Raw genomic sequence first — 72089 nt, 5'->3', positions numbered from 1 at the left:
AGGCTGCCAAGAGGACTTGAAAGCGGGGCAGAATTGCAGGAAACCAATTTCAGGAGGTAGACTGGATTTGCATGTAAAGCATAGGAAAAGAGGCAGAACGTCCACAATGATGCACTTGGCCAAAAAGGGCGTATGCGTTTTTTCCTGAATATATTCAGGAAAAAACACATACGCACTTTTTGGCCAACCAAGCAAGCTTGCAAAGGAAATCTGCACTACAATGAAGTCTCACTGCCCCCCGTTCAAAAGGGCCATCTGAAAAAAGTGTAAAATCCAGAAAGGCAGGACAGGCCATGGAGAATTGGGAGCCTTGTTATGCTGATGGGCGGGATGTAAATTGCCAACAGCCACTCTGGAGAAGTGTATGGTGTTTCCTGAAACATCTACAAAACAAAGCAACAGAGCCTAGGGCACTTCCACTTATGGTCCAATAGCTTAGGGAAATTAAAATCAAAAAGACACAGCCACCCCAAAGTTTGGGACGGCTCTGTTTACAAGAACCTCATTTACGGTACAAGTTCAATATCGCAGAAAGCGAAAAATGGATAAAGAAGTTGTGGTACTTACGTACAATGCAATATCACTCAGCAATGAAATCTATGTCATCAGGCCCGTAGCAGCATAATGAGTGGATTCAGGTACGATGATTCTAAGTGAGATAAGTCACACAGAAAAAGAAACATCATAAGATATCACTACTACACGGAATGTAAACTTGGCTACACAGGAACTGAATTACAAAACAGAACAGGGTCTCAAATGTAGAAAACCAACTTATGCTTGCTTAAGGGGAAAGGTGAGTTGGGGTGCTGCATAAAACCAGAGATTGAAATTAGCACAGATACCGTTCCATAAGCCAAATATGTAATAGACAAGAGCTAGTCTTTGCTCAACGAAGAGGACTGAATACCCCATATTAAACGTCTAAGAATATATCTGACTAGTAAGAATCTTAAAATCTATGGATTTATATGTCTCCGAAAGAGAATCAAGCGTGTGTACAGTGGCAAAAGCGCAGCAGTGATAAGATTGGTGAGGTTCGGTGAGCCAATGCAGAACCTTTGAATTTATATTGCATGGTACCCATTCCATGGGTCTCAACTCTCCAGGTTTAAGGGATTCTTCCTTCAGCTAAAACATGCATGTGGAACCCAGAGTATGATCCACCGTGTGATTGGGAAACGTGTTCAAATGTGTCTCAGGTTTCGTCCCCTGGTACTCGGGTGCAACATTCCAGACGCTTTACTAACACTCTCCCCACTTGGAGAGTCAGTGCCTTTAACCTCCTGTTTGGCCCAGTTTGAAATTTCTTTGGAAAATGAACAGGAATAGGGATAACCAATGAGAGACTAGATGGAGGTGTCTGGACGGGCAAATTTTCCTCTCATTTCCCACCAGGAAGAGGAATTAACCAAAGGCTCAGTGTGTCATGCCGGAACCACACTAGGGCCTGAAGCAAAGCTGCGGTGTTGTGGCCAGCTCACAAGAAAGCGAGTTGAAGAAAGGAGCTCAAGGGCACTGTAATTCACAAACCTGCAGAGTTATAAATGACAGCTATCGTCCAAAAATATATTGAAGTAAGGCTGCCAAGAGGACTTGAAAGCGGGGCAGAATTGCAGGAAACCGATTTCAGGAGGTAGACTGGAATTGCATGTAAAGCATAGGAAAAGAGGCAGAACGTCCACAATGATGCACTTGGCCAAAAAGGGCATAGGCGTTTTTTCCTCAGGAAAAAACGCATACGCCCTTTTTGGCCAACCAAGCAAGCTTGCAAACGAAATCTGCACTACAATGAAGTCTCACTGCCCCCCGGTCAAAAGGGCCATCGGAAAATAGTGTAAAATCCAGAAAGGCAGGACAGGCCATGGAGAACTCGGAGCCTTGTTATGCTGATGGGCGAGATGTAAATTGCCAACAGCCACTCTGGAGAAGTGTATGGTGTTTCCTGACACATCTACAAAACAAAGCAACAGAGCCTAGGGCACTTCCACTTATGGTCCTATAGCTTAGGGAAATTAGAATCAAAAAGGCACAGCCACCCCAAAGTTTGGGACGGCTCTGTTTACAAGAACCTCGTTTACAGTACGAGTTCAATATCACAGAAAGTGAAAAATGGATAAAGAAGTTGTGGTAGGTACATACAATGCAATATCACTCAGCAATGAAATCTATGTCATCAGGCCCGTAGCAGCATAATGAGTGGATTCAGGTACGATGATTCTAAGTGAGATAAGTCACACAGAAAAAGAAACATCATAAGATATCACTACTACACGGAATGTAAACTTGGCTACACAGGAACAGAATTACAAAACAGAACAGGGTCTCAAATGTAGAAAACCAACTTATGCTTGCTTAAGGGGAAAGGTGAGTTGGGGTGCTGCATAAAACCAGAGATTGAAATTAGCACAGATACCGTTCCATAAGCCAAATATGTAATAGACAAGAGCTACTCCTTGCTCAACGAAGAGGACTCAACACCCCATATTAAACGTCTAAGAATATACCTGACTAGTAAGAATCTTAAAACCTATGGATTTATATGTCTCCGAAAGAGAATCAAGCGTGTGTACAGTGGCATAAATGCTGCAGTGATAGGATTAGTGAGGTTCGGTGAACACATGCAGACCCTATGAAATCATATTGCATGGTACCCATTCCATGGGTCTCAACTCTCCAGGTTTAAGGGATTCTTCCTTCAGCTAAAACATGCATGTGGAACCCAGAGTATGATCCACCGTGTGATTGGGAAACGTGTTCAAATGTGTCAGTTTTCGTCCCCTGGTACTCGGGTGCAACATTCCAGACGCTTTACTAACACTCTCCCCACTTGGAGAGTCAGTGCCTTTAACCTCCTGTTTGGCCCAGTTTGCAATTTCTGCAGAAAATGAACAGGAATAGGGAGAACCAATGAGAGACTAGCTGGAGGTGTCTGGACGGGCAAATTTAACTCTCATTTCCCACCAGGAAGAGGAATTAACCAAAGGCTCAGCGTGCCATGCCAGAACCACACTAGGGCCTGAAGCAAGGCTGCGGTGTTGCGGCCAGCTCACAAGAAAGCGAGTTGAAGAAAGGAGATCAGGGGCACTGTAATTCACAAACCTGCAGAGTTATAAATGACAGCTATCGTCAAAAAATCTATTGAAGTAAGGCTGCCAAGAGGACTTGAAAGCGGGGCAGAATTGTAGGAAACCGATTTCAGGAGGTAGACTGGAATTACATGTAAAGCATAGGAAAAGAGGCAGAACGTCCACAATGATGCACTTGGCCAAAAAGGGCGTATGCGTTTTTTCCTGAATATATTCAGGAAAAAACGCATACGCACTTTTTGGTCAACCAAGCAAGCTTGCAAAGGAAATCTGCACTACAATGAAGTCTCACTGCCCCCCGGTCAAAAGGGCCATCGGATAATAGTGTAAAATCCAGAAAGGCAGGACAGGCCATGGAGAACTGGGAGCCTTATTATGCTGATGGGCGAGATGTAAATTGCCAACAGCCACTCTGGAGAAGTGTATGGTGTTTCCTGAAACATCTACAAAACAAAGCAACAGAGCCAAGGGCACTTCCACTTATGGTCCTATAGCTTAGGGAAATTAGAATCAAAAAGGCACAGCCACCCCAAAGTTTGGGACAGCTCTGTTTACAAGAACCTCGTTTACAGTACGAGTTCAATATCACAGAAAGTGAAAAATGGATAAAGAAGTTGTGGTAGGTACATACAATGCAATATCACTCAGCAATGAAATCTATGTCATCAGGCCCGTAGCAGCATAATGAGTGGATTCAGGTACGATGATTCTAAGTGAAATAAGTCACACAGAAAAAGAAACATCATAAGATATCACTACTACACGGAATGTAAACTTGGCTACACAGGAACTGAATTACAAAACAGAACAGGGTCTCAAATGTAGAAAACCAACTTATGCTTGCTTAAGGGGAAAGGTGAGTTGGGGTGCTGCATAAAACCAGAGATTGAAATTAGCACAGATACCGTTCCATAAGCCAAATATGTAATAGACAAGAGCTACTCCTTGCTCAACGAAGTGGACTCAACACACCATATTAAACGTCTAAGAATATACCTGACTAGTAAGAATCTTAAAACCTATGGATTTATATATCTCCGAAAGAGAACCAAGCGTGTGTACAGTGGCATAAGCGCAGCAGTGATAGGATTGGTGAGGATCGGTGAGCAAATGCAGACCCTTTGTAGTCATATTGCATGGTACCCATTCCATGGGTCTCAACTCTCCAGATTTAAGGGATTCTTCCTTCAGCTAAAACATGCATGTGGAACCCAGAGTATGATCCACCGTGTGATCGGGAAATGTGTTCAAATGTGTCAGATTTCGTCCCCTGGTACTCGGGTGCAACATTCCAGACGCTTTACTAACACTCTCCCCACTTGGAGAGTCAGTGCCTTTAACTTCCTGTTTGGCCCAGTTTGAAATTTCTGCGGAAAATGAACAGGAATAGGGAGAACCAATGAGAGACTATCTGGAGGTGTCTGGACGGGCAAATTTAACTCTCATTTCCCACCAGGAAGAGGAATTAACCAAAGGCTCAGCGTGTCATGCCGGAACCACACTAGGGCCTGAAGCAATCCTGCGGTTTTGCGGCCAGCTCACAAGAAAGCGAGTTGAAGAAAGGAGCTCAGGGGCACTGTCATTCACAAACCTGCAGAGTTAAAAATTATAGCTATCGTCCAAAAATATATTGAAGTAAGGCTGCCAAGAGGACTTGAAAGCGGGGCAGAATTGCAGGAAACCGATTTCAGGAGGTAGACTGGAATTGCATGTAAAGCATAGGAAAAGAGGCAGAACGTCCACAATGATGCACTTGGCCAAAAAGGGCGTATGCGTTTTTTCTTGAATATATTCAGGAAAAAACGCATACGCACTTTTTGGCCAACCAAGCAAGCTTGCAAAGGAAATCTGCACTACAATGAAGTCTCACTGCCCCCCGGTCAAAAGGGCCATCTGAAAAAAGTGTAAAATCCAGAAAGGCAGGACAGGCCATGGAGAATTGGGAGCCTTGTTATGCTGATGGGCGGGATGTAAATTGCCAACAGCCACTCTGGAGAAGTGTATGGTGTTTCCTGAAACATCTACAAAACAAAGCAACAGAGCCTAGGGCACTTCCACTTATGGTCCTAAAGCTTAGGGAAATTAAAATCAAAAAGACACAGCCACCCCAAAGTTTGGGACGGCTCTGTTTACAAGAACCTCGTTTACGGTACAAGTTCAATATCGCAGAAAGCGAAAAATGGATAAAGAAGTTGTGGTACTTACGTACAATGCAATATCACTCAGCAATGAAATCTATGTCATCAGGCCCGTAGCAGCATAATGAGTGGATTCAGGTACGATGATTCTAAGTGAGATAAGTCACACAGAAAAAGAAACATCATAAGATATCACTACTACACGGAATGTAAACTTGGCTACACAGGAACTGAATTACAAAACAGAACAGGGTCTCAAATGTAGAAAACCAACTTATGCTTGCTTAAGGGGAAAGGTGAGTTGGGGTGCTGCATAAAACCAGAGATTGAAATTAGCACAGATACCGTTCCATAAGCCAAATATGTAATAGACAAGAGCTACTCCTTGCTCAACGAAGAGGACTCAACACCCCATATTAAACGTCTAAGAATATACCTGACTAGTAAGAATCTTAAAACATATGGATTTATATGTCTCCGAAAGAGAATCAAGCGTGTGTACAGTGGCAAAAGTGCAGCAGTGATAGGATTGGTGAGGTTCGGTGAGCCAATGCAGAACCTTTGAATTTATATTGCATGGTACCCATTCCATGGGTCTCAACTCTCCAGGTTTAAGGGATTCTTCCTTCAGCTAAAACATGCATGTGGAACCCAGAGTATGATCCACTGTGTGATTGGGAAACGTGTTCAAATGTGTCTCAGGTTTCGTCCCCTGGTACTCGGGTGCAACATTCCAGACGCTTTACTAACACTCTCCCCACTTGGAGAGTCAGTGCCTTTAACCTCCTGTTTGGCCCAGTTTGCCATTTCTGCGGAAAATGAACAGGAATAGGGAGAACCAATGAGAGACTAGCTGGAGGTGTCTGGACGGGCAAATTTAACTCTCATTTCCCACCAGGAAGAGGAATTAACCAAAGGCTCAGCGTGCCATGCTGGAACCACACTAGGGCCTGAAGCAATCCTGCGGTGTTGCGGCCAGCTCACAAGAAAGCGAGTTGAAGAAAGGAGCTCAGGGGCACTGTAATTCACAAACCTGCAGAGTTATAAATGACAGCTATCGTCCAAAAATATATTGAAGTAAGGCTGCCAAGAGGACTTGAAAGCGGGGCAGAATTGCAGGAAACCGATTTCAGGAGGTAGACTGGGATTGCATGTAAAGCATAGGAAAAGAGGCAGAACGTCCACAATGATGCACTTGGCCAAAAAGGGCGTATGCGTTTTTTCCTGAATATATTCAGGAAAAAACGCATACGCCCTTTTTGGCCAACCAAGCAAGCTTGCAAAGGAAATCTGCACTACAATGAAGTCTCACTGCTTCCCGGTCAAAAGGGCCATCTGAAAAATGTATAAAATCCAGAAAGGCAGGACAGGCCATGGAGAACTGGGAGCCTTGTTATGCTGATGGGCGGGATGTAAATTGCCAACAGCCACTCTGGAGAAGTGTATGGTGTTTCCTGAAACATCTAAAAAACAAAGCAACAGAGCCTAGGGCAATTCCACTTATGGTCCTATAGCTTAGGGAAATTAAAATCAAAAAGACACAGCCACCCCAAAGTTTGGGACGGCTCTGTTTACAAGAACCTCGTTTACGGTACAAGTTCAATAACACAGAAAGTGAAAAATGGATAAAGAATTTGTGGTACTCACGTACAATGCAATATCACTCAGCAATGAAATCTATATCATCAGGCCCGTAGCAGCATAATGAGTGGATTCATGTACGATGATTCTAAGTGAAATAAGTCACACAGAAAAAGAAACATCATAAGATATCACTACTACAAGGAATGTAAACTTGCCTACAGAGAAACTGAATTACAAAACAGAACAGGGTCTCAAATGTAGAAAACCAACTTATGCTTGCTTAAGGGGAAAGGTGAGTTGGGGTGCTGCATAAAACCAGAGATTTAAATTAGCACAGATATCGTTCCATAAGCCAAATATGTAATAGAGAAGAGCTACTCCTTGCTCAACGAAGTGGACTCTACATCTCATATTAAACGCCTAAGAATACACCTGACTAGTAAGAATCTTAAATCCTATGGATTTATATGTCTCCAAAAGAGAATCAAGCGTGTGTACAGCGGCATAAATGCAGCAGTGATAGGATTGGTGAGGTTCGGTGAGCAAATGCAGACCCTTTGAAGTCATATTGCATGGTACCCATTCCATGGGTCTCAACTCTCCAAGTTTAAGGGATTCTTCCTTCACCTAAAACATGCATTTGGAACCCAGAGTATGATCCACCGTGTGATCGGGAAACGTGTTCAAATGTGTCTCAGTTTTCGTCCCCTGGTACTCGGGTGCAACATTCCAGACGCTTTACTAAAACTCTCCCCACTTGGAGAGTCAGTGCCTTTAAACTCCTGTTTGGCCCAGTTTGCAATTTCTGCGGGAAAGGAACAGGAATAGGGAGAACCAATGAGAGACTAGCTGGAGGTGTCTGGACGGGCAAATTTAACTCTCATTTCCCACCAGGAAGAGGAATTAACCAAAGGCTCAGCGTGCCATGCCGGAACCACACTAGGGCCTGAAGCAATGCTGCGGTGTTGCGGCCAGCTCACAAGAAAGCGAGTTGAAGAAAGGAGCTCAGGGGCACTGTAATTCACAAACATGCAGAGTTAAAAATGACAGCTATCGTCCAAAAATATATTGAAGTAAGGCTGCCAAGAGTACTTGAAAGCAGGGCAGAATTGCAGGAAACCAGTTTCAGGAGGTAGACTGGAATTGCATGTAAAGCATAGGAAAAGAGGCAGAACGTCCACAATGATGCACTTGGCCAAAAAGGGCGTATGCGTTTTTTCCTGAATATATTCAGGAAAAAACGCATACGCCCTTTTTGGCCAACCAAGCAAGCTTGCAAAGGAAATCTGCACTACAATGAAGTCTCACTGCCCCCCGGTCAAAAGGGCCATCTGAAAAATGTGTAAAATCCAGAAAGGCAGGACAGGCCATGGAGAACTGGGAGCCTTGTTATGCTGATGGGCGGTATGTAAATTGCCAACAGCCACTCTGGAGAAGTGTATGGTGTTTCCTGAAACATCTAAAAAACAAAGCAACAGAGCCTAGGGCACTTCCATTTACGGTCCTATAGCTTAGGGAAATTAAAATCAAAAAGACACAGCCACCCCAAAGTTTGGGACGGCTCTGTTTACAAGAACCTCGTTTACGGTACAAGTTCAATATCACAGAAAGCGAAAAATGGATAAAGAAGTTGTGGTACTTACGTACAATGCAATATCACTCAGCAATGAATTGTATATCATCAGGCCCGTAGCAGCATAATGAGTGGATTCAGGTACGATGATTCTAAGTGAAATAAGTCACACAGAAAAAGAAACATCATAAGATATCACTACTACACGGAATGTAAACTTGGCTACACAGGAACTGAATTACAAAACAGAACAGGGTCTCAAATGTAGAAAACCAACTTATGCTTGCTTAAGGGGAAAGGTGAGTTGGGGTGCTGCATAAAACCAGAGATTGAAATTAGCACAGATACCGTTCCATAAGCCAAATATGTAATAGACAAGAGCTACTCCTTGCTCAACGAAGTGGACTCAACACCCCATATTAAACGCCTAAGAATATACCTGACCAGTAAGAATCTTAAAACCTATAGATTTCTATGTCTCCGAAAGAGAATCAAGTGTGTGTACAGCGGCATAAACGCAGCAGTGATAGGATTGGTGAGGTTCGGTGAGCAAATGCAGACACTTTGAAATCATATTGCATGGCCCATTCCATGGGTCTCAACTCTCCAGGTTTAAGGGATTCTTCCTTCAGCTAAAACATGCATGTGGAACCCAGAGTATGATCCACCGTGTGATCGGGAAATGTGTTCAAATGTGTCTCAGTTTTTGTCCCCTGGTACTCGGGTGCAACATTCCAGACGCTTTACTAACACTCTCCCCACTTGGAGAGTCAGTGCCTTTAAGCTCCTCTTTGGCCCAGTTTGAAATTTCTTTGGAAAATGAACAGGAATAGGGAGAACCAATGAGAGACTATCTGGAGGTGTCTGGACGGGCAAATTTTCCTCTCATTTCCCACCAGGAAGAGGAATTAACCAAAGGCTCAGCGTGTCATGCCGGAACCACACTAGGGCCTGAAGCAAAGCTGCGGTGTTGTGGCCAGCTCACAAGAAAGCGAGTTGAAGAAAGGAGCTCAAGGGCACTGTAATTCACAAACCTGCAGAGTTATAAATGACAGCTATCGTCCAAAAATATATTGAAGTAAGGCTGCCAAGAGGACTTGCAAGCGGGGCAGAATTGCAGGAAACCGATTTCAGGAGGTAGACTGGAATTGCATATAAAGCATAGGAAAAGAGGCAGAACGTCCACAATGATGCACTTGTCCAAAAAGGGCGTATGCATTTTTTACTGAATATATTCAGGAAAAAACGCATACGCCCTTTTTGGCCAACCAAGCAAGCTTGCAAAGGAAATCTGCACTACAATGAAGTCTCACTGCCCCCAGGTCAAAAGGAACATCTGAAAAAAGTGTAAAATCCAGAAAGGCCGGACAGGCCATGGAGAACTGGGAGCCTTGTTATGCTGATGGGCGGTATGTAAATTGCCAACAGCCACTCTGGAGAAGTGTATGGTGTTTCCTGAAACATCTAAAAAACAAAGCAACAGAGCCTAGGGCACTTCCACTTATGGTCCTATAGATTAGGGAAATTAAAATCAAAAAGACACAGCCACCCCACAGTATGGGACGGCTCTGTTTACAAGAACCTCGTTTACGGTACAAGTTCAATATCACAGAAAGTGAAAAATGGATAAAGAAGTTGTGGTACTTACGTACAATGCAATATCACTCAGCAATAAAATCTATGTCATCAGGCCCATAGCAGCATAATGAGTGGATTCAGGCACGATGATTCTAAGTGAGATAAGTCACACAGAAAAAGAAACATCATAAGATATCACTAATACACGGAATGTAAACTTGGCTACACAGGAACAGAATTACAAAACAGAACAGGGTCTCAAATGTAGAAAACCAACTTATGCTTGCTTAAGGGGAAAGGTGAGTTGGTGTGCTACATAAAACCAGAGATTGAAATTAGCACAGATACCGTTCCATAATCCAAATATGTAATAGACAAGAGCTACTCCTTGCTCAACGAAGAGGACACAACACCCCATATTAAACGCCTAAGAATATACCTGACTAGTAAGAATCTTAAAACCTATGGATTTATATGTCTCCGAAAGAGAATCAAGCGTGTGTACAGTGGCATAAGCGCAGCAGTGATAGGATTGGTGAGGTTCGGTGAGCCAATGCAGACCCTTTGAAGTCATATTGCATGGTACCAATTCCATGGGTCTCAACTCTCCAGGTTTAAAGGATTCTTCCTTCAGCGAAAACATGCATGTGGAACCCAGAGTATGATCCACCGTGTGATCGGGAAACGTGTTCAAATGTCTCACTTTTCGTCCCCTGGTACTCGGGTGCAACATTCCAGACGCTTTACTAACACTCTCCCCACTTGGAGAGTCAGTGCCTTTAACCTCCTGTTTGGCCCAGTTTGCAATTTCTGCAGAAAATGAACAGGAATAGGGAGAACCAATGAGAGACTAGCTGGAGGTGTCTGGACGGGCAAATTTAACTCTCATTTCCCACCAGGAAGAGGAATTAACCAAAGGCTCAGCGTGCCATGCCGGAACCACACTAGGGCCTGAAGCAATGCTGCGGTGTTGCGGCCAGCTCACAAGAAAGCGAGTTGAAGAACGGAGCTCAGGGGCACTGTAATTCACAAACCTGCAGAGTTATAAATGACAGCTATCGTCCAAAAATATATTGAAGTAAGGCTGCCAAGAGGACTTGAAAGCGGGGCAGAATTGCAGGAAACCGATTTCAGCAGGTAGACAGGAACTGCATGTAAAGCATAGGAAAAGAGGCAGAACGTCCACAATGATGCACTTGGCCAAAAAGGGCATATGCGTTTTTTCCTGAGTATATACAGGAAAAAACGCATACGCCCTTTTTGGCCAACCAAGCAAGCTTGCAAAGGAAATCTGCACTACAATGAAGTCTCACTGCCCCCCGGTCAAAAGGGCCATCTGAAAAAAGTGTAAAATCCAGAAAGGCAGGACAGGCCATGGAGAACTGGGAGCCTTGTTATGCTGATGGGCGGGATGTAAATTGCCAACAGCCACTCTGGAGAAGTGTATGGTGTTTCCTGAAACATCTAAAAAACAAAGCAACAGAGCCTAGGGCACTTCCACTTATGGTCCTATAGCTTAGGGAAATTAAAATCAAAAAGACACAGCCACCCCAAAGTTTGGGCCGGCTCTGTTTACAAGAATCTCGTTTATGGTACAAGTTCAATATCGCAGAAAGTGAAAAATGGATAAAGAAGTTGTGGTACTTACGTACAATGCAATATCACTCAGGAATGAAATCTATGTCATCAGGCCCGTAGCAGCATAATGAGTTGATTCAGGTACGATGATTCTAAGTGACATAAGTCACACAGAAAAAGAAACATCATAAGATATCACTAATACACGGAATGTAAACTTGGCTACACAGGAACTGAATTACAAAACAGAACAGGATCTCAAATGTAGAAAACCAACTTATGCTTGCTTAAGGGGAAAGGTGAGTTGGGGTGCTACATAAAACCAGAGATTGAAATTAGCACAGATACCATTCCATAAGCCAAATAGGTAATAGACAAGAGCTACTCCTTGCTCAACAAAGTGGACTCAACACCCCATATTAAATGCCTAAGAATATACCTGACTAGTAAGTATCTTAAAACCTATGGATTTATATGTCTCCGAAAGAGAATCAAGCGTGTCTACAGAGGCATAAATGCAGCAGTAATAGGATTGGTGAGGTTCGGTGAGCAAATGCAGACCCTTTGAAGTCATATTGCATGGTACCCATTCCATGGGTCTCAACTCTCCAGGTTTAAGGGATTCTTCCTTCAGCTAAAACATGCATGTGGAACCCAGAGTATGATCCACCGTGTGATCGGGAAACGTGTTCAAATGTGTCAGATTTCGTCCCCTGGTACTCGGGTGCAACATTCCAGACGCTTTACTAACACTCTCTCCACTTGGAGAGTCAGTGCCTTTAACCTCCTGTTTGGCCCAGTTTGCAATTTCTGCGGAAAATGAACAGGAATAGGGAGAACCAATGAGAGACTAGATGGAGGTGTCTGGACGGGCAAATTTAACTCTCATTTCCCACCAGGAAGAGGAATTAACCAAAGGCTCAGCATGCCATGCCGGAACCACACTAGGGCCTGAAGCAATCCTGCGGTGTTGCGCCCAGCTCACAAGAAAGCGAGTTGAAGAAAGGAGCTCAGGGGCACTGTAATTCACAAACCTGCAGAGTTAAAAATGACAGCTATCGTCCAAAAATCTATTGAAGTAAGGCTGCCAAGAGGACTTGAAAGCGGGGCAGAATTGCAGGAAACCGATTTCAGGAGGTAGACTGGAATTGCATGTAAAGCATAGGAAAAGAGGCAGAACGTCCACAATGATGCAGTTGGCCAAAAAGGGCGTATGCATTTTTTCCTGAATATATTCAGAAAAAAACGCATACGCCCTTTTTGGCCAACCAAGCAAGCTTGCAAAGGAAATCTGCACTACAATGAAGTCTCACTGCCCCCCGGTCAAAAGGGCCATCTGAAAAAAGTGTAAAATCCAGAAAGGCCGGACAGGCCATGGAGAACTGGGAGCCTTGTTATGCTGATGGGCGGGATGTAAATTGCCAACAGCAACTCTGGAGAAGTGTATGGTGTTTCCTGAAACATCTAAAAAACAAAGCAACAGAGCCTAGGGCACTGCCACTTATGGTCCTGTAGCTTAGGGAAATTAAAATCAAAAAGACACAGCCACCCCAAAGTTTGGGACGGCTCTGTTTACAAGAACCTCGTTTACGGTACAAGTTCAATATCGCAGAAAGTGAAAAATGGATAAAGAAGTTGTGGTACTTACGTACAACGCAATATCACTCAGGAATGAAATCTATGTCATCAGGCCCGTAGCAGCATAATGAGTGGATTCAGGTACGATGATTCTAAGTGACATAAGTCACACAGAAAAAGAAACATCATAAGATATCACTACTACACGGAATGTAAACTTGGCTACACAGAAACTGAATTCCAAAACAGAACACGGTCTCAAATGTAGAAAACCAACTTATGCTTGCTTAAGGGGAAAGGTGAGTTGGGGTTCTGCATAAAACCAGAGATTGAAATTAGCACAGATACCATTCCATAAGCCAAATATGTAATAGACAAGAGCTACTCCTTGCTCAACGAAGTGGACTCTACACCCCATATTAATCGCCTAAGAATATACCTGACTAGTAATAATCTTAAAACCTATGGATTTATATGTCTCCAAAAGAGAATCAAGCATGTGTACAGCGGCATAAACGCAGCAGTGATAGGATTGGTGAGGTTTGATGAGCAAATGCAGACCCTTTGAAGTCATATTGCATGGTAGCCATTCCATGGGTCTCAACTCTCCAGGTTTAAGGGATTCTTCCTTCAGCTAAAACATGCATGTGGAACCCAGAGTATGATCCACCGTGTGATCGGGAAACGTGTTCAAATGTGTCTCAGTTTTTGTCCCCTGGTACTCGGGTGAAACATTCCAGATGCTTTACTAACACTCTCCCCACTTGGAGAGTCAGTGCCTTTAACCTCCTGTTTGGCCCAGTTTGCAATTTCTGCGGAAAATGAACAGGAATAGGGAGAACCAATGAGAGACTAGCTGGAGGTGTCTGGATGGGCAAATTTAACTCTCATTTCCCACCAGGAAGAGGAATTAACCAAAGGCTCAGCGTGCCATGCCAGAACCACACTAGGGCATGAAGCAATCCTGCGGTGTTGCGGCCAGCTCACAAGAAAGTGAGTTGAAGAAAGGAGCTCAGGGGCACTGTAATTCACAAACCTGCAGAGTTAAAAATGACAGCTATCGTCCAAAAATATATTGAAGTAAGGCTGCCAAGAGGACTTGAAAGCGGGGCAGGATTGCAGGAAACCGATTTCAGGAGGTAGACTGGAATTGCATGTAAAGCATAGGAAAAGAGGCAGAACGTCCACAATGATGCACTTGGCCAAAAAGGGCGTATGCGTTTTTTCCTGAATATATTCAGGAAAAAATGCATACGCCCTTTTTGGCCAACCAAGCAAGCTTGCAAAGGAAATCTGCACTACAATGAAGTCTCACTGCCCCCCGGTCAAAAGGGCCATCTGAAAAAAGTGTAAAATCCAGAAAGGCAGGACAGGCCATGGAGTACTGGGAGCCTTGTTATGCTGATGGGCGGGATGTAAATTGCCAACAGCCACTCTGGAGAAGTGTATGGTGTTTCCTGAAACATCTAAAAAACAAAGCAACAGAGCCTAGGGCACTTCCACTTATGGTCCTATAGCTTAGGGAAATTAAAATCAAAAAGACACAGCCACCCCAAAGTTTGGGACAGCTCTGTTTACAAGAACCTCATTTACAGTACAAATTCAATATCACAGAAGGTGAAAAATGGATAAAGAATTTGTGGTACTTACGTACAATGCAATATCACTCAGCAATGAAATCTATATCATCAGGCCCGTAGCAGCATAATGAGTGGATTCAGGTACGATGATTCTAAGTGAGATAAGTCACACAGAAAAAGAAACATCATAAGATATCACTACTACACGGAATGTAAACTTGGCTACACAGAAACTGAATTACAAAACAGAACACGGTCTCAAATGTAGAAAACCAACTTATGCTTGCTTAAGGGGAAAGGTGAGTTGGGGTTCTGCATAAAACCAGAGATTGAAATTAGCACAGATACCATTCCATAAGCCAAATATGTAATAGACAAGAGCTACTCCTTGCTCAACGAAGTGGACTCTACACCCCATATTAATCGCCTAAGAATATACCTGACTAGTAATAATCTTAAAACCTATGGATTTATATGTCTCCAAAAGAGAATCAAGTATGTGTACAGCGGCATAAACGCAGCAGTGATAGGATTGGTGAGGTTTGATGAGCAAATGCAGACCCTTTGAAGTCATATTGCATGGTAGCCATTCCATGGGTCTCAACTCTCCAGGTTTAAGGGATTCTTCCTTCAGCTAAAACATGCATGTGGAACCCAGAGTATGATCCACCGTGTGATCGGGAAACGTGTTCAAATGTGTCTCAGTTTTTGTCCCCTGGTACTCGGGTGCAACATTCCAGATGCTTTACTAACACTCTCCCCACTTGGAGAGTCAGTGCCTTTAACCTCCTGTTTGGCCCAGTTTGCAATTTCTGCGGAAAATGAACAGGAATAGGGAGAACCAATGAGAGACTAGCTGGAGGTGTCTGGATGGGCAAATTTAACTCTCATTTCCCACCAGGAAGAGGAATTAACCAAAGGCTCAGCGTGCCATGCCAGAACCACACTAGGGCCTGAAGCAATCCTGCGGTGTTGCGGCCAGCTCACAAGAAAGTGAGTTGAAGAAAGGAGCTCAGGGGCACTGTAATTCACAAACCTGCAGAGTTAAAAATGACAGCTATCGTCCAAAAATATATTGAAGTAAGGCTGCCAAGAGGACTCGAAAGCGGGGCAGAATTGAAGGAATCCGATTTCAGGAGGTAGACTGGAATTGCATGTAAAGCATAGGAAAAGAGACAGAATGTCCACAATGATGCACTTGGCCAAAAAGGGCGTATGCGTTTTTTCCTGAATATATTCAGGAAAAAACGCATACGCCCTTTTTGGCCAACCAAGCAAGCTTGCAAAGGAAATCTGCACTACAATGAAGTCTCACTGCCCCCCAGTCAAAAGGGCCATCTGAAAAAAGTGTAAAATCCAGAAAGGCCGGACAGGCCATGGAGAACTGGGAGCCTTGTTATGCTGATGGGCGGGATGTAAATTGCCAACAGCCACTCTGGAGAAGTGTATGGTGTTTCCTGAAACATCTAAAAAACAAAGCAACAGAGCCTAGGGCACTTCCACTTATGGTCCTATAGCTTAGGGAAATTAAAATCAAAAAGACACAGCCACCCCAAAGTTTGGGACGGCTCTGTTTACAAGATCCTCGTTTACGGTACAAGTTCAATATCACAGAAAGCGAAAAATGGATAAAGAAGTTGTGGTACTTAGTACAATGCAATATCACTCAGCAATGAAATCTATGTCATCAGGCCCATAGCAGCATAATGAGTGGATTCAGGTACGATGATTCTAAGTGACATAAGTCACACAGAAAAAGAAACATCATAAGATATCACTAATACACGGAATGTAAACTTGGCTACACAGGAACTGAATTACAAAACAGAACAGGATCTCAAATGTAGAAAACCAACTTATGCTTGCTTAAGGGGAAAGGTGAGTTGGGGTGCTGCATAAAACCAGAGATTGAAATTAGCACAGATACCATTCCATAAGCCAAATATGTAATAGACAAGAGCTACTCCTTGCTCAACGAAGTGGACTCTACACCCCATATTAATCGCCTAAGAATATACCTGACTAGTAATAATCTTAAAACCTATGGATTTATATGTCTCCAAAAGAGAATCAAGCATGTGTACAGCAGCATAAAAGCAGCAGTGATAGGATTGGTGAGGTTCGGTGAGCCAATGCAGAACCTTTGAAGTCATATTGCATGGTACCCATTCCATGGGTCTCAACTCTCCAGGTTTAAGGGATTCTTCCTTCAGCTAAAACATGCATGTGGAACCCAGAGTATGATCCACCGTGTGATCGGGAAACGTGTTCAAATGTGTCTCAGTTTTTGTCCCCTGGTACTCGGGTGCAACATTCCAGACGCTTTACTAAAACTCTCTCCACTTGGAGAGTCAGTGCCTTTAACCTCCTGTTTGGCCCAGTTTGCAATTTCTGCGGAAAATGAACAGGAATAGGGAGAACCAATGAGAGACTAGCTGGAGGTGTCTGGACGGGCAAATTTAACTCTCATTTCCCACCAGGAAGAGGAATTAACCAAAGGCTCAGCGTGCCATGCCGGAACCACACTAGGGCCTGAAGCAATGCTGCGGTGTTGCAGCCAGCTCACAAGAAAGCGAGTTGAAGAAAGGAGCTCAGGGGCACTGTAATTCACAAACCTGCAGAGTTATAAATGACAGCTATCGTCCAAAAATATATTGAAGTAAGGCTGCCAAGAGGACTCGAAAGCGGGGCAGAATTGCAGGAATCCGATTTCAGGAGGTAGACTGGAATTACATGTAAAGCATAGGAAAAGAGGCAGAACGTCCACAATGATGCACTTGGCCAAAAAGGGCGTATGCGTTTTTTCCTGAATATATTCAGGAAAAAACGCATACGCCCTTTTTGGCCAACCAAGCAAGCTTGCAAAGGAAATCTGCAGTACAATGAAGTCTCACTGCCCCCCGGTCAAAAGGGCCATCTGAAAAATGTGTAAAATCCAGAAAGGCAGGACAGGCCATGGAGAATTGGGAGCCTTGTTATGCTGATGGGCGGGATGTAAATTGCCAACAGCCACTCTGGAGAAGTGTATGGTGTTTCCTGAAACATCTAAAAAACAAAGCAACAGAGCCTAGGGCACTTCCACTTATGGTCCTATAGCTTAGGGAAATTAAAATCAAAAAGACACAGCCACCCCAAAGTTTGGGCCGGCTCTGTTTACAAGAATCTCGTTTATGGTACAAGTTCAATATCGCAGAAAGTGAAAAATGGATAAAGAAGTTGTGGTACTTACGTACAATGCAATATCACTCAGGAATGAAATCTATGTCATCAGGCCCGGAGCAGCATAATGAGTGGATTCAGGTACGATGATTCTAAGTGACATAAGTCACACAGAAAAAGAAACATCATAAGATATCACTAATACATGGAATGTAAACTTGGCTACACAGGAACTGAATTACAAAACAGAACAGGATCTCAAATGTAGAAAACCAACTTATGCTTGCTTAAGGGGAAAGGTGAGTTGGGGTGCTGCATAAAACCAGAGATTGAAATTAGCACAGATACCATTCCATAAGCCAAATAGGTAATAGACAATAGCTACTCCTTGCTCAACGAAGTGGACTCAACACCCCATATTAAACGCCTAAGAATATACCTGACTAGTAAGAATCTTAAAACCTATGGATTTATATGTCTCCGAAAGAAAATCAAGCGTGTCTACAGCGGCATAAATACAGCAGTGATAGGATTGGTGAGGTTCGGTGAGCAAATGCAGACCCTTTGAAGTCATATTGCATGGTACCCATTCCATGGGTCTCAACTCTCCAGGTTTAAGGGATTCTTCCTTCAACTAAAACATGCATGTGGAACCCAGAGTATGATCCACCGTGTGATCGGGAAACGTGTTCAAATGTGTCAGATTTCGTCCCCTTGTACTCAGGTGCAACATTCCAGACGCTTTACTAACACTCTCCCCACTTGGAGAGACAGTGCCTTTAACTTCCTGTTTGGCCCAGTTTGCAATTTCTGCGGAAAATGAACAGGAATAGGGAGAACCAATGAGAGACTAGCTGGAGGTGTCTGGATGGGCAAATTTAACTCTCATTTCCCACCAGGAAGAGGAATTAACCAAAGGCTCAGCGTGCCATGCCGGAACCACACTAGGGCCTGAAACAATGCTGCGGTGTTGCGGCCAGCTCACAAGAAAGCGAGTTGAAGAAAGGAGCTCAGGGGCACTGTAATTCACAAACCTGCAGAGTTAAAAATGACAGCTATCGTCCAAAAATATATTGAAGTAAGGCTGCCAAGAGGACTTGAAAGCGGGGCAGAATTGCAGGAAACCGATTTCAGGAGGTAGACTGGAATTGCATGTAAAGCATAGGAAAAGAGGCAGAACGTCCACAATGATGCACTTGGCCAAAAAGGGCGTATGCGTTTTTTCCTGAATATATTCAGGAAAAAACGCATACGCCCTTTTTGGCCAACCAAGCAAGCTTGCAAAGGAAATCTGCACTACAATGAAGTCTCACTGCCCCCCGGTCAAAAGGGCCATCTGAAAAAAGTATAACATCCAGAAAGGCAGGACAGGCCATGGAGAACTGGGAGCCTTGTTATGCTGATGGGCGGGATGTAAATTGCCAACAGCCACTCTGGAGAAGTGGATGGTGTTTCCTGAAACATCTAAAAAACAAAGCAACAGAGCCTAGGGCACTTCCACTTACGGTCCTATAGCTTAGGGAAATTAAAATCAAAAAGACACAGCCACCCCAAAGTTTGGGCCGGCTCTGTTTACAAGAATCTCGTTTATGGTACAAGTTCAATATCGCAGAAAGTGAAAAATGGATAAAGAAGTTGTGGTACTTACGTACAATGCAATATCACTCAGGAATGAAATCTATGTCATCAGGCCTGTAGCAGCATAATGAGTGGATTCAGGTACGATGATTCTAAGTGAAATAAGTCACACAGAAAAAGAAACATCATAAGATATCACTAATACACGGAATGTAAACTTGGCTACACAGGAACTGAATTACAAAACAGAACAGGATCTCAAATGTAGAAAACCAACTTATGCTTGCTTAAGGGGAAAGGTGAGTTGGGGTGCTGCATAAAACCAGAGATTGAAATTAGCACAGATACCATTCCATAAGCCAAATAGGTAATAGACAAGAGCTACTCCTTGCTCAACGAAGAGGACTCAACACCCCATATTAAACGTCTAAGAATATACCTGACTAGTAAGAATCTTAAAATCTATGGATTTATATGTCTCCGAAAGAGAATCAAGCATGTGTACAGTGGCATAAGCGCAGCAGTGATAGGATTGATGAGGTTCGGTGAGCCAATGCAGAACCTTTGAAGTCATATTGAATGGTACCCATTCCATGGGTCTCAACTCTCCAGGTTTAAGGGATTCTTCCTTCAGCTAAAACATGCATGTGGAACCCAGAGTATGATCCACCGTGTGATCGGGAAACGTGTTCAAATTTGTCTCAGTTTTCGTCCCCTGGTACTCGGGTGCAACATTCCAGATGCTTTACTAACACTCTCCTCACTTGGAGAGTCAGTGCCTTTAACCTCCTGTTTGGCCCAGTTTGCCGTTTCTGCGGAAAATGAACAGGAATAGGGAGAACCAATGAGAGACTAGCTGGAGGTGTCTGGATGGGCAAATTTAACTCTCATTTCCCACCAGGAAGAGGAATTAACCAAAGGCTCAGCGTGCCATGCCGGAACCACACTAGGGCCTGAAGCAATCCTGCGGTGTTGCGGCCAGCTCACAAGAAAGCGAGTTGAAGAAAGGAGCTCAGGGGCACTGTAATTCACAAACCTGCAGAGTTAAAAATGACAGCTATCGTCCAAAAATATATTGAAGTAAGGCTGCCAAGAGGACTCGAAAGCGGGGCAGAATTGAAGGAATCCGATTTCAGGAGGTAGACTGGAATTGCATGTAAAGCATAGGAAAAGAGACAGAATGTCCACAATGATGCACTTGGCCAAAAAGGGCGTATGCGTTTTTTCCTGAATATATTCAGGAAAAAACGCATACGCCCTTTTTGGCCAACCAAGCAAGCTTGCAAAGGAAATCTGCACTACAATGAAGTCTCACTGCCCCCCAGTCAAAAGGGCCATCTGAAAAAAGTGTAAAATCCAGAAAGGCCGGACAGGCCATGGAGAACTGGGAGCCTTGTTATGCTGATGGGCGGGATGTAAATTGCCAACAGCCACTCTGGAGAAGTGTATGGTGTTTCCTGAAACATCTAAAAAACAAAGCAACAGAGCCTAGGGCACTTCCACTTATGGTCCTATAGCTTAGGGAAATTAAAATCAAAAAGACACAGCCACCCCAAAGTTTGGGACGGCTCTGTTTACAAGATCCTCGTTTACGGTACAAGTTCAATATCACAGAAAGCGAAAAATGGATAAAGAAGTTGTGGTACTTAGTACAATGCAATATCACTCAGCAATGAAATCTATGTCATCAGGCCCATAGCAGCATAATGAGTGGATTCAGGTACGATGATTCTAAGTGACATAAGTCACACAGAAAAAGAAACATCATAAGATATCACTAATACACGGAATGTAAACTTGGCTACACAGGAACTGAATTACAAAACAGAACAGGATCTCAAATGTAGAAAACCAACTTATGCTTGCTTAAGGGGAAAGGTGAGTTGGGGTGCTGCATAAAACCAGAGATTGAAATTAGCACAGATACCATTCCATAAGCCAAATATGTAATAGACAAGAGCTACTCCTTGCTCAACGAAGTGGACTCTACACCCCATATTAATCGCCTAAGAATATACCTGACTAGTAATAATCTTAAAACCTATGGATTTATATGTCTCCAAAAGAGAATCAAGCATGTGTACAGCAGCATAAAAGCAGCAGTGATAGGATTGGTGAGGTTCGGTGAGCCAATGCAGAACCTTTGAAGTCATATTGCATGGTACCCATTCCATGGGTCTCAACTCTCCAGGTTTAAGGGATTCTTCCTTCAGCTAAAACATGCATGTGGAACCCAGAGTATGATCCACCGTGTGATCGGGAAACGTGTTCAAATGTGTCTCAGTTTTTGTCCCCTGGTACTCGGGTGCAACATTCCAGACGCTTTACTAAAACTCTCTCCACTTGGAGAGTCAGTGCCTTTAACCTCCTGTTTGGCCCAGTTTGCAATTTCTGCGGAAAATGAACAGGAATAGGGAGAACCAATGAGAGACTAGCTGGAGGTGTCTGGACGGGCAAATTTAACTCTCATTTCCCACCAGGAAGAGGAATTAACCAAAGGCTCAGCGTGCCATGCCGGAACCACACTAGGGCCTGAAGCAATGCTGCGGTGTTGCAGCCAGCTCACAAGAAAGCGAGTTGAAGAAAGGAGCTCAGGGGCACTGTAATTCACAAACCTGCAGAGTTATAAATGACAGCTATCGTCCAAAAATATATTGAAGTAAGGCTGCCAAGAGGACTCGAAAGCGGGGCAGAATTGCAGGAATCCGATTTCAGGAGGTAGACTGGAATTACATGTAAAGCATAGGAAAAGAGGCAGAACGTCCACAATGATGCACTTGGCCAAAAAGGGCGTATGCGTTTTTTCCTGAATATATTCAGGAAAAAACGCATACGCCCTTTTTGGCCAACCAAGCAAGCTTGCAAAGGAAATCTGCAGTACAATGAAGTCTCACTGCCCCCCGGTCAAAAGGGCCATCTGAAAAATGTGTAAAATCCAGAAAGGCAGGACAGGCCATGGAGAATTGGGAGCCTTGTTATGCTGATGGGTGGGATGTAAATTGCCAACAGCCACTCTGGAGAAGTGTATGGTGTTTCCTGAAACATCTAAAAAACAAAGCAACAGAGCCTAGGGCACTTCCACTTATGGTCCTATAGCTTAGGGAAATTAAAATCAAAAAGACACAGCCACCCCAAAGTTTGGGCCGGCTCTGTTTACAAGAATCTCGTTTATGGTACAAGTTCAATATCGCAGAAAGTGAAAAATGGATAAAGAAGTTGTGGTACTTACGTACAATGCAATATCACTCAGGAATGAAATCTATGTCATCAGGCCCGGAGCAGCATAATGAGTGGATTCAGGTACGATGATTCTAAGTGACATAAGTCACACAGAAAAAGAAACATCATAAGATATCACTAATACATGGAATGTAAACTTGGCTACACAGGAACTGAATTACAAAACAGAACAGGATCTCAAATGTAGAAAACCAACTTATGCTTGCTTAAGGGGAAAGGTGAGTTGGGGTGCTGCATAAAACCAGAGATTGAAATTAGCACAGATACCATTCCATAAGCCAAATAGGTAATAGACAATAGCTACTCCTTGCTCAACGAAGTGGACTCAACACCCCATATTAAACGCCTAAGAATATACCTGACTAGTAAGAATCTTAAAACCTATGGATTTATATGTCTCCGAAAGAAAATCAAGCGTGTCTACAGCGGCATAAATACAGCAGTGATAGGATTGGTGAGGTTCGGTGAGCAAATGCAGACCCTTTGAAGTCATATTGCATGGTACCCATTCCATGGGTCTCAACTCTCCAGGTTTAAGGGATTCTTCCTTCAACTAAAACATGCATGTGGAACCCAGAGTATGATCCACCGTGTGATCGGGAAACGTGTTCAAATGTGTCAGATTTCGTCCCCTTGTACTCAGGTGCAACATTCCAGACGCTTTACTAACACTCTCCCCACTTGGAGAGACAGTGCCTTTAACTTCCTGTTTGGCCCAGTTTGCAATTTCTGCGGAAAATGAACAGGAATAGGGAGAACCAATGAGAGACTAGCTGGAGGTGTCTGGATGGGCAAATTTAACTCTCATTTCCCACCAGGAAGAGGAATTAACCAAAGGCTCAGCGTGCCATGCCGGAACCACACTAGGGCCTGAAACAATGCTGCGGTGTTGCGGCCAGCTCACAAGAAAGCGAGTTGAAGAAAGGAGCTCAGGGGCACTGTAATTCACAAACCTGCAGAGTTAAAAATGACAGCTATCGTCCAAAAATATATTGAAGTAAGGCTGCCAAGAGGACTTGAAAGCGGGGCAGAATTGCAGGAAACCGATTTCAGGAGGTAGACTGGAATTGCATGTAAAGCATAGGAAAAGAGGCAGAACGTCCACAATGATGCACTTGGCCAAAAAGGGCGTATGCGTTTTTTCCTGAATATATTCAGGAAAAAACGCATACGCCCTTTTTGGCCAACCAAGCAAGCTTGCAAAGGAAATCTGCACTACAATGAAGTCTCACTGCCCCCCGGTCAAAAGGGCCATCTGAAAAAAGTATAACATCCAGAAAGGCAGGACAGGCCATGGAGAACTGGGAGCCTTGTTATGCTGATGGGCGGGATGTAAATTGCCAACAGCCACTCTGGAGAAGTGGATGGTGTTTCCTGAAACATCTAAAAAACAAAGCAACAGAGCCTAGGGCACTTCCACTTACGGTCCTATAGCTTAGGGAAATTAAAATCAAAAAGACACAGCCACCCCAAAGTTTGGGCCGGCTCTGTTTACAAGAATCTCGTTTATGGTACAAGTTCAATATCGCAGAAAGTGAAAAATGGATAAAGAAGTTGTGGTACTTACGTACAATGCAATATCACTCAGGAATGAAATCTATGTCATCAGGCCTGTAGCAGCATAATGAGTGGATTCAGGTACGATGATTCTAAGTGAAATAAGTCACACAGAAAAAGAAACATCATAAGATATCACTAATACACGGAATGTAAACTTGGCTACACAGGAACTGAATTACAAAACAGAACAGGATCTCAAATGTAGAAAACCAACTTATGCTTGCTTAAGGGGAAAGGTGAGTTGGGGTGCTGCATAAAACCAGAGATTGAAATTAGCACAGATACCATTCCATAAGCCAAATAGGTAATAGACAAGAGCTACTCCTTGCTCAACGAAGAGGACTCAACACCCCATATTAAACGTCTAAGAATATACCTGACTAGTAAGAATCTTAAAATCTATGGATTTATATGTCTCCGAAAGAGAATCAAGCATGTGTACAGTGGCATAAGCGCAGCAGTGATAGGATTGATGAGGTTCGGTGAGCCAATGCAGAACCTTTGAAGTCATATTGAATGGTACCCATTCCATGGGTCTCAACTCTCCAGGTTTAAGGGATTCTTCCTTCAGCTAAAACATGCATGTGGAACCCAGAGTATGATCCACCGTGTGATCGGGAAACGTGTTCAAATTTGTCTCAGTTTTCGTCCCCTGGTACTCGGGTGCAACATTCCAGATGCTTTACTAACACTCTCCTCACTTGGAGAGTCAGTGCCTTTAACCTCCTGTTTGGCCCAGTTTGCCGTTTCTGCGGAAAATGAACAGGAATAGGGAGAACCAATGAGAGACTAGCTGGAGGTGTCTGGATGGGCAAATTTAACTCTCATTTCCCACCAGGAAGAGGAATTAACCAAAGGCTCAGCGTGCCATGCCGGAACCACACTAGGGCCTGAAGCAATCCTGCGGTGTTGCGGCCAGCTCACAAGAAAGCGAGTTGAAGAAAGGAGCTCAGGGGCACTGTAATTCACAAACCTGCAGAGTTATAAATGACAGCTATCGTCCAAAAATATATTGAAGTAAGGCTGCCAAGAGGACTCGAAAGCGGGGCAGAATTGCAGGAATCCGATTTCAGGAGGTAGACTGGAATTGCATGTAAAGCATAGGAAAAGAGGCAGAACGTCCACAATGATGCACTTGGCCAAAAAGGGCGTATGCGTTTTTTCCTGAATATATTCAGGAAAAAACGCATACGCCCTTTTTGGCCAACCAAGCAAGCTTGCAAAGGAAATCTGCAGTACAATGAAGTCTCACTGCCCCCCGGTCAAAAGGGCCATCTGAAAAATGTGTAAAATCCAGAAAGGCAGGACAGGCCATGGAGAATTGGGAGCCTTGTTATGCTGATGGGCGGGATGTAAATTGCCAACAGCCACTCTGGAGAAGTGTATGGTGTTTCCTGAAACATCTAAAAAACAAAGCAACAGAGCCTAGGGCACTTCCACTTATGGTCCTATAGCTTAGGGAAATTAAAATAAAAAAGACACAGCCACCCCAAAGTTTGGGCCGGCTCTGTTTACAAGAATCTCGTTTATGGTACAAGTTCAATATTGCAGAAAGTGAAAAATGGATAAAGAAGTTGTGGTACTTACGTACAATGCAATATCACTCAGGAAAGAAATCTATGTCATCAGGCCCGTAACAGCATAATGAGTGGATTCAGGTACGATGATTCTAAGTGATATAAGTCACACAGAAAAAGAAACATCATAAGATATCACTAATACATGGAATGTAATCTTGGCTACACAGGAACTGAATTACAAAACAGAACAGGATCTCAAATGTAGAAAACCAACTTATGCTTGCTTAAGGGGAAAGGTGAGTTGGGGTGCTGCATAAAACCAGAGATTGAAATTAGCACAGATACCGTTCCATAAGCCAAATATGTAATAGACAAGAGCTACTCCTTGCTCAACGAAGTGGACTCAACACCCCATATTAAACGTCTAAGAATATACCTGACTAGTAAGAATCTTGAAACCTATGGATTTATATGTCTCCAAAAGAGAATCAAGCATGTGTACAGCGGCATAAACGCAGCAGTGATAGGATTGGTGAGGTTTGATGAGCAAATGCAGACCCTTTGAAGTCATATTGCATGGTAGCCATTCCATGGGTCTCAACTCTCCAGGTTTAAGGGATTCTTCCTTCAGCTAAAACATGCATGTGGAACCCAGAGTATGATCCACCGTGTGATCGGGAAACGTGTTCAAATGTGTCTCAGTTTTTGTCCCCTGGTACTCGGGTGCAACATTCCAGACTCTTTACTAACACTCTCCCCACTTGGAGAGTCAGTGCCTTTAACCTCCTGTTTGGCCCAGTTTGCAATTTCTGCGGAAAATGAACAGGAATAGGGAGAACCAATGAGAGACTAGCTGGAGGTGTCTGGATGGGCAAATTTAACTCTCATTTCCCACCAGGAAGTGGAATTAACCAAAGGCTCAGCGTGCCATGCCGGAACCACACTAGGGCCTGAAGCAATCCTGCAGTGTTGCGGCCAGCTCACAAGAAAGTGAGTTGAAGAAAGGAGCTCAGGGGCACTGTAATTCACAAACATGCAGAGTTAAAAATGACAGCTATCGTCCAAAAATATATTGAAGTAAGGCTGCCAAGAGGACTTGAAAGCGGGGCAGGATTGCAGGAAACCGATTTCAGGAGGTAGACTGGAATTGCATGTAAAGCATAGGAAAAGAGGCAGAACGTCCACAATGATGCACTTGGCCAAAAAGGGCGTATGCGTTTTTTTCCTGAATATATTCAGGAAAAAACGCATACGCCCTTTTTGGCCAACCAAGCAAGCTTGCAAAGGAAATCTGCACTACCATGAAGTCTCACTGCCCCCCGGTCAAAAGGGCCATCTGAAAAAAGTGTAAAATCCAGAAAGGCAGGACAGGCCATGGAGGACTGGGAGCCTTGTTATGCTGATGGGCGGGATGTAAATTGCCAACAGCCACTCTGGAGAAGTGTATGGTGTTTCCTGAAACATCTAAAAACCAAAGCAACAGAGCCTAGGGCACTTCCACTTATGGTCCTATAGCTTAGGGAAATTAGAATCAAAAAGGCACAGCCACCCCAAAGTTTGGGACGGCTCTGTTTACAAGAACCTCATTTACAGTACAAATTCAATATCACAGAAGGTGAAAAATGGATAAAGAATTTGTGGTACTTACGTACAATGCAATATCACTCAGCAATGAAATCTATATCATCAGGCCCGTAGCAGCATAATGAGTGGATTCAGGTACGATGATTCTAAGTGAGATAAGTCACACAGAAAAAGAAACAGCATAAGATATCACTACTACACGGAATGTAAACTTGGCTACACAGAAACTGAATTACAAAACAGAACACGGTCTCAAATGTAGAAAACCAACTTATGCTTGCTTAAGGGGAAAGGTGAGTTGGGGTTCTGCATAAAACCAGAGATTGAAATTAGCACAGATACCATTCCATAAGCCAAATATGTAATAGACAAGAGCTACTCCTTGCTCAACGAAGTGGACTCTACACCCCATATTAATCGCCTAAGAATATACCTGACTAGTAATAATCTTAAAACCTATGGATTTATATGTCTCCAAAAGAGAATCAAGTATGTGTACAGCGGCATAAACGCAGCAGTGATAGGATTGGTGAGGTTTGATGAGCAAATGCAGACCCTTTGAAGTCATATTGCATGGTAGCCATTCCATGGGTCTCAACTCTCCAGGTTTAAGGGATTCTTCCTTCAGCTAAAACATGCATGTGGAACCCAGAGTATGATCCACCGTGTGATCGGGAAACGTGTTCAAATGTGTCTCAGTTTTTGTCCCCTGGTACTCGGGTGCAACATTCCAGATGCTTTACTAACACTCTCCCCACTTGGAGAGTCAGTGCCTTTAACCTCCTGTTTGGCCCAGTTTGCAATTTCTGCGGAAAATGAACAGGAATAGGGAGAACCAATGAGAGACTAGCTGGAGGTGTCTGGATGGGCAAATTTAACTCTCATTTCCCACCAGGAAGAGGAATTAACCAAAGGCTCAGCGTGCCATGCCAGAACCACACTAGGGCCTGAAGCAATCCTGCGGTGTTGCGGCCAGCTCACAAGAAAGTGAGTTGAAGAAAGGAGCTCAGGGGCACTGTAATTCACAAACCTGCAGAGTTAAAAATGACAGCTATCGTCCAAAAATATATTGAAGTAAGGCTGCCAAGAGGACTCGAAAGCGGGGCAGAATTGAAGGAATCCGATTTCAGGAGGTAGACTGGAATTGCATGTAAAGCATAGGAAAAGAGACAGAATGTCCACAATGATGCACTTGGCCAAAAAGGGCGTATGCGTTTTTTCCTGAATATATTCAGGAAAAAACGCATACGCCCTTTTTGGCCAACCAAGCAAGCTTGCAAAGGAAATCTGCACTACAATGAAGTCTCACTGCCCCCCAGTCAAAAGGGCCATCTGAAAAAAGTGTAAAATCCAGAAAGGCCGGACAGGCCATGGAGAACTGGGAGCCTTGTTATGCTGATGGGCGGGATGTAAATTGCCAACAGCCACTCTGGAGAAGTGTATGGTGTTTCCTGAAACATCTAAAAAACAAAGCAACAGAGCCTAGGGCACTTCCACTTATGGTCCTATAGCTTAGGGAAATTAAAATCAAAAAGACACAGCCACCCCAAAGTTTGGGACGGCTCTGTTTACAAGATCCTCGTTTACGGTACAAGTTCAATATCACAGAAAGCGAAAAATGGATAAAGAAGTTGTGGTACTTAGTACAATGCAATATCACTCAGCAATGAAATCTATGTCATCAGGCCCATAGCAGCATAATGAGTGGATTCAGGTACGATGATTCTAAGTGACATAAGTCACACAGAAAAAGAAACATCATAAGATATCACTAATACACGGAATGTAAACTTGGCTACACAGGAACTGAATTACAAAACAGAACAGGATCTCAAATGTAGAAAACCAACTTATGCTTGCTTAAGGGGAAAGGTGAGTTGGGGTGCTGCATAAAACCAGAGATTGAAATTAGCACAGATACCATTCCATAAGCCAAATATGTAATAGACAAGAGCTACTCCTTGCTCAACGAAGTGGACTCTACACCCCATATTAATCGCCTAAGAATATACCTGACTAGTAATAATCTTAAAACCTATGGATTTATATGTCTCCAAAAGAGAATCAAGCATGTGTACAGCAGCATAAAAGCAGCAGTGATAGGATTGGTGAGGTTCGGTGAGCCAATGCAGAACCTTTGAAGTCATATTGCATGGTACCCATTCCATGGGTCTCAACTCTCCAGGTTTAAGGGATTCTTCCTTCAGCTAAAACATGCATGTGGAACCCAGAGTATGATCCACCGTGTGATCGGGAAACGTGTTCAAATGTGTCTCAGTTTTTGTCCCCTGGTACTCGGGTGCAACATTCCAGACGCTTTACTAAAACTCTCTCCACTTGGAGAGTCAGTGCCTTTAACCTCCTGTTTGGCCCAGTTTGCAATTTCTGCGGAAAATGAACAGGAATAGGGAGAACCAGTGAGAGACTAGCTGGAGGTGTCTGGCCGGGCAAATTTAACTCTCATTTCCCACCAGGAAGAGGAATTAACCAAAGGCTCAGTGTGCCATGCCGGAACGACACTAGGGCCTGAAGCAATCCTGCGGTGTTGCGGCCAGCTCACAAGAAAGCGAGTTGAAGAAAGGAGCTCAGGGGCACTGTAATTCACAAACCTGCAGAGTTATAAATGACAGCTATCGTCCAAAAATATATTGAAGTAAGGCTGCCAAGAGGACTTGAAAGCGGGGCAGAATTGCAGGAAACCGATTTCAGGAGGTAGACTGGAATTCCATGTAAAGCATAGGAAAAGAGGCAGAACGTCCACAATGATGCACTTGGCCAAAAAGGGCGTATGCGTTTTTTCCTGAATATATTCAGGAAAAAATGCATACGCCCTTTTTGGCCAACCAAGCAAGCTTGCAAAGGAAATCTGCACTACAATGAAGTCTCACTGCCCCCCAGTCAAAAGGGCCATCCGAAAAAAGTGTAAAATCCAGAAAGCCCGGACAGGCCATGGAGAACTGGGAGCCTTGTTATGCTGATGGGCGGGATGTAAATTGCCAACAGCCACTCTGGAGAAGTGTATGGTGTTTCCTGAAACATCTAAAAAACAAAGCAACAGAGCCTAGGGCACTTCCACTTATGGTCCTATAGCTTAGGGAAATTAAAATCAAAAAGACACAGCCACCCCAAAGTTTGGGATGGCTCTGTTTACAAGAACCTCATTTACAGTACAAATTCAATATCACAGAAGGTGAAAAATGGATAAAGAATTTGTGGTACTTACGTACAATGCAATATCACTCAGCAATGAAATCTATATCATCAGGCCCGTAGCAGCATAATGAGTGGATTCAGGTACGATGATTCTAAGTGAGATAAGTCACACAGAAAAAGAAACATCATAAGATATCACTACTACACGGAATGAAAACTTGGCTACACAGAAACTGAATTACAAAACAGAACACGGTCTCAAATGTAGAAAACCAACTTATGCTTGCTTAAGGGGAAAGGTGAGTTGGGGTGCTGCATAAAACCAGAGATTGAAATTAGCACAGATACCATTCCATAAGCCAAATATGTAATAGACAAGAGCTACTCCTTGCTCAACGAAGTGGACTCTACACCCCATATTAATCGCCTAAGAATATACCTGACTAGTAATAATCTTAAAACCTATGGATTTATATGTCTCCAAAAGAGAATCAAGCATGTGTACAGCGGCATAAACGCAGCAGTGATAGGATTGGTGAGGTTTGATGAGCAAATGCAGACCCTTTGAAGTCATATTGCATGGTAGCCATTCCATGGGTCTCAACTCTCCAGGTTTAAGGGATTCTTCCTTCAGCTAAAACATGCATGTGGAACCCAGAGTATGATCCACCATGTAATCGGGAAACGTGTTCAAATGTGTCTCAGATTTTCTCCGCTGGTACTTGGGTGCAACATTCCAGACGCTTTACTAACACTCTCCCCACTTGGAGAGTCAGTGCCTTTAACCTCCTGTTTGGCCCAGTTTGCAATTTCTGCGGAAAATGAACAGGAATAGGGAGAACAAATGAGAGACTAGCTGGAGGTGTCTGGATTGGCAAATTTAACTCTCATTTCCCACCAGGAAGAGGAATTAACCAAAGGCTCAGCGTGCCATGCCGGAACCACACTAGGGCCTGAAGCAATCCTGCGGTGTTGCGGCCAGCTCACAAGAAAGCGAGTTGAAGAAAGGAGCTCAGGGGCACTGTAATTCACAAACCTGCAGAGTTATAAATGACAGCTATCGTCCAAAAATATATTGAAGTAAGGCTGCCAAGAGGACTTGAAAGCGGGGCAGAATTGCAGGAAACCGATTTCAGGAGGTAGACTGGAATTGCATGTAAAGCATAGGAAAAGAGGCAGAACGTCCACAATGATGCACTTGGCCAAAAAGGGCATATGCGTTTTTTCCTGAATATATTCAGGAAAAAACGCATACGCCCTTTTTGGCCAACCAAGCAAGCTTGCAAAGGAAATCTGCACTACAATGAAGTCTCACTGCCCCCCAGTCAAAAGGGCCATCTGAAAAAAGTGTAAAATCCAGAAAGGCCGGACAGGCCATGGAGAACTGGGAGCCTTGTTATGCTGATGGGCGGGATGTAAATTGCCAACAGCCACTCTGGAGAAGTGTATGGTGTTTCCTGAAACATCTAAAAAACAAAGCAACAGAGCCTAGGGCACTTCCACTTATGGTCGTATAGCTTAGGGAAATTAAAATCAAAAAAACACAGCCACCCCAAAGTTTGGGACGGCTCTGTTTACAAGAACCTCGTTTACGGTACAAGTTCAATATCACAGAAAGCGAAAAATGGATAAAGAAGTTGTGGTACTTACGTACAATGCAATATCACTCAGCAATGAAATCTATGTCATCAGGCCCATAGCAGCATAATGAGTGGATTCAGGTACGATGATTCTAAGTGACATAAGTCACACAGAAAAAGAAACATCATAAGATATCACTAATACACGGAATGTAAACTTGGCTACACAGGAACTGAATTACAAAACAGAACAAGGTCTCAAATGTAGAAAACCAACTTATGCTTGCTTAAGGGGAAAGGTGAGTTGGGGTGCTGCATAAAACCAGAGATTGAAATTAGCACAGATACCGTTCCATAAGCCAAATATGTAATAGACAAGAGCTACTCCTTGCTCAACGAAGAGGACTCAACACCCCATATTAAACGTCTAAGAATATACCTGACTAGGAAGAATCTTAAAACCTATGGATTTATATGTCTCCGAAAGAGAATCAAGGGTGTGTACAGTGGCATAAGCGCAGCAGTGATAGGATTGGTGAGGTTCGGTGAGCCAATGCAGACCCTTTGAAGTCATATTGCATGGTACCCATTCCATGGGTCTCAACTCTCCAGGTTTAAGGGATTCTTCCTTCAGCTAAAACATGCATGTGGAACCCAGAGTATGATCCACCGTGTGATCGGGAAACGTGTTCAAATGTGTCAGATTTCGTCCCCTGGTACTCGGGTGCAACATTCCAGACGCTTTACTAACACTCTCCTCACTTGGAGAGTCAGTGCCTTTAACCTCCTGTTTGGCCCAGTTTGCAATTTCTGCGGTAAATGAACAGGAATAGGGAGAACCAATAAGAGACTAGCTGGAGGTGTCTGGACGGGCAAATTTAACTCTCATTTCCCACCAGGAAGTGGAATTAACCAAAGGCTCAGCGTGCCATGCCGGAACCACACTAGGGCCTGAAGCAATCCTGCAGTGTTGCGGCCAGCTCACAAGAAAGTGAGTTGAAGAAAGGAGCTCAGGGACACTGTAATTCACAAACATGCAGAGTTAAAAATGACAGCTATCGTCCAAAAATATATTGAAGTAAGGCTGCCAAGAGGACTTGAAAGCGGGGCAGGATTGCAGGAAACCGATTTCAGGAGGTAGACTGGAATTGCATGTAAAGCATAGGAAAAGAGGCAGAACGTCCACAATGATGCACTTGGCCAAAAAGGGCGTATGCGTTTTTTTCCTGAATATATTCAGGAAAAAACGCATACGCCCTTTTTGGCCAACCAAGCAAGCTTGCAAAGGAAATCTGCACTACCATGAAGTCTCACTGCCCCCCGGTCAAAAGGGCCATCTGAAAAAAGTGTAAAATCCAGAAAGGCAGGACAGGCCATGGAGGACTGGGAGCCTTGTTATGCTGATGGGCGGGATGTAAATTGCCAACAGCCACTCTGGAGAAGTGTATGGTGTTTCCTGAAACATCTAAAAACCAAAGCAACAGAGCCTAGGGCACTTCCACTTATGGTCCTATAGCTTAGGGAAATTAGAATCAAAAAGGCACAGCCACCCCAAAGTTTGGGACGGCTCTGTTTACAAGAACCTCATTTACAGTACAAATTCAATATCACAGAAGGTGAAAAATGGATAAAGAATTTGTGGTACTTACGTACAATGCAATATCACTCAGCAATGAAATCTATATCATCAGGCCCGTAGCAGCATAATGAGTGGATTCAGGTACGATGATTCTAAGTGAGATAAGTCACACAGAAAAAGAAACATCATAAGATATCACTACTACACGGAATGTAAACTTGGCTACACAGAAACTGAATTACAAAACAGAACACGGTCTCAAATGTAGAAAACCAACTTATGCTTGCTTAAGGGGAAAGGTGAGTTGGGGTTCTGCATAAAACCAGAGATTGAAATTAGCACAGATACCATTCCATAAGCCAAATATGTAATAGACAAGAGCTACTCCTTGCTCAACGAAGTGGACTCTACACCCCATATTAATCGCCTAAGAATATACCTGACTAGTAATAATCTTAAAACCTATGGATTTATATGTCTCCAAAAGAGAATCAAGTATGTGTACAGCGGCATAAACGCAGCAGTGATAGGATTGGTGAGGTTTGATGAGCAAATGCAGACCCTTTGAAGTCATATTGCATGGTAGCCATTCCATGGGTCTCAACTCTCCAGGTTTAAGGGATTCTTCCTTCAGCTAAAACATGCATGTGGAACCCAGAGTATGATCCACCGTGTGATCGGGAAACGTGTTCAAATGTGTCTCAGTTTTTGTCCCCTGGTACTCGGGTGCAACATTCCAGATGCTTTACTAACACTCTCCCCACTTGGAGAGTCAGTGCCTTTAACCTCCTGTTTGGCCCAGTTTGCAATTTCTGCGGAAAATGAACAGGAATAGGGAGAACCAATGAGAGACTAGCTGGAGGTGTCTGGATGGGCAAATTTAACTCTCATTTCCCACCAGGAAGAGGAATTAACCAAAGGCTCAGCGTGCCATGCCAGAACCACACTAGGGCCTGAAGCAATCCTGCGGTGTTGCGGCCAGCTCACAAGAAAGTGAGTTGAAGAAAGGAGCTCAGGGGCACTGTAATTCACAAACCTGCAGAGTTAAAAATGACAGCTATCGTCCAAAAATATATTGAAGTAAGGCTGCCAAGAGGACTCGAAAGCGGGGCAGAATTGAAGGAATCCGATTTCAGGAGGTAGACTGGAATTGCATGTAAAGCATAGGAAAAGAGACAGAATGTCCACAATGATGCACTTGGCCAAAAAGGGCGTATGCGTTTTTTCCTGAATATATTCAGGAAAAAACGCATACGCCCTTTTTGGCCAACCAAGCAAGCTTGCAAAGGAAATCTGCACTACAATGAAGTCTCACTGCCCCCCAGTCAAAAGGGCCATCTGAAAAAAGTGTAAAATCCAGAAAGGCCGGACAGGCCATGGAGAACTGGGAGCCTTGTTATGCTGATGGGCGGGATGTAAATTGCCAACAGCCACTCTGGAGAAGTGTATGGTGTTTCCTGAAACATCTAAAAAACAAAGCAACAGAGCCTAGGGCACTTCCACTTATGGTCCTATAGCTTAGGGAAATTAAAATCAAAAAGACACAGCCACCCCAAAGTTTGGGACGGCTCTGTTTACAAGATCCTCGTTTACGGTACAAGTTCAATATCACAGAAAGCGAAAAATGGATAAAGAAGTTGTGGTACTTAGTACAATGCAATATCACTCAGCAATGAAATCTATGTCATCAGGCCCATAGCAGCATAATGAGTGGATTCAGGTACGATGATTCTAAGTGACATAAGTCACACAGAAAAAGAAACATCATAAGATATCACTAATACACGGAATGTAAACTTGGCTACACAGGAACTGAATTACAAAACAGAACAGGATCTCAAATGTAGAAAACCAACTTATGCTTGCTTAAGGGGAAAGGTGAGTTGGGGTGCTGCATAAAACCAGAGATTGAAATTAGCACAGATACCATTCCATAAGCCAAATATGTAATAGACAAGAGCTACTCCTTGCTCAACGAAGTGGACTCTACACCCCATATTAATCGCCTAAGAATATACCTGACTAGTAATAATCTTAAAACCTATGGATTTATATGTCTCCAAAAGAGAATCAAGCATGTGTACAGCAGCATAAAAGCAGCAGTGATAGGATTGGTGAGGTTCGGTGAGCCAATGCAGAACCTTTGAAGTCATATTGCATGGTACCCATTCCATGGGTCTCAACTCTCCAGGTTTAAGGGATTCTTCCTTCAGCTAAAACATGCATGTGGAACCCAGAGTATGATCCACCGTGTGATCGGGAAACGTGTTCAAATGTGTCTCAGTTTTTGTCCCCTGGTACTCGGGTGCAACATTCCAGACGCTTTACTAAAACTCTCTCCACTTGGAGAGTCAGTGCCTTTAACCTCCTGTTTGGCCCAGTTTGCAATTTCTGCGGAAAATGAACAGGAATAGGGAGAACCAATGAGAGACTAGCTGGAGGTGTCTGGACGGGCAAATTTAACTCTCATTTCCCACCAGGAAGAGGAATTAACCAAAGGCTCAGCGTGCCATGCCGGAACCACACTAGGGCCTGAAGCAATGCTGCGGTGTTGCGGCCAGCTCACAAGAAAGCGAGTTGAAGAAAGGAGCTCAGGGGCACTGTAATTCACAAACCTGCAGAGTTATAAATGACAGCTATCGTCCAAAAATATATTGAAGTAAGGCTGCCAAGAGGACTCGAAAGCGGGGCAGAATTGCAGGAATCCGATTTCAGGAGGTAGACTGGAATTACATGTAAAGCATAGGAAAAGAGGCAGAACGTCCACAATGATGCACTTGGCCAAAAAGGGCGTATGCGTTTTTTCCTGAATATATTCAGGAAAAAACGCATACGCCCTTTTTGGCCAACCAAGCAAGCTTGCAAAGGAAATCTGCAGTACAATGAAGTCTCACTGCCCCCCGGTCAAAAGGGCCATCTGAAAAATGTGTAAAATCCAGAAAGGCAGGACAGGCCATGGAGAATTGGGAGCCTTGTTATGCTGATGGGCGGGATGTAAATTGCCAACAGCCACTCTGGAGAAGTGTATGGTGTTTCCTGAAACATCTAAAAAACAAAGCAACAGAGCCTACGGCACTTCCACTTATGGTCCTATAGCTTAGGGAAATTAAAATCAAAAAGACACAGCCACCCCAAAGTTTGGGCCGGCTCTGTTTACAAGAATCTCGTTTATGGTACAAGTTCAATATCGCAGAAAGTGAAAAATGGATAAAGAAGTTGTGGTACTTACGTACAATGCAATATCACTCAGGAATGAAATCTATGTCATCAGGCCCGGAGCAGCATAATGAGTGGATTCAGGTACGATGATTCTAAGTGACATAAGTCACACAGAAAAAGAAACATCATAAGATATCACTAATACATGGAATGTAAACTTGGCTACACAGGAACTGAATTACAAAACAGAACAGGACCTCAAATGTAGAAAACCAACTTATGCTTGCTTAAGGGGAAAGGTGAGTTGGGGTGCTGCATAAAACCAGAGATTGAAATTAGCACAGATACCATTCCATAAGCCAAATAGGTAATAGACAATAGCTACTCCTTGCTCAACGAAGTGGACTCAACACCCCATATTAAACGCCTAAGAATATACCTGACTAGTAAGAATCTTAAAACCTATGGATTTATATGTCTCCGAAAGAGAATCAAGCGTGTCTACAGCGGCATAAATACAGCAGTGATAGGATTGGTGAGGTTCGGTGAGCAAATGCAGACCCTTTGAAGTCATATTGCATGGTACCCATTCCATGGGTCTCAACTCTCCAGGTTTAAGGGATTCTTCCTTCAACTAAAACATGCATGTGGAACCCAGAGTATGATCCACCGTGTGATCGGGAAACGTGTTCAAATGTGTCAGATTTCGTCCCCTTGTACTCAGGTGCAACATTCCAGACGCTTTACTAACACTCTCCCCACTTGGAGAGACAGTGCCTTTAACTTCCTGTTTGGCCCAGTTTGCAATTTCTGCGGAAAATGAACAGGAATAGGGAGAACCAATGAGAGACTAGCTGGAGGTGTCTGGATGGGCAAATTTAACTCTCATTTCCCACCAGGAAGAGGAATTAACCAAAGGCTCAGCGTGCCATGCCGGAACCACACTAGGGCCTGAAACAATGCTGCGGTGTTGCGGCCAGCTCACAAGAAAGCGAGTTGAAGAAAGGAGCTCAGGGGCACTGTAATTCACAAACCTGCAGAGTTAAAAATGACAGCTATCGTCCAAAAATATATTGAAGTAAGGCTGCCAAGAGGACTTGAAAGCGGGGCAGAATTGCAGGAAACCGATTTCAGGAGGTAGACTGGAATTGCATGTAAAGCATAGGAAAAGAGGCAGAACGTCCACAATGATGCACTTGGCCAAAAAGGGCGTATGCGTTTTTTCCTGAATATATCCAGGAAAAAACGCATACGCCCTTTTTGGCCAACCAAGCAAGCTTGCAAAGGAAATCTGCACTACAATGAAGTCTCACTGCCCCCCGGTCAAAAGGGCCATCTGAAAAAAGTATAACATCCAGAAAGGCAGGACAGGCCATGGAGAACTGGGAGCCTTGTTATGCTGATGGGCGGGATGTAAATTGCCAACAGCCACTCTGGAGAAGTGGATGGTGTTTCCTGAAACATCTAAAAAACAAAGCAACAGAGCCTAGGGCACTTCCACTTACGGTCCTATAGCTTAGGGAAATTAAAATCAAAAAGACACAGCCACCCCAAAGTTTGGGCCGGCTCTGTTTACAAGAATCTCGTTTACGGTACAAGTTCAATATCGCAGAAAGTGAAAAATGGATAAAGAAGTTGTGGTACTTACGTACAATGCAATATCACTCAGGAATGAAATCTATGTCATCAGGCCTGTAGCAGCATAATGAGTGGATTCAGGTACGATGATTCTAAGTGAAATAAGTCACACAGAAAAAGAAACATCATAAGATATCACTAATACACGGAATGTAAACTTGGCTACACAGGAACTGAATTACAAAACAGAACAGGATCTCAAATGTAGAAAACCAACTTATGCTTGCTTAAGTGGAAAGGTGAGTTGGGGTGCTGCATAAAACCAGAGATTGAAATTAGCACAGATACCATTCCATAAGCCAAATAGGTAATAGACAAGAGCTACTCCTTGCTCAACGAAGAGGACTCAACACCCCATATTAAACGTCTAAGAATATACCTGACTAGTAAGAATCTTAAAATCTATGGATTTATATGTCTCCGAAAGAGAATCAAGCGTGTGTACAGTGGCATAAGCGCAGCAGTGATAGGATTGATGAGGTTCGGTGAGCCAATGCAGAACCTTTGAAGTCATATTGAATGGTACCCATTCCATGGGTCTCAACTCTCCAGGTTTAAGGGATTCTTCCTTCAGCTAAAACATGCATGTGGAACCCAGAGTATGATCCACCGTGTGATCGGGAAATGTGTTCAAATGTGTCTCAGTTTTTGTCTCCTGGTACTCGGGTGCAACATTCCAGACGCTTTACTAAAACTCTCCCCACTTGGAGAGTCACTGCCTTTAACCTCCTGTTTGACCCAGTTTGCAATTTCTGCGGAAAATGAACAGGAATAGGGAGAACCAATGAGAGACTAGCTGGAGGTGTCTGGATGGGCAAATTTAACTCTCATTTCCCACCAGGAAGAGGAATTAACCAAAGGCTCAGCGTGCCATGCCAGAACCACACTAGGGCCTGAAGCAATGCTGCGGTGTTGCGGCCAGCTCACAAGAAAGCGAGTTGAAGAAAGGAGCTCAGGGGCACTGTAATTCACAAACCTGCAGAGTTATAAATGACAGCTATCGTCCAAAAATATATTGAAGTAAGGCTGCCAAGAGGACTCGAAAGCAGGGCAGAATTGCAGGAATCCGATTTCAGGAGGTAGACTGGAATTACATGTAAAGCATAGGAAAAGAGGCAGAACGTCCACAATGATGCACTTGGCCAAAAAGGGCGTATGCGTTTTTTCCTGAATATATTCAGGAAAAAACGCATACGCCCTTTTTGGCCAACCAAGCAAGCTTGCAAAGGAAATCTGCAGTACAATGAAGTCTCACTGCCCCCCGGTCAAAAGGGCCATCTGAAAAATGTGTAAAATCCAGAAAGGCAGGACAGGCCATGGAGAATTGGGAGCCTTGTTATGCTGATGGGTGGGATGTAAATTGCCAACAGCCACTCTGGAGAAGTGTATGGTGTTTCCTGAAACATCTAAAAAACAAAGCAACAGAGCCTAGGGCACTTCCACTTATGGTCCTATAGCTTAGGGAAATTAAAATCAAAAAGACACAGCCACCCCAAAGTTTGGGCCGGCTCTGTTTACAAGAATCTCGTTTATGGTACAAGTTCAATATCGCAGAAAGTGAAAAATGGATAAAGAAGTTGTGGTACTTACGTACAATGCAATATCACTCAGGAATGAAATCTATGTCATCAGGCCCGTAGCAGCATAATGAGTGGATTCAGGTACGATGATTCTAAGTGACATAAGTCACACAGAAAAAGAAACATCATAAGATATCACTAATACACGGAATGTAAACTTGGCTACACAGGAACTGAATTACAAAACAGAACAGGATCTCAAATGTAGAAAACCAACTTATGCTTGCTTAAGGGGAAAGGTGAGTTGGGGTGCTGCATAAAACCAGAGATTGAAATTAGCACAGATACCATTCCATAAGCCAAATATGTAATAGACAAGAGCTACTCCTTGCTCAACGAAGAGGACTCAACACCCCATATTAAACGTCTAAGAATATACCTGACTAGGAAGAATCTTAAAATCTATGGATTTATATGTCTCCGAAAGAGAATCAAGCGTGTCTACAGCGGCATAAATGCAGCAGTGATAGGATTGGTGAGGTTCGGTGAGCAAATGCAGAACCTTTGAAGTCATATTGCATGGTACCCATTCCATGGGTCTCAACTCTCCAGGTTTAAGGGATTCTTCCTTCAGCTAAAACATGCATGTGGAACCCAGAGTATGATCCACCATGTGATCGGGAAACGTGTTCAAATGTGTCTCAGGTTTTGTCCCCTGGTACTCGGGTGCAACATTCCAGACGCTTTACTAACACTCTCCCCACTTGGAGAGTCAGTGCCTTTAACCTCCTGTTTGGCCCAGTTTGCAATATTTGCGGAAGATGAACAGGAATAGGGAGAACCAGTGAGAGACTAGCTGGAGGTGTCTGGCCGGGCAAATTTAACTCTCATTTCCCACCAGGAAGAGGAATTAACCAAAGGCTCAGTGTGCCATGCCGGAACGACACTAGGGCCTGAAGCAATCCTGCGGTGTTGCGGCCAGCTCACAAGAAAGCGAGTTGAAGAAAGGAGCTCAGGGGCACTGTAATTCACAAACCTGCAGAGTTATAAATGACAGCTATCGTCCAAAAATATATTGAAGTAAGGCTGCCAAGAGGACTTGAAAGCGGGGCAGAATTGCAGGAAACCGATTTCAGGAGGTAGACTGGAATTCCATGTAAAGCATAGGAAAAGAGGCAGAACGTCCACAATGATGCACTTGGCCAAAAAGGGCGTATGCGTTTTTTCCTGAATATATTCAGGAAAAAATGCATACGCCCTTTTTGGCCAGCCAAGCAAGCTTGCAAAGGAAATCTGCACTACAATGAAGTCTCACTGCCCCCCAGTCAAAAGGGCCATCCGAAAAAAGTGTAAAATCCAGAAAGCCCGGACAGGCCATGGAGAACTGGGAGCCTTGTTATGCTGATGGGCGGGATGTAAATTGCCAACAGCCACTCTGGAGAAGTGTATGGTGTTTCCTGAAACATCTAAAAAACAAAGCAACAGAGCCTAGGGCACTTCCACTTATGGTCCTATAGCTTAGGGAAATTAAAATCAAAAAGACACAGCCACCCCAAAGTTTGGGATGGCTCTGTTTACAAGAACCTCATTTACAGTACAAATTCAATATCACAGAAGGTGAAAAATGGATAAAGAATTTGTGGTACTTACGTACAATGCAATATCACTCAGCAATGAAATCTATATCATCAGGCCCGTAGCAGCATAATGAGTGGATTCAGGTACGATGATTCTAAGTGAGATAAGTCACACAGAAAAAGAAACATCATAAGATATCACTACTACACGGAATGAAAACTTGGCTACACAGAAACTGAATTACAAAACAGAACACGGTCTCAAATGTAGAAAACCAACTTATGCTTGCTTAAGGGGAAAGGTGAGTTGGGGTTCTGCATAAAACCAGAGATTGAAATTAGCACAGATACCATTCCATAAGCCAAATATGTAATAGACAAGAGCTACTCCTTGCTCAACGAAGTGGACTCTACACCCCATATTAATCGCCTAAGAATATACCTGACTAGTAATAATCTTAAAACCTATGGATTTATATGTCTCCAAAAGAGAATCAAGCATGTGTACAGCGGCATAAACGCAGCAGTGATAGGATTGGTGAGGTTTGATGAGCAAATGCAGACCCTTTGAAGTCATATTGCATGGTAGCCATTCCATGGGTCTCAACTCTCCAGGTTTAAGGGATTCTTCCTTCAGCTAAAACATGCATGTGGAACCCAGAGTATGATCCACCATGTAATCGGGAAACGTGTTCAAATGTGTCTCAGATTTTCTCCGCTGGTACTTGGGTGCAACATTCCAGACGCTTTACTAACACTCTCCCCACTTGGAGAGTCAGTGCCTTTAACCTCCTGTTTGGCCCAGTTTGCAATTTCTGCGGAAAATGAACAGGAATAGGGAGAACAAATGAGAGACTAGCTGGAGGTGTCTGGATTGGCAAATTTAACTCTCATTTCCCACCAGGAAGAGGAATTAACCAAAGGCTCAGCGTGCCATGCCGGAACCACACTAGGGCCTGAAGCAATCATGTGGTGTTGCGGCCAGCTCACAAGAAAGCGAGTTGAAGAAAGGAGCTCAGGGGCACTGTAATTCACAAACCTGCAGAGTTATAAATGACAGCTATCGTCCAAAAATATATTGAAGTAAGGCTGCCAAGAGGACTTGAAAGCGGGGCAGAATTGCAGGAAACCGATTTCAGGAGGTAGACTGGAATTGCATGTAAAGCATAGGAAAAGAGGCAGAACGTCCACAATGATGCACTTGGCCAAAAAGGGCATATGCGTTTTTTCCTGAATATATTCAGGAAAAAACGCATACGCCCTTTTTGGCCAACCAAGCAAGCTTGCAAAGGAAATCTGCACTACAATGAAGTCTCACTGCCCCCCAGTCAAAAGGGCCATCTGAAAAAAGTGTAAAATCCAGAAAGGCCGGACAGGCCATGGAGAACTGGGAGCCTTGTTATGCTGATGGGCGGGATGTAAATTGCCAACAGCCACTCTGGAGAAGTGTATGGTGTTTCCTGAAACATCTAAAAAACAAAGCAACAGAGCCTAGGGCACTTCCACTTATGGTCGTATAGCTTAGGGAAATTAAAATCAAAAAAACACAGCCACCCCAAAGTTTGGGACGGCTCTGTTTACAAGAACCTCGTTTACGGTACAAGTTCAATATCACAGAAAGCGAAAAATGGATAAAGAAGTTGTGGTACTTACGTACAATGCAATATCACTCAGCAATGAAATCTATGTCATCAGGCCCATAGCAGCATAATGAGTGGATTCAGGTACGATGATTCTAAGTGACATAAGTCACACAGAAAAAGAAACATCATAAGATATCACTAATACACGGAATGTAAACTTGGCTACACAGGAACTGAATTACAAAACAGAACAAGGTCTCAAATGTAGAAAACCAACTTATGCTTGCTTAAGGGGAAAGGTGAGTTGGGGTGCTGCATAAAACCAGAGATTGAAATTAGCACAGATACCGTTCCATAAGCCAAATATGTAATAGACAAGAGCTACTCCTTGCTCAACGAAGAGGACTCAACACCCCATATTAAACGTCTAAGAATATACCTGACTAGGAAGAATCTTAAAACCTATGGATTTATATGTCTCCGAAAGAGAATCAAGGGTGTGTACAGTGGCATAAGCGCAGCAGTGATAGGATTGGTGAGGTTCGGTGAGCCAATGCAGACCCTTTGAAGTCATATTGCATGGTACCCATTCCATGGGTCTCAACTCTCCAGGTTTAAGGGATTCTTCCTTCAGCTAAAACATGCATGTGGAACCCAGAGTATGATCCACCGTGTGATCGGGAAACGTGTTCAAATGTGTCAGATTTCGTCCCCTGGTACTCGGGTGCAACATTCCAGACGCTTTACTAACACTCTCCTCACTTGGAGAGTCAGTGCCTTTAACCTCCTGTTTGGCCCAGTTTGCAATTTCTGCGGTAAATGAACAGGAATAGGGAGAACCAATAAGAGACTAGCTGGAGGTGTCTGGACGGGCAAATTTAACTCTCATTTCCCACCAGGAAGAGGAATTAACCAAAGGCTCAGCGTGCCATGCCGGAACCACACTAGGGCCTGAAGCAATCCTGCGGTGTTGCGGCCAGCTCACAAGAAAGCGAGTTGAAGAAAGGAGCTCAGGGGCACTGTAATTCACAAACCTGCAGAGTTAAAAATGACAGCTATCGTCCAAAAATATATTGAAGTAAGGCTGCCAAGAGGACTTGAAAGCAGGGCAGAATTGCAGGAAACCGATTTCAGGAGGTAGACTGGAATTGCATGTAAAGCATACGAAAAGAGGCAGAACGTCCACAATGATGCACTTGGCCAAAAAGGGCGTATGCGTTTTTTCCTGAATATATTCAGGAAAAAACGCATACGCCCTTTTTGGCCAACCAAGCAAGCTTGCAAAGGAAATCTGCACTACAATGAAGTCTCACTGCCCCCCGGTCAAAAGGGCCATCTGAAAAAAGTATAAAATCCAGAAAGGCAGGACAGGCCATGGAGAACTGGGAGCCTTGTTATGCTGATCGGCGGGATGTAAATTGCCAACAGCCACTCTGGAGAAGTGTATGGTGTTTCCTGAAACATCTAAAAAACAAAGCAACAGAGCCTAGGGCACTTCCACTTATGGTCCTATAGATTAGGGAAATTAAAATCAAAAAGACACAGCCACCCCAAAGTTTGGGACGGCTCTGTTTACAAGAACCTCATTTACAGTACAAATTCAATATCACAGAAGGTGAAAAATGGATAAAGAATTTGTGGTACTTACGTACAATGCAATATCACTCAGCAATGAAATCTATATCATCAGGCCCGTAGCAGCATAATGAGTGGATTCAGGTACGATGATTCTAAGTGAGATAAGTCACACAGAAAAAGAAACATCATAAGATATCACTACTACACGGAATGAAAACTTGGCTACACAGAAACTGAATTACAAAACAGAACACGGTCTCAAATGTAGAAAACCAACTTATGCTTGCTTAAGGGGAAAGGTGAGTTGGGGTTCTGCATAAAACCAGAGATTGAAATTAGCACAGATACCATTCCATAAGCCAAATATGTAATAGACAAGAGCTACTCCTTGCTCAACGAAGTGGACTCTACACCCCATATTAATCGCCTAAGAATATACCTGACTAGTAATAATCTTAAAACCTATGGATTTATATGTCTCCAAAAGAGAATCAAGCATGTGTACAGCGGCATAAACGCAGCAGTGATAGGATTGGTGAGGTTTGATGAGCAAATGCAGACCCTTTGAAGTCATATTGCATGCTAGCCATTCCATGGGTCTCAACTCTCCAGGTTTAAGGGATTCTTCCTTCAGCTAAAACATGCATGTGGAACCCAGAGTATGATCCACCGTGTGATCGGGAAACGTGTTCAAATGTGCCAGATTTCGTCCCCTGGTTCTCGGGTGCAACATTCCAGACGCTTTACTAACACTCTCTCCACTTGGAGAGTCAGTGCCTTTAACCTCCTGTTTGGCCCAGTTTGCAATTTCTGCGGAAAATGAACAGGAATAGGGAGAACCAATGAGAGACTAGATGGAGGTGTCTGGACGGGCAAATTTAACTCTCATTTCTCACCAGGAAGAGGAATTAACCAAAGGCTCAGCATGCCATGCCGGAACCACACTAGGGCCTGAAGCAATCCTGCGGTGTTGCGCCCAGCTCACAAGAAAGCGAGTTGAAGAAAGGAGCTCAGGGGCACTGTAATTCACAAACCTGCAGAGTTAAAAATGACAGCTATCGTCCAAAAATATATTGAAGTAAGGCTGCCAAGAGGACTTGAAAGCGGGGCAGAATTGCAGGAAACCGATTTCAGGAGGTAGACTGGAATTGCATGTAAAGCATAGGAAAAGAGGCAGAACGTCCACAATGATGCACTTGGCCAAAAAGGGCGTATGCATTTTTTCCTGAATATATTCAGGAAAAAACGCATACGCCCTTTTTGGCCAACCAAGCAAGCTTGCAAAGGAAATCTGCACTACAATGAAGTCTCACTGCCCCCCGGTCAAAAGGGCCATCTGAAAAAAGTGTAAAATCCAGAAAGGCCGGACAGGCCATGGAGAACTGGGAGCCTTGTTATGCTGATGGGCGGGATGTAAATTGCCAACAGCCACTCTGGAGAAGTGTATGGTGTTTCCTGAAACATCTAAAAAACAAAGCAACAGAGCCTAGGGCACTTCCACTTATGGTCCGGTAGCTTAGGGAAATTAAAATCAAAAAGACACAGCCACCCCAAAGTTTGGGACGGCTCTGTTTACAAGAACCTCGTTTACGGTACAAGTTCAATATCACAGAAAGCGAAAAATGGATAAAGAAGTTGTGGTACTTACGTACAATGCAATATCACTCAGCAATGAAATCTATGTCATCAGGCCCGTAGCAGCATAATGAGTGGATTCAGGTACGATGATTCTAAGTGAGATAAGTCACACAGAAAAAGAAACATCATAAGATATCACTAATACACGGAATGTAAACTTGGCTACACAGGAACTGAATTACAAAACAGAACAGGGTCTCAAATGTAGAAAACCAACTTATGCTTGCTTAAGGGGAAAGGTGAGTTGGGGTGCTGCATAAAACCAGAGATTGAAATTAGCACAGATACCGTTCCATAAGCCAAATATGTAATAGGCAAGAGCTACTCCTTGCTCAACGAAGAGGACTCAACACCCCATATTAAACGTCTAAGAATATACCTGACTAGGAAGAATCTTAAAATCTATGGATTTATATGTCTCCGAAAGAGAATCAAGCGTGTGTACAGTGGCATAAGCGCAGCAGTGATAGGATTGGTGAGGTTCGGTGAGCCAATGCAGAACCTTTGAAGTCATATTGCATGGTACCCATTCCATGGGTCTCAACTCTCCAGGTTTAAGGGATTCTTCCTTCAGCTAAAACATGCATGTGGAACCCAGAGTATGATCCACCGTGTGATCGGGAAACGTGTTCAAATGTGTCTCAGTTTTCGTCCCCTGGTACTCGGGTGCAACATTCCAGACGCTTTACTAACACTCTCTCCACTTGGAGAGTCAGTGGCTTTAACCTCCTGTTTGGCCCAGTTTGCAATTTCTGCGGAAAATGAACAGGAATAGGGAGAACCAATGAGAGACTAGCTGGAGGTGTCTGGACGGGCAAATTTAACTCTCATTTCCCACCAGGAAGAGGAATTAACCAAAGGCTCAGCGTGCCATGCCGGAACCACACTAGGGCCTGAAGCAATGCTGCGGTGTTGCGGCCAGCTCACAAGAAAGTGAGTTGAAGAAAGGAGCTCAGGGGCACTGTAATTCACAAACCTGCAGAGTTAAAAATGACAGCTATCGTCCAAAAATATATTGAAGTAAGGCTGCCAAGAGGACTTGAAAGCGGGGCAGGATTGCAGGAAACCAATTTCAGGAGGTAGACTGGAATTGCATGTAAAGCATAGGAAAAGAGGCAGAACGTCCACAATGATGCACTTGGCCAAAAAGGGCGTATGCGTTTTTTCCTGAATATATTCAGGAAAAAACGCATACGCCCTTTTTGGCCAACCAAGCAAGCTTGCAAAGGAAATCTGCACTACCATGAAGTCTCACTGCCCCCCGGTCAAAAGGGCCATCTGAAAAAAGTGTAAAATCCAGAAAGGCAGGACAGGCCATGGAGGACTGGGAGCCTTGTTATGCTGATGGGCGGGATGTAAATTGCCAACAGCCACTCTGGAGAAGTGTATGGTGTTTCCTGAAACATCTAAAAAACAAAGCAACAGAGCCTAGGGCACTTCCACTTATGGTCCTATAGCTTAGGGAAATTAAAATCAAAAAGACACAGCCACCCCAAAGTTTGGGACGGCTCTGTTTACAAGAACCTCATTTACAGTACAAATTCAATATCACAGAAGGTGAAAAATGGATAAAGAATTTGTGGTACTTACGTACAATGCAATATCACTCAGCAATGAAATCTATATCATCAGGCCCGTAGCAGCATAATGAGTGGATTCAGGTACGATGATTCTAAGTGAGATAAGTCACACAGAAAAAGAAACATCATAAGATATCACTACTACACGGAATGTAAACTTGGCTACACAGAAACTGAATTACAAAACAGAACACGGTCTCAAATGTAGAAAACCAACTTATGCTTGCTTAAGGGGAAAGGTGAGTTGGGGTTCTGCATAAAACCAGAGATTGAAATTAGCACAGATACCATTCCATAAGCCAAATATGTAATAGACAAGAGCTACTCCTTGCTCAACGAAGTGGACTCTACACCCCATATTAATCGCATAAGAATATACCTGACTAGTAAGAATCTTAAAACCTATGGATTTATATGTCTCCAAAAGAGAATCAAGCATGTGTACAGCGGCATAAACGCAGCAGTGATAGGATTGGTGAGGTTTGATGAGCAAATGCAGACCCTTTGAAGTCATATTGCATGGTAGCCATTCCATGGGTCTCAACTCTCCAGGTTTAAGGGATTCTTCCTTCAGCTAAAACATGCATGTGGAACCCAGAGTATGATCCACCGTGTGATCGGGAAACGTGTTCAAATGTGTCAGATTTCGTCCCCTGGTACTCGGGTGCAACATTCCAGACGCTTTACTAACACTCTCCTCACTTGGAGAGTCAGTGCCTTTAACCTCCTGTTTGGCCCAGTTTGCAATTTCTGCGGTAAATGAACAGGAATAGGGAGAACCAATAAGAGACTAGCTGGAGGTGTCTGGACGGGCAAATTTAACTCTCATTTCCCACCAGGAAGAGGAATTAACCAAAGGCTCAGCGTGCCATGCCGGAACCACACTAGGGCCTGAAGCAATCCTGCGGTGTTGCGGCCAGCTCACAAGAAAGCGAGTTGAAGAAAGGAGCTCAGGGGCACTGTAATTCACAAACCTGCAGAGTTAAAAATGACAGCTATCGTCCAAAAATATATTGAAGTAAGGCTGCCAAGAGGACTTGAAAGCAGGGCAGAATTGCAGGAAACCGATTTCAGGAGGTAGACTGGAATTGCATGTAAAGCATAGGAAAAGAGGCAGAACGTCCACAATGATGCACTTGGCCAAAAAGGGCATATGCATTTTTTCCTGAATATATTCAAAAAAAACGCATACGCCCTTTTTGGCCAACCAAGCAAGCTTGCAAAGGAAATCTGCACTACAATGAAGTCTCACTGCCCCCCGGTCAAAAGGGCCATCTGAAAAAAGTGTAAAATCCAGAAAGGCCGGACAGGCCATGGAGAACTGGGAGCCTTGTTATGCTGATGGGCGGGATGTAAATTGCCAACAGCCACTCTGGAGAAGTGTATGGTGTTTCCTGAAACATCTAAAAAACAAAGCAACAGAGCCTAGGGCACTGCCACTTATGGTCCTGTAGCTTAGGGAAATTAAAATCAAAAAGACACAGCCACCCCAAAGTTTGGGACGGCTCTGTTTACAAGAACCTCGTTTACGGTACAAGTTCAATATCACAGAAAGCGAAAAATGGATAAAGAAGTTGTGGTACTAACGTACAATGCAATATCACTCAGCAATGAAATCTATGTCATCAGGCCCGTAGCAGCATAATGAGTGGATTCAGGTACGATGATTCTAAGTGAGATAAGTCACACAGAAAAAGAAACATCATAAGATATCACTACTACACGGAATGTAAACTTGGCTACACAGGAACTGAATTACAAAACAGAACAGGGTCTCAAATGTAGAAAACCAACTTATGCTTGCTTAAGGGGAAAGGTGAGTTGGGGTGCTGCATAAAACCAGAGATTGAAATTAGCACAGATACCATTCCATAAGCCAAATATGTAATAGACAAGAGCTACTCCTTGCTCAACGAAGTGGACTCTACACCCCATATTAATCGCCTAAGAATATACCTGACTAGTAATAATCTTAACACCTATGGATTTATATGTCTCCAAAAGAGAATCAAGCATGTGTACAGCAGCATAAAAGCAGCAGTGATAGGATTGGTGAGGTTCGGTGAGCCAATGCAGAACCTTTGAAGTCATATTGCATGGTACCCATTCCATGGGTCTCAACTCTCCAGGTTTAAGGGATTCTTCCTTCAGCTAAAACATGCATGTGGAACCCAGAGTATGATCCACCGTGTGATCGGGAAACGTGTTCAAATGTGTCTCAGTTTTTGTCCCCTGGTACTCGGGTGCAACATTCCAGACGCTTTACTAAAACTCTCTCCACTTGGAGAGTCAGTGCCTTTAACCTCCTGTTTGGCCCAGTTTGCAATTTCTGCGGAAAATGAACAGGAATAGGGAGAACCAATGAGAGACTAGCTGGAGGTGTCTGGACGGGCAAATTTAACTCTCATTTCCCACCAGGAAGAGGAATTAACCAAAGGCTCAGCGTGCCATGCCGGAACCACACTAGGGCCTGAAGCAATCCTGCGGTGTTGCGGCCAGCTCACAAGAAAGCGAGTTGAAGAAAGGAGCTCAGGGGCACTGTAATTCACAAACCTGCAGAGTTATAAATGACAGCTATCGTCCAAAAATATATTGAAGTAAGGCTGCCAAGAGGACTCGAAAGTGGGGCAGAATTGCAGGAATCCGATTTCAGGAGGTAGACTGGAATTACATGTAAAGCATAGGAAAAGAGGCAGAACGTCCACAATGATGCACTTGGCCAAAAAGGGCGTATGCGTTTTTTCCTGAATATATTCAGAAAAAAACGCATACGCCCTTTTTGGCCAACCAAGCAAGCTTGCAAAGGAAATCTGCAGTACAATGAAGTCTCACTGCCCCCCGGTCAAAAGGGCCATCTGAAAAATGTGTAAAATCCAGAAAGGCAGGACAGGCCATGGAGAATTGGGAGCCTTGTTATGCTGATGGGTGGGATGTAAATTGCCAACAGCCACTCTGGAGAAGTGTATGGTGTTTCCTGAAACATCTAAAAAACAAAGCAACAGAGCCTAGGGCACTTCCACTTATGGTCGTACAGCTTAGGGAAATTAAAATCAAAAAAACACAGCCACCCCAAAGTTTGGGACGGCTCTGTTTACAAGAACCTCGTTTACGGTACAAGTTCAATATCACAGAAAGCGAAAAATGGATAAAGAAGTTGTGGTACTTACGTACAATGCAATATCACTCAGCAATGAAATCTATGTCATCAGGCCCATAGCAGCATAATGAGTGGATTCAGGTACGATGATTCTAAGTGACATAAGTCACACAGAAAAAGAAACATCATAAGATATCACTAATACACGGAATGTAAACTTGGCTACACAGGAACTGAATTACAAAACAGAACAGGGTCTCAAATGTAGAAAACCAACTTATGCTTGCTTAAGGGGAAAGGTGAGTTGGGGTGCTGCATAAAACCAGAGATTGAAATTAGCACAGATACCGTTCCATAAGCCAAATATGTAATAGACAAGAGCTACTCCTTGCTCAACGAAGAGGACACAACACCCCATATTAAACGTCTAAGAATATACCTGACTAGGAAGAATCTTAAAATCTATGGATTTATATGTCTCCGAAAGAGAATCAAGCGTGTCTACAGCGGCATAAATGCAGCAGTGATAGGATTGGTTAGGTTCGGTGAGCAAATGCAGAACCTTTGAAGTCATATTGCATGGTACCCATTCCATGGGTCTCAACTCTACAGGTTTAAGGGATTCTTCCTTCAGCTAAAACATGCATGTGGAACCCAGAGTATGATCCACCATGTGATCGGGAAACGTGTTCAAATGTGTCTCAGGTTTTGTCCCCTGGTACTCGGGTGCAACATTCCAGACGCTTTACTAACACTCTCCCCACTTGGAGAGTCAGTGCCTTTAACCTCCTGTTTGGCCCAGTTTGCAATATTTGCGGAAGATGAACAGGAATAGGGAGAACCAGTGAGAGACTAGCTGGAGGTGTCTGGACGGGCAAATTTAACTCTCATTTCCCACCAGGAAGAGGAATTAACCAAAGGCTCAGTGTGCCATGCCGGAACGACACTAGGGCCTGAAGCAATCCTGCGGTGTTGCGGCCAGCTCACAAGAAAGCGAGTTGAAGAAAGGAGCTCAGGGGCACTGTAATTCACAAACCTGCAGAGTTATAAATGACAGCTATCGTCCAAAAATATATTGAAGTAAGGCTGCCAAGAGGACTTGAAAGCGGGGCAGAATTGCAGGAAACCGATTTCAGGAGGTAGACTGGAATTCCATGTAAAGCATAGGAAAAGAGGCAGAACGTCCACAATGATGCACTTGGCCAAAAAGGGCGTATGCGTTTTTTCCTGAATATATTCAGGAAAAAACGCATATGCCCTTTTTGGCCAACCAAGCAACCTTGCAAAGGAAATCTGCACTACAATGAAGTCTCACTGCCCCCCAGTCAAAAGGGCCATCCGAAAAAAGTGTAAAATCCAGAAAGCCCGGACAGGCCATGGAGAACTGGGAGCCTTGTTATGCTGATGGGCGGGATGTAAATTGCCAACAGCCACTCTGGAGAAGTGTATGGTGTTTCCTGAAACATCTAAAAAACAAAGCAACAGAGCCTAGGGCACTTCCACTTATGGTCCTATAGCTTAGGGAAATTAAAATCAAAAAGACACAGCCACCCCAAAGTTTGGGATGGCTCTGTTTACAAGAACCTCATTTACAGTACAAATTCAATATCACAGAAGGTGAAAAATGGATAAAGAATTTGTGGTACTTACGTACAATGCAATATCACTCAGCAATGAAATCTATATCATCAGGCCCGTAGCAGCATAATGAGTGGATTCAGGTACGATGATTCTAAGTGAGATAAGTCACACAGAAAAAGAAACATCATAAGATATCACTACTACACGGAATGAAAACTTGGCTACACAGAAACTGAATTACAAAACAGAACACGGTCTCAAATGTAGAAAACCAACTTATGCTTGCTTAAGGGGAAAGGTGAGTTGGGGTTCTGCATAAAACCAGAGATTGAAATTAGCACAGATACCATTCCATAAGCCAAATATGTAATAGACAAGAGCTACTCCGTGCTCAACGAAGTGGACTCTACACCCCATATTAATCGCCTAAGAATATACCTGACTAGTAATAATCTTAAAACCTATGGATTTATATGTCTCCAAAAGAGAATCAAGCATGTGTACAGCGGCATAAACGCAGCAGTGATAGGATTGGTGAGGTTTGATGAGCAAATGCAGACCCTTTGAAGTCATATTGCATGGTAGCCATTCCATGGGTCTCAACTCTCCAGGTTTAAGGGATTCTTCCTTCAGCTAAAACATGCATGTGGAACCCAGAGTATGATCCACCATGTAATCGGGAAACGTGTTCAAATGTGTCTCAGATTTTCTCCGCTGGTACTTGGGTGCAACATTCCAGACGCTTTACTAACACTCTCCCCACTTGGAGAGTCAGTGCCTTTAACCTCCTGTTTGGCCCAGTTTGCAATTTCTGCGGAAAATGAACAGGAATAGGGAGAACAAATGAGAGACTAGCTGGAGGTGTCTGGATTGGCAAATTTAACTCTCATTTCCCACCAGGAAGAGGAATTAACCAAAGGCTCAGCGTGCCATGCCGGAACCACACTAGGGCCTGAAGCAATCCTGCGGTGTTGCGGCCAGCTCACAAGAAAGCGAGTTGAAGAAAGGAGCTCAGGGGCACTGTAATTCACAAACCTGCAGAGTTATAAATGACAGCTATCGTCCAAAAATATATTGAAGTAAGGCTGCCAAGAGGACTTGAAAGCGGGGCAGAATTGCAGGAAACCGATTTCAGGAGGTAGACTGGAATTGCATGTAAAGCATAGGAAAAGAGGCAGAACGTCCACAATGATGCACTTGGCCAAAAAGGGCATATGCGTTTTTTCCTGAATATATTCAGGAAAAAACGCATACGCCCTTTTTGGCCAACCAAGCAAGCTTGCAAAGGAAATCTGCACTACAATGAAGTCTCACTGCCCCCCAGTCAAAAGGGCCATCTGAAAAAAGTGTAAAATCCAGAAAGGCCGGACAGGCCATGGAGAACTGGGAGCCTTGTTATGCTGATGGGCGGGATGTAAATTGCCAACAGCCACTCTGGAGAAGTGTATGGTGTTTCCTGAAACATCTAAAAAACAAAGCAACAGAGCCTAGGGCACTTCCACTTATGGTCGTATAGCTTAGGGAAATTAAAATCAAAAAAACACAGCCACCCCAAAGTTTGGGACGGCTCTGTTTACAAGAACCTCGTTTACGGTACAAGTTCAATATCACAGAAAGCGAAAAATGGATAAAGAAGTTGTGGTACTTACGTACAATGCAATATCACTCAGCAATGAAATCTATGTCATCAGGCCCATAGCAGCATAATGAGTGGATTCAGGTACGATGATTCTAAGTGACATAAGTCACACAGAAAAAGAAACATCATAAGATATCACTAATACACGGAATGTAAACTTGGCTACACAGGAACTGAATTACAAAACAGAACAAGGTCTCAAATGTAGAAAACCAACTTATGCTTGCTTAAGGGGAAAGGTGAGTTGGGGTGCTGCATAAAACCAGAGATTGAAATTAGCACAGATACCGTTCCATAAGCCAAATATGTAATAGACAAGAGCTACTCCTTGCTCAACGAAGAGGACTCAACACCCCATATTAAACGTCTAAGAATATACCTGACTAGGAAGAATCTTAAAACCTATGGATTTATATGTCTCCGAAAGAGAATCAAGGGTGTGTACAGTGGCATAAGCGCAGCAGTGATAGGATTGGTGAGGTTCGGTGAGCCAATGCAGACCCTTTGAAGTCATATTGCATGGTACCCATTCCATGGGTCTCAACTCTCCAGGTTTAAGGGATTCTTCCTTCAGCTAAAACATGCATGTGGAACCCAGAGTATGATCCACCGTGTGATCGGGAAACGTGTTCAAATGTGTCAGATTTAGTCCCCTGGTACTCGGGTGCAACATTCCAGACGCTTTACTAACACTCTCCTCACTTGGAGAGTCAGTGCCTTTAACCTCCTGTTTGACCCAGTTTGCAATTTCTGCGGTAAATGAACAGGAATAGGGAGAACCAATAAGAGACTAGCTGGAGGTGTCTGGACGGGCAAATTTAACTCTCATTTCCCACCAGGAAGAGGAATTAACCAAAGGCTCAGCGTGCCATGCCGGAACCACACTAGGGCCTGAAGCAATCCTGCGGTGTTGCGGCCAGCTCACAAGAAAGCGAGTTGAAGAAAGGAGCTCAGGGGCACTGTAATTCACAAACCTGCAGAGTTAAAAATGACAGCTATCGTCCAAAAATATATTGAAGTAAGGCTGCCAAGAGGACTTGAAAGCAGGGCAGAATTGCAGGAAACCGATTTCAGGAGGTAGACTGGAATTGCATGTAAAGCATACGAAAAGAGGCAGAACGTCCACAATGATGCACTTGGCCAAAAAGGGCGTATGCGTTTTTTCCTGAATATATTCAGGAAAAAACGCATACGCCCTTTTTGGCCAACCAAGCAAGCTTGCAAAGGAAATCTGCACTACAATGAAGTCTCACTGCCCCCCGGTCAAAAGGGCCATCTGAAAAAAGTATAAAATCCAGAAAGGCAGGACAGGCCATGGAGAACTGGGAGCCTTGTTATGCTGATCGGCGGGATGTAAATTGCCAACAGCCACTCTGGAGAAGTGTATGGTGTTTCCTGAAACATCTAAAAAACAAAGCAACAGAGCCTAGGGCACTTCCACTTATGGTCCTATAGCTTAGGGAAATTAAAATCAAAAAGACACAGCCACCCCAAAGTTTGGGACGGCTCTGTTTACAAGAACCTCATTTACAGTACAAATTCAATATCACAGAAGGTGAAAAATGGATAAAGAATTTGTGGTACTTACGTACAATGCAATATCACTCAGCAATGAAATCTATATCATCAGGCCCGTAGCAGCATAATGAGTGGATTCAGGTACGATGATTCTAAGTGAGATAAGTCACACAGAAAAAGAAACATCATAAGATATCACTACTACACGGAATGAAAACTTGGCTACACAGAAACTGAATTACAAAACAGAACACGGTCTCAAATGTAGAAAACCAACTTATGCTTGCTTAAGGGGAAAGGTGAGTTGGGGTTCTGCATAAAACCAGAGATTGAAATTAGCACAGATACCATTCCATAAGCCAAATATGTAATAGACAAGAGCTACTCCTTGCTCAACGAAGTGGACTCTACACCCCATATTAATCGCCTAAGAATATACCTGACTAGTAAGAATCTTAAAACCTATGGATTTATATGTCTCCAAAAGAGAATCAAGCATGTGTACAGCGGCATAAACGCAGCAGTGATAGGATTGGTGAGGTTTGATGAGCAAATGCAGACCCTTTGAAGTCATATTGCATGGTACCCATTCCATGGGTCTCAACTCTCCAGGTTTAAGGGATTCTTCCTTCAGCTAAAACATGCATGTGGAACCCAGAGTATGATCCACCGTGTGATCGGGAAACGTGTTCAAATGTGCCAGATTTCGTCCCCTGGTACTCGGGTGCAACATTCCAGACGCTTTACTAACACTCTCTCCACTTGGAGAGTCAGTGCCTTTAACCTCCTGTTTGGCCCAGTTTGCAATTTCTGCGGAAAATGAACAGGAATAGGGAGAACCAATGAGAGACTAGATGGAGGTGTCTGGACGGGCAAATTTAACTCTCATTTCTCACCAGGAAGAGGAATTAACCAAAGGCTCAGCATGCCATGCCGGAACCACACTAGGGCCTGAAGCAATCCTGCGGTGTTGCGCCCAGCTCACAAGAAAGCGAGTTGAAGAAAGGAGCTCAGGGGCACTGTAATTCACAAACCTGCAGAGTTAAAAATGACAGCTATCGTCCAAAAATATATTGAAGTAAGGCTGCCAAGAGGACTTGAAAGCGGGGCAGAATTGCAGGAAACCGATTTCAGGAGGTAGACTGGAATTGCATGTAAAGCATAGGAAAAGAGGCAGAACGTCCACAATGATGCACTTGGCCTAAAAGGGCGTATGCATTTTTTCCTGAATATATTCAGGAAAAAACGCATACGCCCTTTTTGGCCAACCAAGCAAGCTTGCAAAGGAAATCTGCACTACAATGAAGTCTCACTGCCCCCCGGTCAAAAGGGCCATCTGAAAAAAGTGTAAAATCCAGAAAGGCCGGACAGGCCATGGAGAACTGGGAGCCTTGTTATGCTGATGGGCGGGATGTAAATTGCCAACAGCCACTCTGGAGAAGTGTATGGTGTTTCCTGAAACATCTAAAAAACAAAGCAACAGAGCCTAGGGCACTGCCACTTATGGTCCGGTAGCTTAGGGAAATTAAAATCAAAAAGACACAGCCACCCCAAAGTTTGGGACGGCTCTGTTTACAAGAACCTCGTTTACGGTACAAGTTCAATATCACAGAAAGCGAAAAATGGATAAAGAAGTTGTGGTACTTACGTACAATGCAATATCACTCAGCAATGAAATCTATGTCATCAGGCCCGTAGCAGCATAATGAGTGGATTCAGGTACGATGATTCTAAGTGAGATAAGTCACACAGAAAAAGAAACATCATAAGATATCACTAATACACGGAATGTAAACTTGGCTACACAGGAACTGAATTACAAAACAGAACAGGGTCTCAAATGTAGAAAACCAACTTATGCTTGCTTAAGGGGAAAGGTGAGTTGGGGTGCTGCATAAAACCAGAGATTGAAATTAGCACAGATACCGTTCCATAAGCCAAATATGTAATAGACAAGAGCTACTCCTTGCTCAACGAAGAGGACTCAACACCCCATATTAAACGTCTAAGAATATACCTGACTAGGAAGAATCTTAAAACCTATGGATTTATATGTCTCCGAAAGAGAATCAAGGGTGTGTACAGTGGCATAAGCGCAGCAGTGATAGGATTGGTGAGGTTCGGTGAGCCAATGCAGAACCTTTGAATTTATATTGCATGGTACCCATTCCATGGGTCTCAACTCTACAGGTTTAAGGGATTCTTCCTTCAGCTAAAACATGCATGTGGAACCCAGAGTATGATCCACCATGTGATCGGGAAACGTGTTCAAATGTGTCTCAGGTTTTGTCCCCTGGTACTCGGGTGCAACATTCCAGACGCTTTACTAACACTCTCCCCACTTGGAGAGTCAGTGCCTTTAACCTCCTGTTTGGCCCAGTTTGCAATATTTGCGGAAGATGAACAGGAATAGGGAGAACCAGTGAGAGACTAGCTGGAGGTGTCTGGACGGGCAAATTTAACTCTCATTTCCCACCAGGAAGAGGAATTAACCAAAGGCTCAGTGTGCCATGCCGGAACGACACTAGGGCCTGAAGCAATCCTGCGGTGTTGCGGCCAGCTCACAAGAAAGCGAGTTGAAGAAAGGAGCTCAGGGGCACTGTAATTCACAAACCTGCAGAGTTATAAATGACAGCTATCGTCCAAAAATATATTGAAGTAAGGCTGCCAAGAGGACTTGAAAGCGGGGCAGAATTGCAGGAAACCGATTTCAGGAGGTAGACTGGAATTCCATGTAAAGCATAGGAAAAGAGGCAGAACGTCCACAATGATGCACTTGGCCAAAAAGGGCGTATGCGTTTTTTCCTGAATATATTCAGGAAAAAACGCATATGCCCTTTTTGGCCAACCAAGCAACCTTGCAAAGGAAATCTGCACTACAATGAAGTCTCACTGCCCCCCAGTCAAAAGGGCCATCCGAAAAAAGTGTAAAATCCAGAAAGCCCGGACAGGCCATGGAGAACTGGGAGCCTTGTTATGCTGATGGGCGGGATGTAAATTGCCAACAGCCACTCTGGAGAAGTGTATGGTGTTTCCTGAAACATCTAAAAAACAAAGCAACAGAGCCTAGGGCACTTCCACTTATGGTCCTATAGCTTAGGGAAATTAAAATCAAAAAGACACAGCCACCCCAAAGTTTGGGATGGCTCTGTTTACAAGAACCTCATTTACAGTACAAATTCAATATCACAGAAGGTGAAAAATGGATAAAGAATTTGTGGTACTTACGTACAATGCAATATCACTCAGCAATGAAATCTATATCATCAGGCCCGTAGCAGCATAATGAGTGGATTCAGGTACGATGATTCTAAGTGAGATAAGTCACACAGAAAAAGAAACATCATAAGATATCACTACTACACGGAATGAAAACTTGGCTACACAGAAACTGAATTACAAAACAGAACACGGTCTCAAATGTAGAAAACCAACTTATGCTTGCTTAAGGGGAAAGGTGAGTTGGGGTTCTGCATAAAACCAGAGATTGAAATTAGCACAGATACCATTCCATAAGCCAAATATGTAATAGACAAGAGCTACTCCGTGCTCAACGAAGTGGACTCTACACCCCATATTAATCGCCTAAGAATATACCTGACTAGTAATAATCTTAAAACCTATGGATTTATATGTCTCCAAAAGAGAATCAAGCATGTGTACAGCGGCATAAACGCAGCAGTGATAGGATTGGTGAGGTTTGATGAGCAAATGCAGACCCTTTGAAGTCATATTGCATGGTAGCCATTCCATGGGTCTCAACTCTCCAGGTTTAAGGGATTCTTCCTTCAGCTAAAACATGCATGTGGAACCCAGAGTATGATCCACCATGTAATCGGGAAACGTGTTCAAATGTGTCTCAGATTTTCTCCGCTGGTACTTGGGTGCAACATTCCAGACGCTTTACTAACACTCTCCCCACTTGGAGAGTCAGTGCCTTTAACCTCCTGTTTGGCCCAGTTTGCAATTTCTGCGGAAAATGAACAGGAATAGGGAGAACAAATGAGAGACTAGCTGGAGGTGTCTGGATTGGCAAATTTAACTCTCATTTCCCACCAGGAAGAGGAATTAACCAAAGGCTCAGCGTGCCATGCCGGAACCACACTAGGGCCTGAAGCAATCCTGCGGTGTTGCGGCCAGCTCACAAGAAAGCGAGTTGAAGAAAGGAGCTCAGGGGCACTGTAATTCACAAACCTGCAGAGTTATAAATGACAGCTATCGTCCAAAAATATATTGAAGTAAGGCTGCCAAGAGGACTTGAAAGCGGGGCAGAATTGCAGGAAACCGATTTCAGGAGGTAGACTGGAATTGCATGTAAAGCATAGGAAAAGAGGCAGAACGTCCACAATGATGCACTTGGCCAAAAAGGGCATATGCGTTTTTTCCTGAATATATTCAGGAAAAAACGCATACGCCCTTTTTGGCCAACCAAGCAAGCTTGCAAAGGAAATCTGCACTACAATGAAGTCTCACTGCCCCCCAGTCAAAAGGGCCATCTGAAAAAAGTGTAAAATCCAGAAAGGCCGGACAGGCCATGGAGAACTGGGAGCCTTGTTATGCTGATGGGCGGGATGTAAATTGCCAACAGCCACTCTGGAGAAGTGTATGGTGTTTCCTGAAACATCTAAAAAACAAAGCAACAGAGCCTAGGGCACTTCCACTTATGGTCGTATAGCTTAGGGAAATTAAAATCAAAAAAACACAGCCACCCCAAAGTTTGGGACGGCTCTGTTTACAAGAACCTCGTTTACGGTACAAGTTCAATATCACAGAAAGCGAAAAATGGATAAAGAAGTTGTGGTACTTACGTACAATGCAATATCACTCAGCAATGAAATCTATGTCATCAGGCCCATAGCAGCATAATGAGTGGATTCAGGTACGATGATTCTAAGTGACATAAGTCACACAGAAAAAGAAACATCATAAGATATCACTAATACACGGAATGTAAACTTGGCTACACAGGAACTGAATTACAAAACAGAACAAGGTCTCAAATGTAGAAAACCAACTTATGCTTGCTTAAGGGGAAAGGTGAGTTGGGGTGCTGCATAAAACCAGAGATTGAAATTAGCACAGATACCGTTCCATAAGCCAAATATGTAATAGACAAGAGCTACTCCTTGCTCAACGAAGAGGACTCAACACCCCATATTAAACGTCTAAGAATATACCTGACTAGGAAGAATCTTAAAACCTATGGATTTATATGTCTCCGAAAGAGAATCAAGGGTGTGTACAGTGGCATAAGCGCAGCAGTGATAGGATTGGTGAGGTTCGGTGAGCCAATGCAGACCCTTTGAAGTCATATTGCATGGTACCCATTCCATGGGTCTCAACTCTCCAGGTTTAAGGGATTCTTCCTTCAGCTAAAACATGCATGTGGAACCCAGAGTATGATCCACCGTGTGATCGGGAAACGTGTTCAAATGTGTCAGATTTAGTCCCCTGGTACTCGGGTGCAACATTCCAGACGCTTTACTAACACTCTCCTCACTTGGAGAGTCAGTGCCTTTAACCTCCTGTTTGACCCAGTTTGCAATTTCTGCGGTAAATGAACAGGAATAGGGAGAACCAATAAGAGACTAGCTGGAGGTGTCTGGACGGGCAAATTTAACTCTCATTTCCCACCAGGAAGAGGAATTAACCAAAGGCTCAGCGTGCCATGCCGGAACCACACTAGGGCCTGAAGCAATCCTGCGGTGTTGCGGCCAGCTCACAAGAAAGCGAGTTGAAGAAAGGAGCTCAGGGGCACTGTAATTCACAAACCTGCAGAGTTAAAAATGACAGCTATCGTCCAAAAATATATTGAAGTAAGGCTGCCAAGAGGACTTGAAAGCAGGGCAGAATTGCAGGAAACCGATTTCAGGAGGTAGACTGGAATTGCATGTAAAGCATACGAAAAGAGGCAGAACGTCCACAATGATGCACTTGGCCAAAAAGGGCGTATGCGTTTTTTCCTGAATATATTCAGGAAAAAACGCATACGCCCTTTTTGGCCAACCAAGCAAGCTTGCAAAGGAAATCTGCACTACAATGAAGTCTCACTGCCCCCCGGTCAAAAGGGCCATCTGAAAAAAGTATAAAATCCAGAAAGGCAGGACAGGCCATGGAGAACTGGGAGCCTTGTTATGCTGATCGGCGGGATGTAAATTGCCAACAGCCACTCTGGAGAAGTGTATGGTGTTTCCTGAAACATCTAAAAAACAAAGCAACAGAGCCTAGGGCACTTCCACTTATGGTCCTATAGCTTAGGGAAATTAAAATCAAAAAGACACAGCCACCCCAAAGTTTGGGACGGCTCTGTTTACAAGAACCTCATTTACAGTACAAATTCAATATCACAGAAGGTGAAAAATGGATAAAGAATTTGTGGTACTTACGTACAATGCAATATCACTCAGCAATGAAATCTATATCATCAGGCCCGTAGCAGCATAATGAGTGGATTCAGGTACGATGATTCTAAGTGAGATAAGTCACACAGAAAAAGAAACATCATAAGATATCACTACTACACGGAATGAAAACTTGGCTACACAGAAACTGAATTACAAAACAGAACACGGTCTCAAATGTAGAAAACCAACTTATGCTTGCTTAAGGGGAAAGGTGAGTTGGGGTTCTGCATAAAACCAGAGATTGAAATTAGCACAGATACCATTCCATAAGCCAAATATGTAATAGACAAGAGCTACTCCTTGCTCAACGAAGTGGACTCTACACCCCATATTAATCGCCTAAGAATATACCTGACTAGTAAGAATCTTAAAACCTATGGATTTATATGTCTCCAAAAGAGAATCAAGCATGTGTACAGCGGCATAAACGCAGCAGTGATAGGATTGGTGAGGTTTGATGAGCAAATGCAGACCCTTTGAAGTCATATTGCATGGTACCCATTCCATGGGTCTCAACTCTCCAGGTTTAAGGGATTCTTCCTTCAGCTAAAACATGCATGTGGAACCCAGAGTATGATCCACCGTGTGATCGGGAAACGTGTTCAAATGTGCCAGATTTCGTCCCCTGGTACTCGGGTGCAACATTCCAGACGCTTTACTAACACTCTCTCCACTTGGAGAGTCAGTGCCTTTAACCTCCTGTTTGGCCCAGTTTGCAATTTCTGCGGAAAATGAACAGGAATAGGGAGAACCAATGAGAGACTAGATGGAGGTGTCTGGACGGGCAAATTTAACTCTCATTTCTCACCAGGAAGAGGAATTAACCAAAGGCTCAGCATGCCATGCCGGAACCACACTAGGGCCTGAAGCAATCCTGCGGTGTTGCGCCCAGCTCACAAGAAAGCGAGTTGAAGAAAGGAGCTCAGGGGCACTGTAATTCACAAACCTGCAGAGTTAAAAATGACAGCTATCGTCCAAAAATATATTGAAGTAAGGCTGCCAAGAGGACTTGAAAGCGGGGCAGAATTGCAGGAAACCGATTTCAGGAGGTAGACTGGAATTGCATGTAAAGCATAGGAAAAGAGGCAGAACGTCCACAATGATGCACTTGGCCTAAAAGGGCGTATGCATTTTTTCCTGAATATATTCAGGAAAAAACGCATACGCCCTTTTTGGCCAACCAAGCAAGCTTGCAAAGGAAATCTGCACTACAATGAAGTCTCACTGCCCCCCGGTCAAAAGGGCCATCTGAAAAAAGTGTAAAATCCAGAAAGGCCGGACAGGCCATGGAGAACTGGGAGCCTTGTTATGCTGATGGGCGGGATGTAAATTGCCAACAGCCACTCTGGAGAAGTGTATGGTGTTTCCTGAAACATCTAAAAAACAAAGCAACAGAGCCTAGGGCACTGCCACTTATGGTCCGGTAGCTTAGGGAAATTAAAATCAAAAAGACACAGCCACCCCAAAGTTTGGGACGGCTCTGTTTACAAGAACCTCGTTTACGGTACAAGTTCAATATCACAGAAAGCGAAAAATGGATAAAGAAGTTGTGGTACTTACGTACAATGCAATATCACTCAGCAATGAAATCTATGTCATCAGGCCCGTAGCAGCATAATGAGTGGATTCAGGTACGATGATTCTAAGTGAGATAAGTCACACAGAAAAAGAAACATCATAAGATATCACTAATACACGGAATGTAAACTTGGCTACACAGGAACTGAATTACAAAACAGAACAGGGTCTCAAATGTAGAAAACCAACTTATGCTTGCTTAAGGGGAAAGGTGAGTTGGGGTGCTGCATAAAACCAGAGATTGAAATTAGCACAGATACCGTTCCATAAGCCAAATATGTAATAGACAAGAGCTACTCCTTGCTCAACGAAGAGGACTCAACACCCCATATTAAACGTCTAAGAATATACCTGACTAGGAAGAATCTTAAAATCTATGGATTTATATGTCTCCGAAAGAGAATCAAGCGTGTGTACAGTGGCATAAGCGCAGCAGTGATAGGATTGGTGAGGTTCGGTGAGCCAATGCAGAACCTTTGAAGTCATATTGCATGGTACCCATTCCATGGGTCTCAACTCTCCAGGTTTAAGGGATTCTTCCTTCAGCTAAAACATGCATGTGGAACCCAGAGTATGATCCACCGTGTGATCGGGAAACGTGTTCAAATGTGTCTCAGTTTTCGTCCCCTGGTACTCGGGTGCAACATTCCAGACGCTTTACTAAAACTCTCTCCACTTGGAGAGTCAGTGGCTTTAACCTCCTGTTTGGCCCAGTTTGCAATTTCTGCGGAAAATGAACAGGAATAGGGAGAACCAATGAGAGACTAGCTGGAGGTGTCTGGACGGGCAAATTTAACTCTCATTTCCCACCAGGAAGAGGAATTAACCAAAGGCTCAGCGTGCCATGCCGGAACCACACTAGGGCCTGAAGCAATGCTGCGGTGTTGCGGCCAGCTCACAAGAAAGCGAGTTGAAGAAAGGAGCTCAGGGGCACTGTAATTCACAAACCTGCAGAGTTATAAATGACAGCTATCGTCCAAAAATATATTGAAGTAAGGCTGCCAAGAGGACTTGAAAGCGGGGCAGAATTGCAGGAATCCGATTTCAGGAGGTAGACTGGAATTGCATGTAAAGCATAGGAAAAGAGGCAGAACGTCCACAATGATGCACTTGGCCAAAAAGGGCGTATGCGTTTTTTCCTGAATATATTCAGGAAAAAACGCATACGCCCTTTTTGGCCAACCAAGCAAGCTTGCAAAGGAAATCTGCAGTACAATGAAGTCTCACTGCCCCCCGGTCAAAAGGGCCATCTGAAAAATGTGTAAAATCCAGAAAGGCAGGACAGGCCATGGAGAATTGGGAGCCTTGTTATGCTGATGGGCGGGATGTAAATTGCCAACAGCCACTCTGGAGAAGTGTATGGTGTTTCCTGAAACATCTAAAAAACAAAGCAACAGAGCCTAGGGCACTTCCACTTATGGTCCTATAGCTTAGGGAAATTAAAATCAAAAAGACACAGCCACCCCAAAGTTTGGGCCGGCTCTGTTTACAAGAATCTCGTTTATGGTACAAGTTCAATATCGCAGAAAGTGAAAAATGGATAAAGAAGTTGTGGTACTTACGTACAATGCAATATCACTCAGGAATGAAATCTATGTCATCAGGCCCGTAGCAGCATAATGAGTGGATTCAGGTACGTTGATTCTAAGTGACATAAGTCACACAGAAAAAGAAACATCATAAGATATCACTAATACACGGAATGTAAACTTGGCTACACAGGAACTGAATTACAAAACAGAACAGGATCTCAAATGTAGAAAACCAACTTATGCTTGCTTAAGGGGAAAGGTGAGTTGGGGTGCTGCATAAAACCAGAGATTGAAATTAGCACAGATACCGTTCCATAAGCCAAATATGTAATAGACAAGAGCTACTCCTTGCTCAACGAAGTGGACTCAACACCCCATATTAAACGTCTAAGAATATACCTGACTAGTAAGAATCTTGAAACCTATGGATTTATATGTCTCCAAAAGAGAATCAAGCATGTGTACAGCGGCATAAACGCAGCAGTGATAGGATTGGTGAGGTTTGATGAGCAAATGCAGACCCTTTGAAGTCATATTGCATGGTACCCATTCCATGGGTCTCAACTCTCCAGGTTTAAGGGATTCTTCCTTCAGCTAAAACATGCATGTGGAACCCAGAGTATGATCCACCGTGTGATCGGGAAACGTGTTCAAATGTGTCTCAGTTTTTGTCCCCTGTTACTCGGGTGCAACATTCCAGACGCTTTACTAACACTCTCCCCACTTGGAGAGTCAGTGCCTTTAACCTCCTGTTTGGCCCAGTTTGCAATTTCTGTGGAAAATGAACAGGAATAGGGAGAACCAATGAGAGACTAGCTGGAGGTGTCTGGATGGGCAAATTTAACTCTCATTTCCCACCAGGAAGAGGAATTAACCAAAGGCTCAGCGTGCCATGCCGGAACCACACTAGGGCCTGAAGCAATCCTGCAGTGTTGCGGCCAGCTCACAAGAAAGTGAGTTGAAGAAAGGAGCTCAGGGGCACTGTAATTCACAAACCTGCAGAGTTAAAAATGACAGCTATCGTCCAAAAATATATTGAAGTAAGGCTGCCAAGAGGACTTGAAAGCGGGGCAGGATTGCAGGAAACCAATTTCAGGAGGTAGACTGGAATTGCATGTAAAGCATAGGAAAAGAGGCAGAACGTCCACAATGATGCACTTGGCCAAAAAGGGCGTATGCGTTTTTTCCTGAATATATTCAGGAAAAAACGCATACGCCCTTTTTGGCCAACCAAGCAAGCTTGCAAAGGAAATCTGCACTACCATGAAGTCTCACTGCCCCCCGGTCAAAAGGGCCATCTGAAAAAAGTGTAAAATCCAGAAAGGCAGGACAGGCCATGGAGGACTGGGAGCCTTGTTATGCTGATGGGCGGGATGTAAATTGCCAACAGCCACTCTGGAGAAGTGTATGGTGTTTCCTGAAACATCTACAAAACAAAGCAACAGAGCCTAGGGCACTTCCACTTATGGTCCTATAGCTTAGGGAAATTAAAATCAAAAAGACACAGCCACCCCAAAGTTTGGGACGGCTCTGTTTACAAGAACCTCATTTACAGTACAAATTCAATATCACAGAAGGTGAAAAATGGATAAAGAATTTGTGGTACTTACGTACAATGCAATATCACTCAGCAATGAAATCTATATCATCAGGCCCGTAGCAGCATAATGAGTGGATTCAGGTACGATGATTCTAAGTGAGATAAGTCACACAGAAAAAGAAACATCATAAGATATCACTACTACACGGAATGTAAACTTGGCTACACAGAAACTGAATTACAAAACAGAACACGGTCTCAAATGTAGAAAACCAACTTATGCTTGCTTAAGGGGAAAGGTGAGTTGGGGTTCTGCATAAAACCAGAGATTGAAATTAGCACAGATACCATTCCATAAGCCAAATATGTAATAGACAAGAGCTACTCCTTGCTCAACGAAGTGGACTCTACACCCCATATTAATCGCATAAGAATATACCTGACTAGTAAGAATCTTAAAACCTATGGATTTATATGTCTCCAAAAGAGAATCAAGCATGTGTACAGCGGCATAAACGCAGCAGTGATAGGATTGGTGAGGTTTGATGAGCAAATGCAGACCCTTTGAAGTCATATTGCATGGTAGCCATTCCATGGGTCTCAACTCTCCAGGTTTAAGGGATTCTTCCTTCAGCTAAAACATGCATGTGGAACCCAGAGTATGATCCACCGTGTGATCGGGAAACGTGTTCAAATGTGTCAGATTTCGTCCCCTGGTACTCGGGTGCAACATTCCAGATGCTTTACTAACACTCTCCTCACTTGGAGAGTCAGTGCCTTTAACCTCCTGTTTGGCCCAGTTTGCAATTTCTGCGGTAAATGAACAGGAATAGGGAGAACCAATAAGAGACTAGCTGGAGGTGTCTGGACGGGCAAATTTAACTCTCATTTCCCACCAGGAAGAGGAATTAACCAAAGGCTCAGCGTGCCATGCCGGAACCACACTAGGGCCTGAAGCAATCCTGCGGTGTTGCGGCCAGCTCACAAGAAAGCGAGTTGAAGAAAGGAGCTCAGGGGCACTGTAATTCACAAACCTGCAGAGTTAAAAATGACAGCTATCGTCCAAAAATATATTGAAGTAAGGCTGCCAAGAGGACTTGAAAGCAGGGCAGAATTGCAGGAAACCGATTTCAGGAGGTAGACTGGAATTGCATGTAAAGCATAGGAAAAGAGGCAGAATGTCCACAATGATGCACTTGGCCAAAAAGGGCATATGCATTTTTTCCTGAATATATTCAGAAAAAAACGCATACGCCCTTTTTGGCCAACCAAGCAAGCTTGCAAAGGAAATCTGCACTACAATGAAGTCTCACTGCCCCCCGGTCAAAAGGGCCATCTGAAAAAAGTGTAAAATCCAGAAAGGCCGGACAGGCCATGGAGAACTGGGAGCCTTGTTATGCTGATGGGCGGGATGTAAATTGCCAACAGCCACTCTGGAGAAGTGTATGGTGTTTCCTGAAACATCTAAAAAACAAAGCAACAGAGCCTAGGGCACTGCCACTTATGGTCCTGTAGCTTAGGGAAATTAAAATCAAAAAGACACAGCCACCCCAAAGTTTGGGACGGCTCTGTTTACAAGAACCTCGTTTACGGTACAAGTTCAATATCACAGAAAGCGAAAAATGGATAAAGAAGTTGTGGTACTAACGTACAATGCAATATCACTCAGCAATGAAATCTATGTCATCAGGCCCGTAGCAGCATAATGAGTGGATTCAGGTACGATGATTCTAAGTGAGATAAGTCACACAGAAAAAGAAACATCATAAGATATCACTACTACACGGAATGTAAACTTGGCTACACAGGAACTGAATTACAAAACAGAACAGGGTCTCAAATGTAGAAAACCAACTTATGCTTGCTTAAGGGGAAAGGTGAGTTGGGGTGCTGCATAAAACCAGAGATTGAAATTAGCACAGATACCGTTCCATAAGCCAAATATGTAATAGACAAGAGCTACTCCTTGCTCAACGAAGAGGACTCAACACCCCATATTAAACGTCTAAGAATATACCTGACTAGGAAGAATCTTAAAATCTATGGATTTATATGTCTCCGAAAGAGAATCAAGCGTGTGTACAGTGGCATAAGCGCAGCAGTGATAGGATTGGTGAGGTTCGGTGAGCCAATGCAGAACCTTTGAAGTCATATTGCATGGTACCCATTCCATGGGTCTCAACTCTCCAGGTTTAAGGGATTCTTCCTTCAGCTAAAACATGCATGTGGAACCCAGAGTATGATCCACCGTGTGATCGGGAAACGTGTTCAAATGTGTCTCAGTTTTTTTCCCCTGGTACTCGGGTGCAACATTCCAGACGCTTTACTAAAACTCTCTCCACTTGGAGAGTCAGTGGCTTTAACCTCCTGTTTGGCCCAGTTTGCAATTTCTGCGGAAAATGAACAGGAATAGGGAGAACCAATGAGAGACTAGCTGGAGGTGTCTGGACGGGCAAATTTAACTCTCATTTCCCACCAGGAAGAGGAATTAACCAAAGGCTCAGCGTGCCATGCCGGAACCACACTAGGGCCTGAAGCAATCCTGCGGTGTTGCGGCCAGCTCACAAGAAAGCGAGTTGAAGAAAGGAGCTCAGGGGCACTGTAATTCACAAACCTGCAGAGTTATAAATGACAGCTATCGTCCAAAAATATATTGAAGTAAGGCTGCCAAGAGGACTCGAAAGCGGGGCAGAATTGCAGGAATCCGATTTCAGGAGGTAGACTGGAATTGCATGTAAAGCATAGGAAAAGAGGCAGAACGTCCACAATGATGCACTTGGCCAAAAAGGGCGTATGCGTTTTTTCCTGAATATATTCAGGAAAAAACGCATACGCCCTTTTTGGCCAACCAAGCAAGCTTGCAAAGGAAATCTGCAGTACAATGAAGTCTCACTGCCCCCCGGTCAAAAGGGCCATCTGAAAAATGTGTAAAATCCAGAAAGGCAGGACAGGCCATGGAGAATTGGGAGCCTTGTTATGCTGATGGGCGGGATGTAAATTGCCAACAGCCACTCTGGAGAAGTGTATGGTGTTTCCTGAAACATCTAAAAAACAAAGCAACAGAGCCTAGGGCACTTCCACTTATGGTCCTATAGCTTAGGGAAATTAAAATCAAAAAGACACAGCCACCCCAAAGTTTGGGCCGGCTCTGTTTACAAGAATCTCGTTTATGGTACAAGTTCAATATCGCAGAAAGTGAAAAATGGATAAAGAAGTTGTGGTACTTACGTACAATGCAATATCACTCAGGAATGAAATCTATGTCATCAGGCCCGTAGCAGCATAATGAGTGGATTCAGGTACGATGATTCTAAGTGAGATAAGTCACACAGAAAAAGAAACATCATAAGATATCACTAATACATGGAATGTAAACTTGGCTACACAGGAACTGAATTACAAAACAGAACAGGATCTCAAATGTAGAAAACCAACTTATGCTTGCTTAAGGGGAAAGGTGAGTTGGGGTGCTGCATAAAACCAGAGATTGAAATTAGCACAGATACCGTTCCATAAGCCAAATATGTAATAGACAAGAGCTACTCCTTGCTCAACGAAGTGGACTCAACACCCCATATTAAACGTCTAAGAATATACCTGACTAGAAAGAATCTTGAAACCTATGGATTTATATGTCTCCAAAAGAGAATCAAGCATGTGTACAGCGGCATAAACACAGCAGTGATAGGATTGGTGAGGTTTGATGAGCAAATGCAGACCCTTTGAAGTCATATTGCATGGTAGCCATTCCATGGGTCTCAACTCTCCAGGTTTAAGGGATTCTTCCTTCAGCTAAAACATGCATGTGGAACCCAGAGTATGATCCACCGTGTGATCGGGAAACGTGTTCAAATGTGTCTCAGTTTTTTTCCCCTGGTACTCGGGTGCAACATTCCAGACGCTTTACTAAAACTCTCTCCACTTGGAGAGTCAGTGGCTTTAACCTCCTGTTTGGCCCAGTTTGCAATTTCTGCGGAAAATGAACAGGAATAGGGAGAACCAATGAGAGACTAGCTGGAGGTGTCTGGACGGGCAAATTTAACTCTCATTTCCCACCAGGAAGAGGAATTAACCAAAGGCTCAGCGTGCCATGCCGGAACCACACTAGGGCCTGAAGCAATCCTGCGGTGTTGCGGCCAGCTCACAAGAAAGCGAGTTGAAGAAAGGAGCTCAGGGGCACTGTAATTCACAAACCTGCAGAGTTATAAATGACAGCTATCGTCCAAAAATATATTGAAGTAAGGCTGCCAAGAGGACTCGAAAGCGGGGCAGAATTGCAGGAATCCGATTTCAGGAGGTAGACTGGAATTGCATGTAAAGCATAGGAAAAGAGGCAGAACGTCCACAATGATGCACTTGGCCAAAAAGGGCGTATGCGTTTTTTCCTGAATATATTCAGGAAAAAACGCATACGCCCTTTTTGGCCAACCAAGCAAGCTTGCAAAGGAAATCTGCACTACCATGAAGTCTCACTGCCCCCCGGTCAAAAGGGCCATCTGAAAAAAGTGTAAAATCCAGAAAGGCAGGACAGGCCATGGAGGACTGGGAGCCTTGTTATGCTGATGGGCGGGATGTAAATTGCCAACAGCCACTCTGGAGAAGTGTATGGTGTTTCCTGAAACATCTAAAAAACAAAGCAACAGAGCCTAGGGCACTTCCACTTATGGTCCTATAGCTTAGGGAAATTAAAATCAAAAAGACACAGCCACCCCAAAGTTTGGGACGGCTCTGTTTACAAGAACCTCATTTACAGTACAAATTCAATATCACAGAAGGTGAAAAATGGATAAAGAATTTGTGGTACTTACGTACAATGCAATATCACTCAGCAATGAAATCTATATCATCAGGCCCGTAGCAGCATAATGAGTGGATTCAGGTACGATGATTCTAAGTGAGATAAGTCACACAGAAAAAGAAACATCATAAGATATCACTACTACACGGAATGTAAACTTGGCTACACAGAAACTGAATTACAAAACAGAACACGGTCTCAAATGTAGAAAACCAACTTATGCTTGCTTAAGGGGAAAGGTGAGTTGGGGTTCTGCATAAAACCAGAGATTGAAATTAGCACAGATACCATTCCATAAGCCAAATATGTAATAGACAAGAGCTACTCCTTGCTCAACGAAGTGGACTCTACACCCCATATTAATCGCCTAAGAATATACCTGACTAGTAATAATCTTAAAACCTATGGATTTATATGTCTCCAAAAGAGAATCAAGCATGTGTACAGCGGCATAAACGCAGCAGTGATAGGATTGGTG

This window comes from Pseudorca crassidens, chromosome 1, assembly GCF_039906515.1.
Source record: "Pseudorca crassidens isolate mPseCra1 chromosome 1, mPseCra1.hap1, whole genome shotgun sequence".
Classification (NCBI taxonomy): domain Eukaryota; kingdom Metazoa; phylum Chordata; class Mammalia; order Artiodactyla; family Delphinidae; genus Pseudorca; species Pseudorca crassidens.
This window is presented reverse-complemented; position numbering follows the sequence as displayed.